Source organism: Danio rerio, chromosome 7 (genome assembly GCF_049306965.1).
Source record: "Danio rerio strain Tuebingen ecotype United States chromosome 7, GRCz12tu, whole genome shotgun sequence".
Taxonomy (NCBI): Eukaryota; Metazoa; Chordata; class Actinopteri; order Cypriniformes; family Danionidae; genus Danio; species Danio rerio.
The window spans coordinates 23,277,471-23,349,559 of record NC_133182.1 but is presented as its reverse complement, the minus strand read 5'-3'; the positions used below and the strand labels follow the sequence as shown (position 1 = coordinate 23,349,559).

At 35.3% G+C, this 72,089-nt stretch overlaps 1 long non-coding RNA gene and 1 other non-coding gene across 2 annotated transcripts; one reads left to right on the top strand and one right to left on the bottom strand.

Annotated features, from left to right (window-relative positions):
- Window positions 1-3,798: 3,798 nt before the first annotated feature.
- mir730 (microRNA 730) lies at window positions 3,799-3,882 on the bottom strand. Its single transcript, NR_030512.1, has one exon. It is a non-coding gene; the product is annotated as a microRNA 730 (primary transcript).
- Window positions 3,883-34,999: 31,117 nt separating this feature from the next.
- On the top strand, window positions 35,000-43,579 carry LOC141375355 (uncharacterized). The gene is made up of 3 exons (XR_012383268.1): window positions 35,000-38,689; window positions 39,934-40,607; window positions 40,907-43,579. It is a non-coding gene; the product is annotated as an uncharacterized lncRNA (long non-coding RNA).
- Window positions 43,580-72,089: the final 28,510 nt, after the last annotated feature.

Here is a 72,089-nt window from a genome sequence, read left to right as displayed (position 1 = left end):
GGATGGATGGTGGACTGATGGATGGAGTTTATTTACAGAACATCGGATGGAAGAATGAATGGATGGGCTTTGTTTGCAGAACTTTAAATGGATAGATGAATGGACAGGGTTTATTTGCAGAGCTTTGGGTGGATGGAGAGAGTTATATACATAACTTTGGACGGAGGATGGATAGATGGATGGATGGATGGATGGATGGATGGATGGATGGATGGATGGATTTTTTTTTTTTGCAAAACTCTGGATGGATGGGCTTTATTTGCAGAACTTTGAATGGATGGATGAATGGATGAGATTTATTTGCAAAACTTTGGTTGGATGGATGGATTGATAAATGTGTGGGCTTTATTTGCAGAGCTATGGATGGATGAATGGATGAAGGGGTTTATTTGCAGAACTCTCAATGGATGGATGAATGGATAGATGGGCTTTATTTGCAGAACTTTGATCAGACGGACGGACGGACGGACGGACGGATGGACAATAGACAGACAGACAGACAGACAGACAGACAGACAGACAGACAGACAGATACTGTAGATAGATAGATAGATAGATAGATAGATAGATAGATAGATAGATAGATAGATAGATAGATAGATAGATAGATAGATAGATAGATAGATAGATAGATAGATAGATAGATAGATAGATAGATAGATAGATTTTTGTAAATCATAAGGTGATATTCTGAAATGTATTACTACATGAAAGTAGCCATTTAAACACAAACTGTCTCGCACACTCAAAGAAAAGAAAATCACAGGAGTGTTTGAAAGGAAATAAAGTGACGCTTCTCACACCTTTGTGACTTTGGTCCATCTGCACTTCCTCTTGAGGGAGAGAAAATAAAGGGATTTACAGGAGGAAGGACATATTTGAAATGCTGCTTCAAACAAACTGCCCCAATTAATCATTCGGGCCAGAACATCTCGCTTCCAATCAAGGCTGAGGCTTGAGCTCTATTACCTCTAAAAGCAATGTGACCCTCAATAAAGAGGATGAGGCCCACTGAAAATAACCAACACAGAGGAGACAGGCCTTTATTTCTTTCATTATATCCAGAAGGCAGGAGGCTGACTCAGTTTTTTTTTTTTTTACAGTAGATACGGTGGGCTGTTAAAACACTGTTTAGAGAAAAAGGGATTAAACAGTCTTGGTTAAGAGGAAATGAACACTGATCTTTGCCACAGTGTGGGCAACTTGCATCTTGGTGTTTTAAAAATATTAGCGAAAGTGAAAGTTCACCCAAGGCTATTTTAGTAAATGAAAAGTTTTAAACTATTGATCAAAAACATTATTTAACTGAAATCACATATAAAATTCACAATGAATGAAAAATTAAACAAAACTATCAATGGTCACTGAAGATTTACTGTAACTGACATGAAATATAAATAAAAAAATAAATAATGTTTAATGTTTTCAGGATTTATAAGCACCCGTTCTATGGTGGAAAGTCTGATCCTAATCTGACCCAAAACACCCCTTGAGGACATTTTTACAGCCAGACACATAAGTCCAGTGCATGATTATGTTCTTTTTTTCATTTGTCATTTTTTTAAACTAAGTATGTAAGAAATACAGTAAACTTACAAAGTCTGCCATGTAAATAGTGAATGCACATTGCACGACGCAACTGACTCTTAAAAGGAATGAGAGATGAGACTGATAGGTTCAATGCATGTTATGCTTAAAACACAACCATAACTCATTAAGAGAATGAGTACCGCCCTGTTAAACCATTTGCTAGTGTGCTGAGCGTAAAATAGCAAAAGTGTGTCTAATTGCATTCTCTATTCTAAATAGAATGGACGGTTAATGCAGTTAACACATTCAATCAGTACACTTGGGCTGCACACATTGGTTAACATCTATAACTCCAGTTACACACAGTACAGTCCATACTGTAACAACCATCTTAACAAAGTGGATTCAGACACACCCTTGAAGCTAAATATATAACTAAATATATACAAACTAAATCAAAATGTGTTCACAAAATAAAAACGATCCTAAAAACAACAAAACCCTTATTGTAATTTAATAATGTAACAGTAATAATACTACAATAACAACAAAAATATAAAATAATTGTATTGTCTTAAGTTGTAAAGAAATATCTTGTAGTTTTATATTTTCAAATTTCTAAGTTATATTCACTATATACAAATATATGCATGCAATGATGCAATATTATTGATTAGAAATACTTGTTTACTTGTTATAATTATTTATCACATGATAATATATTTTATAAAGTAGTTCATTAGGCATTATGCATGAATTATAATGTATTAAGAATAACCAACTAAAACCAAATTAAAGTGAAAAATGTAATCAAATTTAAAAGTAGTACAGAAATGACGTTTATTTTAATAAAAAACTGCAACCCAGGCTCATTCTGAAAACATACCGCTATATACATTTCTGGAGAGCGCAAAATACATCCCAGGACCTATGTTTTTAGGCCGTTTTTGTTTTCACGAATCCACCAGAGGCAGCTGTGTATGCTTTTTGAGATCTCAAATTCTTCTAGCGCGAGCCATTCATGCCTGCTGTTCTATTGTAAATCCACCAGAGGCTGCTGTCAACTGACTGACTGATCCACCCTCTTTCTTTCCTAAACCCAACCAATAGTGTTTTTAAAAGCATAGATTGACCTTTTTGTCTTACACACGGTAGGAAACTGTTATTTGCTGGAATTGAACTCTGTCATCATGGTCAACTCCTCTCTGTGTCTCAAGTTAGCCGACGTACATGGCGAGCTAACAGGACAAACTGGTAACTGCAGGGAAGCCATCCACACAAAGGTAATCGGTCAGCTGGTAAGCCCAAAAAGGAACGGCATCATACCACCCCGTAGGTTAGTTTTAAAGATGAAATGCAGCCATATATACTTCTGGCTATAATTCCAGTCTGCAAAACTGTATATAAGGCTGGGTTTTCAGAATGAGACTATGTTGAAAAAAATGCATTAAAATAACCTTGGTTTGCGCCTTTTTAAAATTTGTACAAATCATTTTTATGCTTAAGCATTATTTACTCAATAGCTAATAGAAACACATAGATTTGAAACAAGTGAAGGGCGATGACAAGCAAAAGATGACTGAACTTTCATTTTTAGGTGAACTAAGTGATAATTACAATTGATAGCAATCAATTTGCATTGATGTGTGTGAATAATAGAGTGGCTGGCGTGACTGCTCTGAAATTTGGAATAAACATCAATGCACAAAGGTTGTTTTGAGTTTTTAAAAACATCTTTTTAATCAAACTTTCAGAAAGCAGTTCAAAAGCATCATGAATGCCTGCATTCTTTCTTTGAGACCGAGCGGAAAACTTTGATTAATCAGCGACGTGACCCGGGTTTAACACTTGAAAAGACTTTATTACGCAAAATATCTCCTATTCATCCATTTTAATAAAAAAGGGGGTTGAAAACATCCCTTAACTGAAAAACAGACAGCACTTTCTTTTGTGTTGATAATTAGCTGAAAACCAATTTCCATCTGAAGCTGCCGAGGTGAACTCTTTTGCTGATTGACACAAAGCAATCTTATAAGAGATGAAAACAGTTGTGAGGTCACGTAAAAAAAAAAGTTAGGCGATGTAGAAAAAAAAACAGTTTGAAACGTAAAGTCCTAAATTAATGAGGGCAGGAGTTCACTTCAATCTAATTACCAGGTGTTTTCCACAAGCTACATTAACAGCAAAATAAAACATAATGGATACCTTTGACTTCAGCAGCGGCTGCTGTTCGACTGGCTCTGTGTGTGTTGTTTATCTGCTGTCTCTGAGTCCCCTAGCCTCCACATTGCAGGCGCTGTGAGGACCAGACTGAAGACACACAGCATGCACAATGAGGAGACCGGAGAACCCCTTATTGGACGCCTGCTCGGTACTGAGATTGCAGTTTAATTGCATTACGTTTGAACTGAAATTTTAACTGGTCATTTTCTCGGAACACTTTATAAATTTAAAAGGGGGTTCATTTTTAATGACTTCCCTGCGGTCACTTGTTTTATCCCTTAAAATTCATCTGTGATAATCAATGAAAAGCATTTCTTTATGTTTAAACTGACTTGAATATATTTCTACACCCTTATCTCATTTACAGCAGTGTTTTCCAACTACGCTCCTAGAGGACCACCCGCTCTGCACATTTTCCAAGTCTCCTTAATCATACAGTACACACCTGATTCAGATCATTAGCTCACTATCAGAGACTGTTAAGCTGCAGTCACACTGCACTATTCTCTCCATAGACTTTCATTCATACATACACTGATGCGTCAAACCGGAAATGCAAGCTCGTGCGACAGGTTTCGCAGTTCGCTGCGTTGGAAAGTTCAAGCTTGGTGAACTCAGACCTGCGAAATAGCATCACATCATTGCGTGAGACCAATAGAAGACCAAAACATGACCTCTCTGGACAGGAATTATAAACATGAACCAATTGCTTGCATATTTTAATGTTAATTACATCTTGTGTAATCCCACCCTTTTTTGCAGCACCGTACAACGGAATTTTACACGTATAAATTCTAGTGTGACCACAGCCTAATGGGTGTAACAGATAAGAAAGACATCCAAAACATGCAATGTTGATGGTTTAAAAGGAACGTGGTTGAGAAACACTGATCATAACAGCATCTTGAACTTTGAATATTCAAATTAGTTCTCACCTCCACTTTTAGTTTAGATTAGTTTATCTGCTTCGTTTTCACTCAGTTAAAGTTAAGGCAAAATGTGATCAATTTGGCCATATTAGACTGAACAAGAAACTGAGCACAAAGAACAAGAGGAGAACATCATGCCAATCAATCAAAACATTTCTATCTTTCAGAAATCTCATTTCCATTTATTATCTCGGACAACTACCTTACAAATCAACATTCTTACACTGAAAAAAATTATTCAAAGATGATTCCTTGGATTTACTCAATTTTTTTTACGTTAAGTGGTTGTAAACCATTTATTTGGACTGAATTTAAACAAACAAATTAGGTTGAACATTTTTTAATTAAATTTGTTTGTTTAAGTTCAACACAAATAAATTGTTTGCAACAGTTCTGCATGCAACACTTTTTTTCAGTGTAGGTTAAGACAAAATGATCAAAAAGTCAGTGAGAAAGGCATACATTCATCTTTAAAAACACCATACAAATCTTTTGTTTATTGCATTTTTAAAAGTGACGAATGTAAGTTTGACACCCAGTGGTTGAACTAGGTATTGCACTTCAGGATCAAAACTCATTTTCACTCAGCTCCTCTGACGAGTCCGCGCAAGCGCAGGTTGCCAGATTGATGTGAGTGTGCTTGACTATCAAGCCTAAAGGCTGATTTGAACTGTTTTATAACTAAAAGAGAAGGATAGAAGAAATATTTACCATTTTAAAAGTTTTTGTCCTAACCAACACCTGAAATTTATATTTTAGAAACGGCTTCTATATGACAATGATCACCTCTGCTACACCTCGTGTGCTTTATTCAGTGTTAAATGCAATGATGTGAGTTTGAACACCATTTTACTACACATTTATTGCCATACTACAGAAAGCAGCAACAGTTCACCTCAGATCTTGAAAATAAAACTGTTTGAAATTGACCTTCTGAACTTCAACTCAGTGCAAACCCTCACATATCAGTCATTCAGCATATACATTTAATAATGTTAAAGAGGTTTAATATATACTAATAAGATTGTAAACCTTACTATTTTGCTAGAGTGCAGTGAGTGCACTATTCTGTGCTTCTGCATGGCTGTATTTAAATTTTTGTTTTTCATCTAATGCAAACAGCCAAATTGCTTATCACTGCAAATCTTGTCAGGTTGCATGTTGTTGGGACACAGTATTTCAATATAACCTGCTCATCTAATGGTTACTTTCGTAATATTTATATTATTTGCTAATTAACCACCTCATGTGGAAGTCTGAATATGCGTAATTTTTCGGAGGCTGTTACTGTCCACCGGTGGTCGCATTTCAGTAGTGAGCACCTGCTTTGAGAGCCTTTCTGACTGAATGAGTCAAATACGCTGTTTTCCATGAAGACAACACGGGGAATATTAAATATAATTGGCTATACTGGCAGTGGGCGACTTACCTCTTAACATTTTCAAAGCAGAATATCTGACTTTAGCATTGCTTTTCAGATAAAAAAGAATGTTCACACACGTTTCTCAAATATCTGCAAACATATTATGGTATTTTTTAGCTTTAGTCAAAAACTTACAAACAGCACCTTTAGGGGGGAACTGTTCATAAGTGGTGCTGATGAATTTGCACATACTTTAATGCTAGGTTATATGCTAGACAAACAATGTAAAAACTTGATTTTCTTTCTTTTTTTTTTTTTACCAGAGGTGATCAATAAGTAATTGTTCAGATAAATAAAATTCTTAATTTCATGGCTCAAATCCTGCAAAGTGATGATGCTGGGAAACTCAATCTTCATTTAATTAATATTGTCTGGAATGGCATTTGAGAATGTAAACCTAATGGAAAGACCTTCAAATAAAAAGGTCAAACGGTGCATTACCTATAGCATGTTCATGGATTCAAACAGTCATTGTGGATGACCTTCAGAAAAAGCTTTGATTGGCTCTTAATGTCTATTAATGTATTTGCGCCAACACATACTACAAAGCCACATAAAGGTCCTTCCGAAGCAATAAACGAGAAATACCATGAACAACGATGACCATTCTTTTCTAGCAATACATCTTCTACTCACATTAGCACTAAGGTTCAGTTCGCAGTTTCAAATGGGCCGTAAATTAATTACGACATGCTCGTTTACCCATGAGTTCCATTAAGCGCATAGTAAATGAATCAACATTCGATTCAGTAATGGATATCTTTGCGCTCAACCTCCAAAGGTCTTGCTATTGAACGTAGCAGTGTGCAATTACTTAGAAACATTATGTCTATTTAAATGTCTTAAATTGTGCTATCGCAGAGACACAAGTCAAAACAGGCTTAATTTCACAGCTTGTTTTCCTTCACGACCTCAGGGTGTTGCTTGATGTGACATGACAATTATTGAAATTTTACTTTTTAATTGGAGGCCAGTGTCACTCTAGTCAGTGTTGACCTGTTATTACACTCCAAAATAAACTCACCCACCTTTTCCTCCCCGAGTGAGCACTTAATACCACAGAAAGGCAGAGGTTATTGATTTATTCAAGCGTGTTTAGTCCACCTACAGTAATGTTAACTGCATCAATGGGTTCAACTTTGCTGAAGTGTTTGCTCAAATTTTTCAGTACAAGCAGCACATGAAACAAAGTCTAGAGGTGTCAAACAAGCCAATTACTTGCTGAATTTTAAGCCTGTCTTAGTTTAAAATAAATTATTTTCTAAGAGTGGTCAACAAACACATAAACAACCTTCAATTTTCCATGTTCTAAAAAAAATTGGCTTCAGATGTCTCTTGTTGTCTGTTATGTCTGTAGGTGTGGATAAAAGTTGACTGAAATAAACTGAAGAAAAATTGACCCATGACAACCCATGGGAGCGTGTAATTGAGATGAAACTCCCATGAGTCACTTTTACCGCCTCAACCTCTTACGCCATTCGTCTACCTTCGCTGACCTTCTGGAACTTTCTGCCACTTCTTCATGCAGAGATCAGGCCAATCAATCTGACACGCTTGCACAGCAGAAATAAGTCAACCGCACATCAGAAAAATCAGAGAAAGATCTGTGCTTCAGTTTTGGTGCACGGTCACCTTCTTGTGTGCCTTTTTCATTCTTTCTGTTTGAGCTGCTGTCAAACATTTCAGAATGGAGACAGCTTCAACGCCTACTCAGTCCATGGGCAGCTTCACACTGACACTCCAACAACTAATGAAAGCCAACAGTGAGCTGTCTTTGCTGATAACTGAGGAGCCCAAGAGGGTTTGAGCACAACAGGTAAAGGGAACATCTACAGCAGACACATTTGCATGTACAGTATATATATGTGTGTGTGTGTGTGTGTGTGTGTGTCCAACAAAACACAATCAGAATTCTCTCTGAGAGATGTCACTGATTGTTGGAGCCTGTGGATTCGAAGGTACTTACAGAATCTGCAACCTTTAAACCAGAGTTTAAACACCTCATGGGGCCACGAAAGGATTCGGAGGGGGTCTGTGAAAAAAAAAAATGATGTCGTTAGGGCTATCAAAGTTGATAGTAAAACGGCAACGAATTATGCAGTTTATATATATTAAAAAAGTTTTTGCGAAGCCTGCTTATAAAGTGCTTTATACACAGTTAATTTAATGCATGCAAAATGCCCTTTAAATTGTTTTATGATATGATAAATATTTATAACAACAGTTTAAAGACTAAACAAGTGTACTTATTAAACTGCATTGATGCATGCATAATTGTTTATACTCTATATTTGTAAATAGTGAATATTATGTAGAAAATTTAAAAAGATGAAACTAGTTATTTATTATAACTTACAATTGTTTATTTTTTTGTAATTAATGCAGTATTATTACTGCTATATTATTATTTTTAATTAAATAATAAGTCACATTCCAATACTGGTTTTGAGGAATTATGTAGGGCTGCATGATTTGGAGAAAAAAATACACACACACACACACACACACACGCACGCACACACGCACGCACGCACACACACACACATATATATATATATATATATATATATATATATATATATATATATATACACAACATAAAAGAGCTCCAGGTTTGATGTGGTGGTTTTAACAGCACCAAAAAACAAAAACAAAAAAAAACACACAATCACAAAGTGCGCTACACTATGCTTTTGTTTATTTAAGACCATTTTTTCAAAGTTTTCAAGTTTGTCATGACTAATTAAGAAAATATCTACGCTACTTTTAATTCAATTTAATAAATGATATATCAAATCTTATATACAGATATATAAAACCATTAAATTAAGATTGTTCCATTTTTCATATTGATTTCATGACATTCACGGTGCACTGACAAAGCTTTACACATTCACAATTTTTCACATGCACAATTTTAGACTTTACTTCACAGCACAAGAATTATTGTATTAAAATGTAAAACAATTAAATACATTTATATTTATATATTTTTTGTAAAAGTTTTGTCCTTTAATAGATCATTTTAAGGGCTGTAAACAATAACAATGGTCCTAACGTATTTCCTGGATTACATTTTTAATTTCCATAGATTCCAAGAATCCAAAAAGGTCCACATATTGCTAAATAATGTTATGACAGCTGTTTTAATGTTAAGATATGATTAAATTGCATCTTGTTATAGTTACGAAATAGTTTTACAACAAGCAGTAAATGTTTACGGGCCAATGACATCGATACATTGAAACGGTCTACACAGCAGTCAGATATATGAAATGTCCCTTTAATTTGACCTTCTTAAAGAAAAACTCTTTTTGAATGCATCAAACAAAACAAGTACACGCACAATAACAACATGAGTGTTCATAGCAAATAAATAAATGTAAATATTGAGCATTGTCGAGAGAGTTCTTAAACACCTGTGATTGGTCATTGTATTGCTGCAATCAACAGAAAGGGCTGTGAGAGAGAAGCAGAGCAGAGATGGTGTCTACAGCTTTTTATTTTCTCCATTGTAATGAATAGGGGCTTGCATTATTAGTTGTGCAGGTCTAGAATAATGCATGAATTCTAACACATTTAGAATGCCCTTATAATGCATCATACTGATGTGATCACCAGTGGTGTTGGCCTCAGTAGAGATCACTCTATGTACTCTGCCGAACTACACCTCCCATGAGACATTGGGCCAATCATCTATTGCAACAGCTGATAGTCATCTGGGCACTGACACACACACAGATGCAGATCATTACACACAATGTTTAAACACCACTCACACAGTCTCCCATGGCAGAGTCATGTTAGTTTGTAGCTTTTATTCATTTATTCCAATGTTATTCCGTGTTTTTGTTTTCTGTTTTGTGATTCTTTGTTGCCTGTCTCGACCTTTTTGCCTGTGAATTGGATTATGCTTTGGATTTGTTTATATTGTTCCTTATTCTGGTTTTCGACCCCTGCCTGTCCGACCATTCTCCGAATAAATACTGCGTTTGGATCCAACGTGTCCTCACGTCTTTCCCCATCGCAATACATACATACAGGTCTAGTTTAAAGTGAAAGATCATAAGAACAACGTTGACTTGTGTTTTGTCAATGACAAAGTCTTGTCTAAAATAACAGAAAAAACTGCCATAAAAACACTGTTTTACTGTGCTTTTTAACCCAAGTAATTTTCAACATGTTTTCCATGTTTAATTTCTAAATGGCATGCAAGCAAACAACCAAGTAAAAGGAATTGATTGAATTCCTGTCACGCGAGGCTTTCAACTTCCAATCCCTAATTTCAAGATTCGAAATGGAGGCAAACCCTCCTAAATAACACAATTTTTATGTTACTAAAAAATATGTTTTGTTTACAAATATATATCAACATTATCATGAGGGTCTTTAGATTCATCCAAACAAAACTAATAAATAAATAAATATATAGTTTTTTTAATACTTTGTCCAACGTTAATGTGGCAACTATTGGTATCGGTGGGCAAATACCTTGTAAGTACATAAATCATGAGAAACCGAGGATTAATGTGTTAATAATTTAAGAAATCAAGGATATTGGTCGTGTTTAATGTTTTTTGCTTTATAATACCCCATCTAAAAATATCTTAACCCTTTAACTGATATCTTTATTTTAAAGAATTTTTATACATAATTTGATGCACAGCAAAATCCTCAGAGTAAAATTAAGTTTTCCCACTGGTCCCAATCCCACAAAGAGAGTTAAAAACTGGAGCAGAGTTTAAGTGCTGATAGAACAAAAAATAACAAACTCCTACTGTTGAAAAGCAAAATCACTAAAGAAAACAGAAAACTAAACCTGTAACCAGCCACAACATTAGACCCTGCTGTACACACAAACACTGTTAAAAAAATTCTGCGAATGGGCTGGAAAAACAAATAACAGTTGTTAAATTACAGAAATTTACCATAAAATAACGGACGTTAGATAACAGAAATGTACTAATTTCAAATTTCTAGTAAACTTCTGTAATTTAACATGTTTTTTAATGTTTTTTTTAATTATGGATTTTTTTACAGTGTATGAATTAACTAAATCACAGCTTTTTCTACAGTTTGACTGTGTAAACACACTAAAACACAAACACTGTAACCCAAATTTCTCAGGGTGAAGATTTCAAAAGTGCCAGGGTCTGTGTTTTTTAGAAAATGGAGAAGTTTTTGTTTTGTTTTTGTTTACAAAAATAACATGTGGACATGGCCTTAGGGGAACTCAACTGAAAACTCATTAAATCTCTCAAAACCTCAGCTCATAAGGATCATTAAACAACTCCACAAACAGCATCAGCAGCTTCACTTACAGTATTACTAACTTGAGTCGACTATTTGACTATTTCTGTCAAAGTGAAATTAACAAAAAATACTAAACATCACCATTGTGTAGAGCAGTATTAACTTTACCTGGGCTCTTTGAGTCATGATTTTTATGTTTTTTTTTTCCTTTGACTGCTGTATATATGCAGTGGAGCTTTACATCGACTGGTTTTCTAATTTTAAACTTAATAAATGTGTTTATGAATATGAATTAATCTGTTGAAAGCAGGTGTTTTAAGTTAGAATGCCAAATGTTCTCCTCCTATGCAAATTTTACATTGAAAGGTTCATACAACATATTTGCCAACCAGCGACGACAGTATAGTTGCAACATATTCAAATACAATTTTCTAGAAAAAAAATTTAAATCTAGAGAAAATTAATGCAAAACATGTTCATATAGGACATTATTAACAAGACTACATGCATGAAACAATTTATTGTCCATCAAGCAACAAATGTTGTATCTCCAGCTTTACTAAAAAAAAAACAGCCCAATTCAGTAAAACAGCAGACAAACGACTGTACAATCTGCTGACTCCTTGCAGAGTTGAAAGTCAGTGATAATACCATTAAAAAAAAGATGTCTGAATCTGTTTTTGAAAACCTTTCCCACATACTGACAAATCACCAGAGAAGCGGACAGACGGAGAGAAAACAGCATGAGTAAGATGAATATTCAGAGGAAATCTTTGCCGTTCCTTCTGTCAGAGGCAAACAATTCTCATTAAATTCAACGTGATCGTGGCACAACTTTAATTAATCTCACAGTATGAAGCACAAATGCTGCCGCTATCAAGCAAATGCATATGTTGCACTGGATCATGACGGAGGAGTCCATATCACATACAAACACTCCCTAAATATTAATGGCATTGTGTACGCATGTATCATGGCGTGACCAACACTGGAGAGCAGATGGCAAACAAACTGCATTCCTGTAAATAACAAGCAAAGTGTCTCATCTGACTGGTGAATTATGAAGAGTCTGAAGCCATCTGATTGGCTTGTGCCTCCTTTGATGATCAGTTTCAGTCAGTTCCCGTGACATGGATATCAATTACACTTCAACCATGCAGCATCTACACAAAATGCCCTGCATCATCGACCACCACTATTTTTCTTTCTATTACAATAAAATTGTATGTCCTGAAGGTCAGCAAAGCAATCGGCCTCTTCATCTGCCATCATCGACCTGCTTCGCAATGTCAATGGGATGAAGGAGAAGCGATACAGCTTCATATCGGCAATCCCACATCGAACGACAATGATTAGCACATCGCTTATCATGAAAACGAATGGGAATGTTGACTCTGTTCAAAGGAAAGATGAAGCATGGGGGACGGAGAGGAAAAGAGCAAACAATTCCTCCTATTCCCCAGACCGCTGAGCAACAACGTGACCGGGAAGGACGCGAGTCATTCATCTCCTTGTGGAAGCACAGAAAATCATTAATAGCGGAGTCTGTCCTGCTCCTTTAAGCGAATCGTTTAATCACTGAGTGGAATTGTGGGCAGGCAGAATAAATGGATGGATGCAAGAGTGATTCATTTGTTTTGTTTGGGAGCCTGCAGGATAAAAAGGGAGTCGAATCGAACCCGTTGCAAAAAGAAATACAACACAGATTATTCTTTTGAAAGAAAGAAAGATAGATAGATATGAAGAAAGAAGAAACACACACTGAAAGCTCTCAAGCCTGCGGCGTCAACTGCTCTTGATCCAAACTGTGTTTTCTGAGGTTTGGGTGTGTGAAACCATCTGACAAATCCCCCCCATTTCATTTATAAATGCTAAACATCACCAAGAGATTTTGGCCAAGACTTTACATGACAGTGTTTTAACTAAAAACAGGAAACTTTGAACATGTTTTGACAATTCATTTACATGCCTGATGTTTAGAGAAGCCAGAAAATGCAAAGTTTTGAGGAAGCGTTTCAAAGTGCACAGCTGTGAAAATGATACATTATAGTCTGGGTAAACATAACAAAATAGAATTTTGTGGAAATAACGATAACAATAGTGAGTTGCTGGATTGTGTTTCGTACATCTTTGTGCTGAAAATATTATAAGTGGGCAGCAGAATTAGAAATGGTTTTGAGACAAAAGCAGTTTTTAGTTTGAACTGTTCCTAACAAGCCAAATGGATGAGATGCTGCAAAACACTAAAGACACAAGAACAGCAGCTGAATACAACTGTCAAGTATTGGTTGACAGGAAAAGGTAGAATAGTGAAATGCAAAAGCCTGTAACTACGATACAGACATAGCCACTGAGAATTTCTTTACATGGAATCTTGCAATTTGTCACACACTGCGTCACAGAGGCAAAGGCCAATTTTTTATTTTATAATTTTTTGTGCTTCACACAATATCCACCAGGTGGCGCAAGGTACAACCGCTGCTCCATTGTTGGGCCAGCGCATGCGATCTTCATAATGGCAATTGAATTGTGCACCCTTTATGGCCCACTTTGAAAAAAAATCATTCCATTTTGAATGCAACCATGGCTCGAGACGAAAGCTATAGGTGATCTATTCTTTAAAAGTAATAATAATATAACAAGTAAAATAATAATCATATATATATATATATATATATATATATATATATATATATATATATATATATATATATATATATATATATATATATATAAAATATATGTATTAGGTCTACACACACATATATGCCCATCGGACGCGCAGTATTAGTGGTGAAAATATTTAGTTTGGAAAGGCTGTCTGGCTTATTTTGGTAAAACGACTTGATTAAAATAATCAAAATGAAACTTCGCTGGCAAAATGGATAATTTTGTTTAAAATAGGCTAAACTACTGATTACTTTTTGGTCATACGGTTAACTAAAAGACATTACTCTTTAATATTTTACTTTTATCTAGGTTAACAGTTGGTGTTTTGCTATTTGTTTTGGCCAATGACGGTCTTTGAACGCAATTAATTTCACAAACAATTAACTCGTCACTACCTTAGTTTAGCTGTGAGTTACATCATTTTTTTTTTGGGAAACGCACCTCAGGACTGGTTGAAAGATGTGATTGCTGTTAGGTTCAGTCTTAGCCTTTAAGCTAGCCTATACTGTGACAATACAGTGTAGAATTACCAAATAATGATCAGTTTTGCATGATTTGATTAATATTATTATCATATTAGCCAAGTAGTTTACACATACTTAAAAACTCCTGATGTTTATTGGTTTTAGAAAAATAATTAAAAACGTTTCTGGGGTGCGTTTTCCAAACAATAACAAAACTCATGGCTGAACTATCAAAGTACAATGCATCATTTGGGAAAAGAATGATGTAGTGATGAAAGCGTATGTTAATTGTAAAATATTTCATATTTACATTATAATCTAAATAAAGTCTCTATTTTCATTGTTTTTACAAAACATTAAATGTTAACAACAGTTTAGTTCTGGTGTTATACTTTCAGACATTTTAAACTAAACTGAATGTTTAATTTTACCATTAACTTTAATTTTAACATTAAAATGTTATGCATCTCTAAATTGGGCTGGGAAATATATCAAAACTTTCTAAATGTGTGTAGTAAAAAGTGTATTTTGCCATAAAATTTTGCGATAAACACTTCACAATGGTTTGCGATAAATGAGCAATTTAACACTGATGTATCTCTGTGCCTGCCACTAGGAAAACCTCTGAAAGACATTTCAGCATATCGGGCAATAAAGATACAACGCAACACACACCTCTGAAACCGAGCAGAGTGGACAATCAGGTTGTCCAAAAAATTTTAAATATTTAAGTTTGGATGTTGAAATATGATCAAGCAATGGTAAGAAAACATTAAGGCAGTAAACTCGACTCTGCCAAGTGTTTTTTGCTTACCTGATTGTTCTTGCTGTTTTCAGGTTGATAAAACTATACCAGGAGCAAAGTATATTTATTTTATTCATTTTGCTTTAAGTAGTGATTTGTTTCATGACTAAAACATGGCTATCCACTTTCTGAAGTAACAGTATAGTGGTCTATAGTGGATGAATATCAAATAACATTACAAGCAGGCAGCATGGTGGCTTAGTGATTTGAACTGCGGTCTCACAGAAAGAAGGTCGCTGGTTAGAGTCCTGACTGTGCCAGTTAGCATTTCTGTGTGGAGTTTGCATTATCTGCCTGTCTTTGCGTGGGTTTCCTCGGGGTGCTCCGGTTTCCCCTACAGTTCAAAGACGTAGTATAGGTGAGCTGGGTAAAACAAAATTGGTCGTAGTGAAAAAATGTGTTTTACGCAAACCAACAAACACCTCCAAATACACATGAAGATCCGGGAAATAGCAGTTGCTGAATAAACCCTTTGTATTCTTTAGCTTGCATGTTGCCTGCAAAAGCACATGAAGAACTTTCCACTCTCATTGAAGCTTTTATGAAACTGCACTCTCAAGCTAATTTGTCCTAAATCCTCCAGTTTCTCTAGTGGCTCCACTCCAGCAGCCGTGGAGAGTCTGCATCTGTATAGTGTGTTTCAGTGTGTCCGCCATCTGCGTTTATCCGCAAATCATTTCAATACAATGGACTCCGTAGATAGGGTCCTGTTTCACAGACAGCGCTTGAGATGACCTTTCCAAGATCGTACGGTTGTTCCGCATGTTCCCGGAGAAAATGAAGATGAAATTTTAAAGAGGTTATTCTTTGAAAGAAAGACACAGAGAGAGTGGAGGAGAGAATATAGGCAGACCAGAACAAACATTTTTATCTCAGACAGGTTCTCCTGACCCAAACACACCCATTCCATTAATAGCAACTTCACAAGGGAATCTGCACTTCAGGTCATGTTCATCATCTCACAAACACACACACACACACACACACACCACTTCTGGTCAAATCTCACGAGTATGCCAGAGCAGATCTCATTAGTATTCATACAAAACCTTTGCATGTACAGTTTGTAGGAACACTGAAACGTCAACATTGGTGTATTGACAGCTTCTAGAATGTACTGTGTATATATTTAAACATGCACAGCTTTTAAAATAATCTTTATTTTTTTATTTTGAAATTATTTTAATCATACACAAACCTACATCATACATTTTTACTAATGCAAACATAACTTTGGGCCTCAATAATGATGACTTTTCAATGATACAAATGGCTAATTCGAATTTACACTATTTTTAAAATGTTTATTTGATTTATAATAAATCGTTTATAAAAAAAAATAATGTACATAAATTACAGAATAAGATGATTATTATAATCAGGTGAATGTGTTAAATAAATATGTCAACAGTTATTTAATTCAGAAAATCAAATTAAAACAATCATTAAAACATTGAGTTGAATATTTTACAAACCTAAAAGGATCTGTAAATATCTATGTGTCTCTAAATGTGTAAAAAATAAAATAAAAAATAAAACATTTATCTCAACAAAACCATACTTGGCCATTTACAAATCAACTTTTGAGCATCACAGAAATTAACATGGATGACTAAATTGATGGATGGATGGATGATAAAATTGATGGATGGATGAATGGATGGATGGATGGATTACTAAATGACTGGATGGATGAATAGATAGATAGATGAATGGCTAGATGAATGAATGGCTGGACAAATGGACGGAATGGATGGATGGTTGACTAAATGGACAAATGGTTGAATGATTGGATCGATGAACGGATGGATGGACGGATGACTAATGGATGGATGAATGAATGGTTGAATGACTAGATGGATGGAAGGATGAATGGATGACTAGATAAATAAATGGATGATGAATGGAAGACTAAATGGATTGATGGATGGATTGACGAATGAATGGATGCATGGATGGATGGATGGATGGATGGATGGATGGATGGACAGATGGATAAATGACAAGATGAATGAAAGTATGGATAAGTAGATAGATGGATGGATGGCTAGATGAATGGATAGATAGACGGACAGACAGATGGATGACTAATTGAATGGATGGTTAAATGACTGGATGACTGGATGGATGGATGGATGGATGGATGGATGGATGGATGGATGGATGAATGGATGAATGGATGACTAATGGATAGATGGTTGAAAGACTAGATGGATGGAGATGGATGAATGGCTAGATGAATGGATGGATGGATGAATAAATATATGGATGGATGGATGGATTGATGGATGGATGGATGGATGGATGGATGATTGAATGGATGGATGACTAAATGGATAAATTTCCACAAAAATTCAACAAAAAAAAAACAAAAAAAAACAGTCAACAAAAAAAGTCACAATGATAAAAGCAAAGTTCCACTACGCAAAGAACACTTTGCTTTTCTTTTGTTGTTCTGTACAGTGGGGAAATTCACCCTTCAAGACATGAAGTACATCTAACAGAGGGAGACTCAAAGCCACTCGTTCTGTCTTTCTCCTTGTCTTTCCTTCACTCTACTGAAGAAGCTTATAACAACCACACAGGCACACACCACAGCACACAAAGAGCAGCTGAAAGGCAGATGAACAGCTCCTCTCTTTCATCCTTTCAAGTGTTTCAGTCTTTCAACAGCATCGCTGGCCATCCTTCCTGCCCAACCGCAGAGGGAGAATACATTTACAACTGAGTAAACAATATCTTCTAAAAGCTTCACTTACACTCCACAACACCTTGGGGAGATTTACAGAGGAAGCAACCCAATCTGACTATTAACAAAATACCTTGAGTATTTCTATTAAATCATTCCTTCGATAAAGCCTAATCAAACTTATGGTCAGCTTACAAATTAATAGCCATTTACTGTAATAGCATCCATCCTGTACATAATGGGCAAGCATCCTACAATGAAACAAAAAATAAATAAATAAAAAATAGATGAAGAAATACATAATGCATAGTGATGAACAAAATAGAAAAATTAAGCACTTGAGTAAAAGTACATACAACCTAATAAAATATTACAGTACAATATCTAATAGAACTATGAAGTCCTTTTTTTCAATAAAACAAAAGGTAAAGTAAAAAAAAAACAAAAGTTGTTGATTTTTACATTAGTTAAATGTGCAGTAGGTGATCTGCCACAATGCAAGCCTGTTAGCATAAATCTCTGAAACACCGTCCCTACCCTGCCATCCAAAGCCATGCCTCCTGAATACACAAGAGCGCACCTTAAAGATGACAGCACCTTCTCTCATGTGTTGAGCTAAAGCTTGGCCGGTGGCGTGCAAGAATTACACTTATTATTACACTCATTTCTAAGCCATACGTACATGCTATTTCTGACCGAATATTCAGAGTAGCGGTAAACAATATAGGTAGCGCGTCACAGGCTGTTATTATTCAAAAATGACCCAATGTAAATATAAAACCCTCTTCAGTTTAGTAAAGCAGGCTAGGCAAAATAGCGCTATTTACTGATGTTTTGTTGTTAAACTAAATAAAATCTACATTATCGATGCTGTAAAGGGCCTTTGAAACTGAAAATAGTCACATCAATCTTTTACTGGGAGATTTCAGTGGCTGAACAACACCTCAGTGCATATAACCCATTCATAACAACCCAATCTATATCAGCTCTGCATGACAAAAATAGTTTCAAAACAGAACAATATCTAAGAGAAATACTTCAGCCATGGCTGAAGCTCACTCTAAACTGACCGTTTAAATCACTAAATCGTTTACTGGAATCTCATTCTGAATGGATCATTTGAATTAGTGAATCATTTGCTGAAGTCTCACTCTGAATAGATAATTTGAACCAGTGAATCATTAGCTAAAGTCTCACTCTGAACAGATCATTTGAATCAGTGAATTCTTTACTGGAGTCTAACTCTGAACAGATCATTTGAATCAGTGAATTCTTTACTGGAGTCTCACTCTGAACAGATCATTTGAGTTAGTGAATCCTTTACTAAAGTCTCATTCAGAATTGGTCATTTGAATCAGTGAAGGATTTGCTAAAGTCTCACTCTAAACGGATTGTTTGAATCAGTAAAACGTTTACTGTAGTCTCACCCTGAATTGATCATTTTAATCAGTAGATCATTTGCTTAGTCTAACTTTGAATTGATCATTTGAATCAGTGAATTGTTTACTGGAGTCTCACTCTGAACATATCATTTAAACTAGTAAAACAATTACAAAAGTCTTATTCTGATTGGATTATTTGACTCAGTGGATCATTTAATGAAGTCCTTCTCGGAATGGATCATTTGAAACTGTGAATCGTTTACTGAAATTTCACTCTGAACTGACCATTTGAATCACTAAATCGTTTACTGGAATCTCACTCTGAACAGATCATTTGAATCGGCAAATTTCTGAAATTTCACTCTGCACAGATTGTTTGAATCAGTGAATCATTTACTGAAAATGCACTCTGGACAGATCATGTGATCATTCGGTGAGCAGTAGAACATTTAAAGATGTGCTGTTATTTTCTAGGAAATACACAAATAGCATAACTTCGCTTCCTGTCTAAATATTGTCTAATAAAGGCAAAAAGGCAAAAAAATAAATAAATAAATAAATAGATAAATAAAAAAAATAAAATTATCAGAATAGTTTTTTTTATATATGAATAAAGAGATACACAGTGTACATAAATATCTGGAAAACATTTTTAAAAATACAATTATAAAATTATAAAAAAATTTTTTTAGAAGTTTTTAAAACATTTGTTGAAATTATCATTGAAAAATGTAAAAAAAAATGTATTGTGTCCTATAAAAAAAAAACTATGCTGTAGATACTTTTTCATTTTAATATGTGTGTCTCTCGCATTAGAATCATCATCTCTGAAGTGTGTAGAGTAGATAGATCTCTTCTACACTGCTCAACTCTCCATGGAACTGATCTATTCTCACTGTGGGCAATGAAAAGCATTTAATTCAGGAAAAGGACAGAACATCCTTGAATTCTCCATCTGTGACAGGCGGAGGATAGTGGGGTGTCACTCGCACTAGTGTACATACTCACACACATATATGACTCCAGACCTTGCTCTCTGAAAAGACTAGTCAAGACTCTACACTTAACACACATACACTTCTATGCCTATACAAGGACTTCTCATAGATGCTATGATTTTTATAAAAACTCTATGTCCTATGCCAACTCCAACTATACCCCTAAACCCAATCCTCACATGCATTTTTACATTTTCAGAATATTTCATTCTGTGGAAGCGCAGTAGGTAGTGCTGTCGCCTCACAGCAAAAAGGTCGCTGGTTCAAGCCTCGGCTGGGTCAGTCGGCATTTCTGTGCGGAGTTTGCATGTTCTGCCTGCATTCGTGTGGGTTTCCTCCAGGCGCTCTGGTTTCCCCCACAGTCCAAAGACATGCGATACAGGTGAATTGGGTAGGCTAAATTGTCTGTATAGTGAATGAGGGTGAATGAGTGTGTGTGGCTGTTTCCCAGAGATGGGTTGCGGCTGAAAGGGCATCTGCTGCATAAAAAAAAACATGCTGGATAAGTTGGCGGTTCATTCCGCTGTGGCAACCCCACATTAATAAAGGGACTAAGCCAAAAAGAAAATGAATGAATGAAAATTCTGTGGAATTTACTGTATGAGCCATTTTCCACATAGGGATCAATAAAATGGGGAAAATTTACTGGTACTGCAATACTTGTGGGGACATTTGTAGGGTATACAAGGTACTGTACACAAACAAACACAGAGATCGAGACTGTTTCTCGGGGTCGGCACAGATCAGTGATTTGTCATTGATGTCATCCATCTCTGCTGTGACAGACAGAGGGATCGGAGAGCTGGAGAATGAAAGTCTCTGTGATCGGCAGTCTGAATCCACACAGTGCTGTGGCTCAGTCGGGGGTTAAGGTTGTTTGAGACGCATCAGACTGACAGACCCAGTTTATCTGACAGGCAGCATGTGCTTGTTTTCTAGCATCCCAGAAAAAGTGAGGCCTCGAATTTGGCTCTATGGAAAACAAGTAACTGCCTAAAAAAAACAAGCCCTGCGGGGGAAAAGTAATGTGTATTAATCCAAAAAAGTATTTGTGCTAACCTGCAAGTTGAGCTGTGATGACTGGGTCTCTGTGGGAGCATTGCTAAAGGGAATAAAGTGTGACATCATAAAAGGGATATGAACAAATCAAATTTGTCAGCATGAGCAGAAACTTCACTGCGACTAAAAGAGTTTCATCTTAAAAAAACACAACCAAACAGGTAATTTGTGCAAGCTGCTTATTATGACTGATAGCTACAGGTATATTTTAAAGTTAGGAGCCCTCTAGCTGGCATAAAAATCATCACAGTGTTGTATGACTGGATTTACCATTCAAAATGCAGGATCAGGGTAGCATAGTGGCTCAGTGGTTAGCACTGTCGCCTCACTAGCAAGAAGGTCGCTAGTTTGAGCTCCAGCTCGGCCAGTTGGCATTTCTGTGTAGCATTCTCTTCCCGTGTTCGGTTTCCTCCGGGTGCTCTGGTTTCCTCCACAGTCCAAAGACATGCGCTTTAGGTGATTTGTATTAAACAAATTGGCTGTAGTGTATTGTGTGTGTGAATGTGAGTGTGTATTGGTGTTTACCAGTATTGGGTTGCGGGTGGAAGGGCATCCACTTCGTAAAACATATCATGGACGAGTTCGCAATTCATTCAGCTGTGGCGGCCCCTGATAAATGGGACTGAGGCGAAGGAAAATGAATGAATGATGAATGAATCAATGAATGAATACATGACTTAAGCCTATCTGATACATCTGCATTGAGTGTATGCAGTAGGCATTGTATATGCATAGTTGTGTACCATCCCTACTCCATTACCTGATGCACACCTCCTCACACTGTAATCAAATGCTGGGTTCCACACAATCCCTTAATGTTGTCCCAACACAAATTAATAAAATTATCTTAATAATTTTTTTACAGTGTTAAGAGGATTGAACAAAAAACAATTCTGTTGTTTTAACCTCAAGAAATGTGTTAGTTCAGCTTTTGAGCGCAAAAATGTTCTCCCCCGTCATTCTCTCATTTCTGCATTTTTGTTTTATTATTGTTATTAAAAGTAACATTAATAAGCTTCAACTTCAATATGATCATGCTCAGTTTCCCTCACCTTTGTTTTTAGTAGCCTAGATTTACAACTTTTGGTCTAACTGAAAAATCAAGTATAAATGTTATCTTATAAGTGTGAGTCAACTATGATGCAGGCATTCATTCAGTGCAGAAGCAAAAAGTGGATTTCACTATACAGACATTTTACCTACCAAATGTTTTAAAATCATTTTAGGTCAATATTATTAGCCCCTTTAACACCATGTGCTAGCAACACACGGCATGGCACTGCAACATTGTTTGAAACATCTTTTTCATGTTAAAGATAGTTTTTGTTCTAATCATCTGCAACGTGCAAAATTACTATTTTAGAAATGCTTTTTACTTTCGTGACATCATGGCAGAACAACCAAAGTTGGCAAAGTCATTTCACTTGGCGGCCATCTTTGAAACGCCTCTCGGGCAGTATGCTCGGGCATTCTGGCTGAATGGGGAAACATCAAATTCTTCAAAACTGTTTGCCAAGCTTACGATTACAATACAGATTTAGTATCACCAATAAAATTAAACAACAACCATCTCATAAGTTTAGTTTCTAAACGTTCGATTCAAACAAAATCCAACGGAATCAAAAGATCACGACACCAACCTCAATAATGGCCGTCTTACACATTTTCATCCTCTGAATAATAATCGTCTGATCATCTGAAGTAATTAATTCACACTTTTCACACAATTCTTGATAGAAAAACCCCTCCAGAAATGAGTTTTGTGAAGTTTGTGGTTGTTTTGGGTAGTTGCTGTCAAGTAATGTGCATTTGACAGGATGGGTTGTACCTCGCGTTAATTTCATACAGATTACTAAACCAAAAAACTTTTGTTTTCAAGTGTAGTTGCATCATTTAAAAGTACTGATGTCAAGTTTTATGTGGATACATTTTTATGTATGGTGAGCAAGTATTTGCTAAGATTCCAGTGTGTTTGTTGACCACCAAACTATCGTAAAAGCACACGTCTGATCCGAGTTTCTCCCCAGATAATCATCAGTCTATTGCAATCAATGAATGGCTCCTGTACTAGTAGGCGGGGCTTCATTCGCCACACTGACCGTTACACTTTTCCCCATTCAAAACTATACAAGTGACATGTCTTGTGTATTCTACAGTCTTTGGAACAATAGCATATACTACTATGACAAAGATCTCCTAACTGAATATGTGGTTTATTAAATGTTAAATGCTTTCAATGTCAGTTTAAATACCATTTTACATGACATTTATTCCATACTACTGAAAGTAGCAACAGAAAGATGACCTCAGATCTTATATATTAATTAGCAGACAGTCTGAAAACGATAGTCAGAATTTTGATTCAGTGCAAACCAACAACATCAGTCACTCAGTAGCCTATTAATAGTGTTAAAAAGGTTCAATGTCTATTAATTAGATTAAAAGCCTTTACCATTTTATTGGGAGTGCAGAAACTGGTATTTAAATGTTTCTGTCATGTTGCAGATAACCAGATTGCTTGTTGCTCTAATCTTGTCAGGTTGCACGTTGTTAAGACGCAGTGTAAGCATTTTTTTACTTCAAATATTGACTTCAAAACAAACCACTATTGTCCAGTGACTTGTCTAATTATCTAAATTTGCCTATTTAACCTGGTTATATCCTTAAATTGCACTTTAGGCATACTTTAAGAACAATAGTGTCTTGTAAAATAACTATAAAAAATATTATGTACTGCCATCATACAAAAAAAATAGAAATAAGATATTAAAACTATTACATTTTAAAAAGTTTTGTTAAATCAACACAAGTTCACGGTGAAAACGTACGCACGTATACATTTCTGGAGACTGTGAATTATGTAGCCTGAGCTATATATGGCTGTATTTTGTCTTTAACACGACCGCTACGCGGTGGTATGACACGTCAGTCGGTCAGTCAGTCAGTCGAAAGCAGCGTATAGTGGATTTACTAAAGAGCAGCAAGACCAAATGGCACTCACAAGAGATATTTGAGATCTGAAAAAGAGTACACAGCGACCTGTAGCAGATATGCGAAAACAATAACTGCAAATAAGAAAAAAAAAGTTCCTCTTTGGACTTATTTCGCAATCTCCCGAAATGTATATAAGGGTACATAACAATAATGAGCCTGGGTTGGAATTTTTTTTTTCTTTCTGTTGAATAGCACTTGGCAAATATTTGGAGGTAAAACTAATAATAATTCACAGGAGAGCTAATAATAAAGCCACATAACGAGGCAAAAGAGATGCTCCTTTTCACCAATTTGTGTTTTATTGTATTATTATTGTCATCCTTCCAAGTGATCTGCTAATTCAATTTGCCTCTGTGCCTCTGGCTTCGTCTTTCTAACATGGATTAGAGGCGAGTTCTTCTCAGCTCTTTGGTGTCACCCAAAATGAAGCAGTTCACGTCAAAGAGATGCATTTTGAAGAGACAGAAAGAGCAGAACAAGGCAAACTGCATGAACATTTGGTGCACACACATAAAAAAAGGGAGAAAGAATTTACTCTGTGACTTCCCAAAAGCTAAATATTTTGTTTGGAGTAACCATTTGCACCTCTTTAAATATTTATATCCCATTTATAGTCTCTTTAGTGAATCAATCCTAGCGAGGAGGGAAGAAAATAGACAGAGTTGCTGTACGCTTCAGTGACCTCTCCAACCACACTGCCGCCTTCACGCAAGCTGCTGTCTTTATTACTCTTCCTGTTCGTCCTATTTTAAATATGTTTCGTAACAGCGAAGTTGGTTTTCCCCCACATGGTGCACCACTAGAACATTTTCTGATTCAGTATTTCAGTATATCTCCTGTCCAGTTAAAATTTCTCAATTACTTTAACAATATAAAATTATGTTTATCATATTAAAATGTGCAATAATTATCTATTATATATTATTCATTCATTTTCTTTTCGGCTTAGTCCCTTTATTAATCAGGGGTTGCCACAGCGGAATGAACCACCAACTTTTTCAGCATATGTTTACCACAGTGGATGCCCTTCTAGCTGCAACCCATCAGTGGGAAACACCCATACACTCTTATTCACACTCATACACTACGGACAATTTAGCTTAACCAATTCACCTGTAATGCATGTCTTTTAAACTTGTGGGGCAAACCGGAGCACCCGGAGGAAACCCACACAAACATGGGAAGTACATGCAAACTTCACACAGAAACACCAACTAACCCAGCCGAGGCTCCAACCAGTGACCTTATTGCTGTGAGGCGATTGTGCTACTCACAGCGCCACTGGGATGACTAAAATATTTTATTTTGAAATTATCTTTAAGATAATAGACCTATTTTTTTATTCTAACCAATATAGGATTTTTGTTTCCAAACTAAATTAATTAAAAGGAACATGTTAGATTTAGATTAAAACACAGTAAAAATATCCATTAATTAACGGGTTCCACATTTTTTTGTTTATTTACTGTTGTGAATTGCATTATATGATCATGGTCTCTGCTCTGTTGACTTTTAATGGTAAAAATTCAACTCTGCAGCTTAACAAAGTGAGTAATATTGTCATTTTAGTGGTTTGAGACTATAAATTATATAAGAACTCATATATAGCGAGAATTAAGTCTGTAAAATAACAAAAAAAAAGTACTGTCATTAGCAGAATTTTGTTTCTTTCCAGGATTTTGTACCATAAAATTAAACACCAATAGATGCAATACATTACCTGACAAAAGTCTTGTCGCCTATCCAAGTTTTAGGAACAACGAATAATAACTTGACTTCCAGTTGATCATTTGGTATCAGAAGTGGCCTATATGAAAGGCAAAGGCTTCTAGATTACGCTTATTTTAGCTAATAAAATGTGATCATGCCTTGATTATAATTATCTAATAAGGACAGTAAGGTCTGACTTTGCTTAAAGGAAATATTGTTCAGTATAAAATATGAAGTCATGGTGCAGTGGAAAAAGAATTAATATTGTGTCTGACTCATATGAGCTTGGAGGACTGCATCTATACATTTCTGCAATGATTAAAATAACTCATTAATAAAGCTATCTGGAATGCCAAAGAAAGCATCTTTCAGGGCTGCCAGAGTTCATCAAGATTCTTTAGATTCACCTTTAATGCCTCCTCCATCTTACTCCATACATGCTCAATGATGTTCATGTCTGGTGAATGGACAATGAACTTGTGTGATGTGGTGGCTGAAGTATGAGTGCTATTTGCACTTTCCTGTGGTTTGTAGTGTAATAGGCAGCACAAATGTCTTGATACTGTACCTCAGGCTGCTGATGTTGCCATCCACTCTGCAGATCTCTTGCACACCCCCATACTGAATGTAACCCCAAACCATAACTTTCCCTTCACCAAACTTGACAGTTTTCTCTGAGAATCTTGGGTCCATGCGGGTTCCAATAGGTCTGCTCCAGTATTTGTGATGATTGAGATGAAGTGAAACAGATGATTCATCTCAAAAATCCACCTTATGCCACTTTTCCAAATGATCAACTAGAAGTCAAGTTATTATTTGCTGCTCTTACTACTCGGATTGACGACAAAACTTTAGTCAGGTAGTGTATGTGACTTTAAATACTACAAATGTCAATAAAAATCACGTTTTCCTAAAATCTTTCCTGAACTTTTTGTAATTAAAGATTTAAAATTACAACTAGTATATTAGGGCTGCACTGCATCGTTTAGCATGTTATTAAATGTTAAAATTCAAGACGTGCACTATCCTATATTACCATTATCCTACAAAATGGCTTTAGGAAAGTGCAAGTCTTGAGCTTGCTCTTTGCTCTCTCTCATTGTATTTGATTGTTTAAACTGTTATTTTTTATCATGGAATGTGGGGTCATAGGCTGCAGATTAACTACAGATTTGTAGCGAGTGTGAAACCTTTAATGCTGATGGGCAAATCGTTTATTTGAAGTTAAGTAATCTCGAAGTAGCTTTGAAGCTCATCTTTGAAGAAATTTGATCCCACGGTACGCAGTCGAAAAAAGAAAATACATGAATTTCAAGAGCAAATGATAAAGGACAGGTGTTTTACACCAGCACAAGATCTTTTTAATGCCAGAGAACTACAGTAGATGAGATTCAAAAGAACATCAATCACAAAACCCACGAGTATAGAAATGTACCTTTTGGATCAATATGATTTTCTGCCTTTTATCCCCGCTTTGTGCATTTTGATGGGTCAATCCTAGCAGTGATCCACAATTAATATTATCTTTGTATACAAAGTCATCAGTCTTAACACAAGTGTCTACAAAGCAAGCCATCCATCAATGTATACTAATTGTCTTGTCAAACTTTGTATATTAAGCACTGTTTGGCCCAGGTGAGGCAGAACACAAAGGATTTTAGATTTAAATTTCCATTTTGTTACAGCTCATTCTTGTCTTATAAGAAAGCCATACAACAGTTTCCAAAACATCATGTAAAAAACTGCTAAGGTTATCCTCTTCTACAAGTGTTGTCTCCTTTTGCTGTTAGTTTGAAATTAAGCATTTCGAAATGCATTGGAAACAATCCAAATGGTCCTTTTTTTGTCCATTTTAATGTTATTCACCAGGAGTTTCATAAAAAATACCACTTGTTAGTCCACAAATGGTCAACACTTCAATACCACTGAACATGTAATCTTCCAGGGTCTCATTAACTCCCTAAATTCTCTATAAAGCCTCTGCGAGGATGGTGATCTAGCCATTCTTCCACAAAACAGCACAAAGGAACCAGTAATTGGCCAATGTGGAGTCATTTTAAAAGTGAACGCAAGCACACATACACAGACACACAAATGCACACACACTTGTACAGCTGGATTTATGGGGACTTAATGATTAATGATTTTTATACTGTACAAACTGTTATATCCCCCTACCCAATCCTATTCCTTAATCCAAACCTCACAGAAAACTATCTGTATTTTTACATTTACAAAATATTAGATTTTTTGTGGTTTATGAGCTCTTTTCCTGGTGAGAACAAAAAATTCAAAATGTACTGGTATTGCTATACTTGTGGGGACACACAATGTAAGGAATCCAGGGTACTAGTAATGTTACTTATCATGTTTTATCTGTGATCCATACAGATCACAACTCATGGCTAGAAATTCACGGGACCCATGGATTATTTACTTGTAGATTATTTCTGCATTTGTAACGATTGCAGAAAGATCCCCTCCCACATCCTTCAAATCACAATGAAAATATTTTAGTTTCCCTGTAAAATATAATGATGATAAAAAAGTTGTGGCACATCCTAAATGCTTTCTTAGGGAAATAAAGGTGTTTTCTGTCACCACATATTTAGCCTGCATTAATGCATTAAGTGTATAGCTGCACAATTAATCATTAAAACATCATGATCTCAATTCAAACACCCACGCAAACTAAATTATAAATGATAATGATGTTTATGATACAAATTAAAGTCACCGCCATATGCCTTTAACCTGACACTCAAAAACTAAATTTGTAGCAATTACATTACAACCATCCATCAAAAATATGCCACTGAATTATTCTTCAAAAATGATACATTGAGTAATGAAACAAAGTTTTTTATGAGTGAGTAGCTAAATAATTCATTGAAAATTAGAAAAATAAATTTGTTGTACAAATTATTATTTTTTTTTACAGTATTAAAAGTTTTACGATTTATTTTTATTTAGATGGTTTTATTTCTTGATTTTATTTTTATTAAAATTACAGGATCTAAGTTATTTTTGCTAAAACCAAAAGTTTCAAAAAAATGTTCTGATAAGTTCCTTAAAAACCGTAATGTGATTCTAACCGTGATATTTGTGATCCATTACACCAGTGGTTCCCAAAGTATGGGTCGGGAGCCCCTGGAGGGTCGTGGGACAATGACAAAAGTTAAATAAATTGTATTAAACTATTAGAATTACCATATTGTATCCATAACACACAGAAGATAAAATAGTAGTTAATAGGTACATAAAAAAGCAACAACGTGCAAATAAAAACCATTAGCCTTTCCTTTTTTTTCATTGGATTGGTGTGTTTACTGTACGTTAGATTAACAACACAGCAATAGCGTCAGCTGCAGCAGATTGATTTTACAGCACCAGGTTTAACTTTCTGACACCTTCATGGCAATCAAATACATTAAATATAAATACAGGCCACAACTAAACATTGCGGATGATCTCTGAGTGGCGGTCTGCGATAAGAAAATTAAAAAAAACAAGAATAGACTTGTGCCCACCAATCTCATTAATCATTCATTCATTCATTCATTTTCTTTTCGGCTTAGTTCCTTTATTTACCTGGGGTCACCACAGCGAAAGAAACGGCCAACTAATCCAGCACATGTTCCATGCAGCGTATGCTTTTCCAGATGCAACCCATCACTGGGAAACATCCACGCACACACATTCACACACACACACAAGGATCAACTTAGCCAACCCAATTCACCTTTACAGCATGTATTTGGACTTGTGGGGGAAACCGGAGCACCTGGAGAAAACCCACACTAACACGGGGAAAACATGCAAACTCCACACAGAAATGCAAACTGACCCAGCCGAGGCTCGAATTAGTGACCTTCTTGCTGTGAGGCGACAGCACAACCTACTGCGCCATCGTGAAGCCCCCAGTCTCATTAGGTGAGGTTAATATTAGACAAATTTATAAACGGCTATATAAATTATAACCTATGGTTGTTAGGACTGTTGCACTTTTTTGTGTTGTCAATATGCTTGTTTTTACATTCAAGATTTATGAGAACAATAAACACTTAATACACAAATACACTTTACAGAAGAAGTATTACTATAACATGTAAACAAGGGAGGACTAGCTTGACGGTCATTCTGGCCTGCCACCGTGACTCTGGCCTGCAGGGCACCCTCCCCAATATTTTACTTGAATTTAATTGTATTATCTTTCAATTTCTAAAGATGTTCTGTGACTAAAATATTATTTAATAAATATATTTGTTTATTAAATCTGTTTCATTTAAATGCACCAAAATACATTGCCTATATTCACTGAGAAATTGATAAAAATGTTAATTTTTAAAATGCGGTGTACTCAATTATGCTGAGCACTGTAAGCTTGAATTGAAAAATATACCTGAACTACTCTTTTCTTAACATGCTTCCAAGAAAAACACCCGGTGAGAGACGAGATCAAGTCCAAATTATGTCCAAGATGCATTTCATTACACATCCGAGCAGAGGGTCATTCATCAGGCTGACAGGTTTAATCCCTTTTGGTCACATTACAGAAATATTTGTGGCTTGATGGCCACTGAGAAGGGACCACCAGAAATAGAATTCCAAAAAACAAGATTTACTGTTGCCACATGATGAGAAGTCGCACGCTGGAGTCTGCAACGTGTGTAAGATGTGGGAGGAATGTATGCTTTTCCATTGTCAAGGTCTTCGTTCTCAAATCATCGCTTGAATGGAAGTCTGCAATTTCTGGCACATTCTGTCCACATTTACTGAAACAATGTCTGTGCTCGGTTCACACAAACACACTCATCTCCGATCAATAACTCTGCCCACCATGTCAAACCTTGAGGCGAAATAACGAGAGAATGAGATGAAAATACTGTAGGATTTTGTAGGGAATTTTCAACACCAACACAAAAATTGATGGCTGTGGACTTCGCTTTACAGTAGAAGACAAAACTTAAATGAACTTTCGCATGAAGGACCAATTTACAAGCATAGTAGACACTTCCAATAGAATAAAAGATCTTCAGAACTTACCTTAATGTGCATACACTAAAAAATATCTGTAAATTAGAAGTTTTCTGTATTTGTGAAGTTTTTCAGGTTATTATTTTTCCTCATTTATTTATGCTTTTGAATTGCATTACCTTTCCTTCAACAAAGTATAACCTTAAAAAGTTTTAAAGTGGCTTTTATAAACATTTTTAATAGTTTAAAGTGATCTATTGTCTGGGTTGATGCTTTAAATTATAGTACAAAAACCTTGTTATAACCTTACAGTACATTTTCTGTTATTTTACTGACCTATTTCTTTATATATTATTTCTTATATATATTATTATATATTATTATATATAATATTATATTATTTCAAACTACTAAAATATCAATAAAAGTCACTTTGTTAAACAGTAGAGTGGTTTTCCAACATTCAGTGTCGACAGAACTGACATTAAAGAAAAATAATGCAATTCACAACTGTAAATGAATATGGACATTGTTAATTAACAGATTTTATTTTAAAGTGAATGAAATCTATTTCATCTTTGCTCCTGGATTTTAGTACCATGTTCAACTCTCAGATGCTATCTGTATGTAGCAAATGTAAATAGTTAAAATAATATTACAGGTTCAGCAGAACATATTACTCATTTCAAAATGTTTTATATTTATTCACGCTAATGTTGGTCCCAAGCTGTATGCAGAATACCAAAAAAAGATGAAAATTAATGAACTGCTTTGTGAAAACTCACAATAAATCTTGTTGTGAAGGCAAAAGAAGGAAATTCAGTCGTAGCTTTGGAAACCATGAGAGTAAATGACAACAGAAATAGTATTTTTTTTTTTTTTTTTTAAGTAATTTGTCCTTTCAAGAACTGTTTCTCTCAACTAGTGGGTCACAGAAGCGTTCTGAATGCATCACAAATTGTTATATGATGCCGATTTTGAAAGATGTGAAATCTGTTGATGCTTCTGTCTGACATGATTCATGTGTGCGAGAAAGACATGTTCTCTTAAAGGGATGTGGCAGTCACAGGGGTCTATTTAATTTACAGTAGAAGAAATGTGGACAGCGGTAAAATGCAAGTGGTTTCACTACAGGCTGAGAGGAGGTGTTCAAGAGTGGTTATGCTCCCAAAGTCCTGCTGCTCTCACGATCATCACTTCAGATAAAAAAAAATAAATAAATAAATTTAAAAAAACTTTCTGTAAGCTGCAGCCACACTGGCTTCAACCATTTACTGAATAGATAACCACTCAAAGAACATCACTTATACCCAAGCACTGAAAATATGATAAGGTTTTGCATGTGACATCAAAAATATAATATTGATGGTGTTGACTTGCCAGCTACAGTAAGTAAAATACTATGTCAGACAGGAAAATCATTAAGCATTAAAAGTCATTTTTAAATAACAAATAAAGTAACATCAGCATGTAGCTATGAAATAAAATGTCACTCACTTAAGAAAAATAAAGGTTCCTGAGCTGTCAGCTGTTACTGTACTCCTCAATAGCACACGCATACTGCATGGGGCAGCATGCAGCCATGCAATGCACATCAGCTCATCATGAGTAAAGAGTAAACGAAAGAGTAAACAACGATGGCTGCAAATACCAATTACTTAATTTTATTGTATCAATAAAACATGTCTGGTACAATAGGTTGTGGCTTAAAGACCATGGGATAACAGAATACTCTAAGTAAGGTCAGGGGCAACAGAGGTGAGGATCCAGATGCAGTTTATTTAAGAGATTAGTCAAGCAGTCAAAAGTCAAAACATGGGCCAACAGGAGCAAACAATAAACAAAACAGGGATCAAAAATACAGAAAAGCTATACAAGGAATAATGCTTAGTAATGCTCACAGGGAAACAAGACCCAGCAATGTGTGTGTGAATGTGAGGTGTATATATATATAGTCTATGTAATCAATCTTCATGAGCTATAGCTGTGTGCAAGTAATCAGGGGTGATCCAGAGTTGGTGTGTGTAAGGTGCCTGGTGGGATATGTAGTTCCTTAAAGTGGCATATGTGTGGTTCTCCAGCGATCTGCGTGACAACACTCATGTATATCAATAAAACAACATATGGACATTACCAAAATGCAGTCTTGGGGGTAACGCATTACAAGTAATATATCTTATGTAATAATATATTACTTTTCTAAGTAAAAAATAAAGTAATGCATTAAATACATTTTTAGTATTAATATTTGTGTTACTTTTTTCAAATTTTAGATTAAATAATAATTAAAAAAAAAAAAAGTTTGTTGAATTAAAATGAGTGCAATCACGTTGAATCACACTTAATGAGAAAATGAACTCCCCGTGTGAACAGACAAAAATTAAGATGGCAGAAGCTTACATTTTTTTATGAAAATATTCTTATTATTTTCAACACATGGAAGAAAAGGGGATTATAGTCTCAATGGAGAGTAATTGTACTAAACTAATAAGACAAAAATACAAAAGTACCAATCACATTGCTTTCAAAGTAACATTATACGATTTTTTTAAATGAGTTTTTTTAAGATAAATGAAGGTGTAGGTTATACAGTGTGTCATTAAATGCAGAGCTCCTCTATTTAAAAAAAAAGAGATTAAGTGGTGTGAAAAAGCAACTAAAAAGTAATGTAACAAATTACTTTCCATAAAAAGTAACTACATTAATGTAACTAGTTACTTTTTTTGGGAGTAACTCAATATTATAATGCAATACTCTTTAAAGTAACTTTCTCCAACACTGCCAAAACACATGCCTAGACAAGTCAATGCCATATATCTTAATTCACTTACCTTACCATTTACTTCCACCAAATATCATTCGAGTTGAATTTCATTTAACTCACATAATTAAAATCCATTTATTTTAATTTACTTGATTTGAATTTTGAATTAATTTTTGAATTAATTAATTTGTTATTTTACTTCACATTTTATTGATTTGTAATCAACATTATGTCACAAACGCTACCAATCAGGGTTTTATGGTTTCCATAGTGGAGAAAATGCACCGAAAATTTAGTCATAATAACAAATTCGACTGTCAAAAATCTAAATCAAAAAACAAAAATTCATTTATTAATTTCCAAAAATTCAGTTTAGCACAAAAAAAAAATAAAATAGTATTAGTAAAAAAAAAACTATTATGTATTTCGAAAAGTAATAATGACAATAAAAATAATAATAATAATGAAAAAAAAAACATGATCACCCACAAGACCCTTTAAGCTCTTCCAATGCACACTGGTCTGCAAAAGCTGGCTGTAGGCGACCTGTCAAACAGTGTTGAAACTGAAGCCATTAAAATGACCTTTTAACACCATCTTCACTTAAACACAGCTCCAGGTTGATAGGACCCATAATTTCACAGTGCCTCGAGTGGGAGGCAATCACTGCCTCTACAGTAAAAGACAACACGACCCAGAGGATTGACTTTCTGAGACAATTAAAGAAATTCAATCTTCTACACACCACACTGCAACCACAGAGGCCATCCTTACCTCATCTATAACTGTCTAAAATGGACATCGCGTCAGTTCAGAAAGCATCACCGGCAGCAAATTCACTCTTTATGGATTGATCAGATGACACGAATACAATATGACTGCTCAATCTGTAACACTTTTGTTTACATTGAGCTGGCAATACTTTCTGTGCAATTTCAGTAAACAGAATCAAGATCACATCAACTCCTACCAAATGTGGGTGAATACCAATCGGGGTGGGCAATGAATATCAATTCACTAGCCAGTTTGGCTGGTTATGAATTCGCAATTGCTTTGCATGCTATCAGAGCTTCTAAGTGAGCCATAAGGTGCACACTATAAAAATGGCTTATTTCTGATAAGTTTGTTTGGGTTGGAAGTTGTTCTGAATGCAAACATTTTGTGGTCAATGTATATGCACCCAGACTTTTTAGTTTTCAGCCGGGCTTCCGGTGAACTGTTTAAGATCTGATTTTTTTTTTTTAATCAGCGATCTTCACTGCATGTTAGATATACGATATGAAGTGAGTCTCAGATCGGACAAGAAGCACTGCATTAAATTCGATTCCCCCCCACCATGTCTTTAAAATATGACAGTTTATTTTACCACAGTATTTTCAATGGAATTTCTGCGCTAGCCTGTTGCTACTGATGATGCAAGTGGGTACAACTGTCTTCCATCTTGTTTTACACTTGAACAACTGAATGAATGCTTAAGTCTATTTAACTAAATGTATTGTAATTACTACAGCAATGAAGCTGTAAAAACAACCTTGTGAAATAGAAAATAGTCCCATTAAGCTTTCACCGGAAGTTTATTGTTGGCTTTAAAACTCTAGCTGTGCATAGAGCCCATTGATAAAGTTGTCTCATTGACTGACACAAACCTGATCGGTTCCAAATCAACACTAACATTTTTAACTTGAAGAGATGTTTATGAAACCTTTATATTCATGACATGACATTTGAGATTGTATGCATGCTTATGACAACAGTTATTAAGTGTCATTTGCTCAGTTAATAATAATAATACCTCTTATCAAGGACAATATATTGCAAGCACATCATAAAAACACAAGCAGTAAGAAGCAATAGACATGATATTAATCCGGTAATCCATTAAAAGCTATCCTGAACAACAAAGTTTTTATCTGAGATTTAAAATTGGAAATAGTGTCCACCTGGCGAATCTGCAAAGGCAGGAAGTTCCATAACCTTGGTGCAGTACAACTAAAAGCCCTGCCACCAAATGACTACAAGTTCGCAACAGATAACAATTCTGCAGAAGATGATCTCAGTGAGCGCAAAGGAGTGTACAAATGGAGAAGATCAGAAAGATAGTGAGGTGCCGAGTTATGAAGAGCTTTGTATGTTAAGAGGAGGATTTTGCATTGTGTAAATATGATAGTAAACTGGGAATCAGTGCAGGTGAAAGAGAATTGGAGTTACTTGATCAGAAGCATGTGAGCAGGTAACTATCCTAGCTGCTAAATTCTGAAGTTGTCAATTTATTTGATGTCACGATCACCAGCAATCCAGCCTGTGCAGATTGCTGGTAAACACACAGTATTGCATAGAACTACAAATCCCATGATTGCAGACAGGCACAGCTGAAGCTACTCATGAACTGATTACTAGGACTATTTATACAGCACACACACACACTTCAGTGCTGAGTCTTGTTATACTGATTGTGAACATTACGACACATTTTTCAAGCCTTGTCTACCCCTTTAAGACATAAAAGAAATGACATTAGAATTAGAAAAGTAAATTGTTCAATCACGAAACATCACTTATTCTGACGTTAAAAGCGTTTGCCACCATGACTGCTTGTGCCTACGCAAGCCTGGTCAGTACCTGGATAAGAAACCTCCTGTAGGTTGCTGCTGTAAGTGGTGTTAATGTCCCGCAGTGGGTAATTACTTAGCGAACTGGGTGGTTCCCAATGTCCAGACATAGTGATGGAGACCCTATACTGTAAAAGCACCATCCTTTAAATGAGATGTTAACCAAGGCTTTGCCTCTCTGTGGTCATTAAAAATCCCATGGCACTTTTCATAAAGAGTAGAGGTGTAACCCTGGTGTCCTAGCCAAATTCCTTCCATGGGCGCCAATCAGTCATGGTCTCCTAATGATTTACAACCATTGATTTAGCTCTCTCCTCTCTACATATAGTTGATGTATAGAGAGCACACCAGCAGTGTTACTTTGTGGTGGGTGAAGAGAGACCCCCTGACACAACTACAAAGCACTATATAAAGGCTCATTAAAGGATGAGTTCACCCAAAACTGAAAATTCAGTCATCATTTGGATTATGGGGATTTAATTTACAGATCAGCTTCAAAAAGTCTCCTTGACAAACTGGATGTTATTTACTATGCAGCAATTAATTTTGTTACTGGTGTGCCATTTAATACTCATCACTGTCAACTGTATTCTTTACTGAATTGGCCTTCTCTTCAATCATGTTGACAAATTCATTGGTTTCTGTTCATTTACAAAACTCTTATTGGTAAAACTCCACTATATTTACTTCTTAACATTCAGAAAACATGTCACAATTTGCGCCCTAACAGTTTTATTAACCTTTGCATACACAAAGTTCACACTTCATTTGGTCGCTACTCTTTTCAGTTTTCTGCCTTCGATGCTTATATTCCTCTGTCATCCCTTAAAAATTCAATCCAGTTAACAGCACAAGATCAATGTGCTTGATTTTAGTTTTTGCTTGACTTTATGTTATTATCTGCATGTGTGAAACTGTGCTGTAATGTGTCCCTGCTGCTTCACATCTGCTTTTTAAGTTGCTTCTTGGCCAGTTACTGTCATTGTAAATGAGAACTGGTTCTCAATTGACTTAACTGGTTACATAAATGTTATTATTTCACTTATCCATTACTTCTTTAATATCTTTCTTCTGATAAACACAGAAGAAAATATTTTAGAAAATATAGTTAGAAACCTGTAACCATTGACTTCCACAATAGTTATCGTTTCCTACTATGAAAGTTGGCAGCCAATTTGAATGTCATCACTCGATTGAATTTACATTATCAGGGGTTATCAGCTGATAGATTTGGGCCAATAGGGAGCATCTGTGCCTACCAGTAAGGACAGAGGGCTGTTATCATGCATCCACATGGTTAATCAGCTACACTGTAGATTACATACGGCTGTGTCCTGAAGTTAACAGGAATTATTTATTAAATTTCCCAATAATTGTATTTTATAACGTCTAACCCACCTCACAGGGGAACCTCGAAGGGGCCACCCCAATATGATTTTGTTGTTGATATTGCTAATTGAAAGAGAGGGGTCTGAATGCAGACCTGGTGCAGTGCAATCTGAACTGCATCCAATGCTTTTTAATGCACTCACCTAACCCCACCCCTAACTCTACCCGTCACAGTGACGTCACTCACTCCATGGAGTGCATTGTGTCTGACATTGAATTGACATTAAGTGACGCAATCTCAGCTTGCATCATAAAGGCTGCATCCAGAGACTATTGAATTTAAATGTACTTATGCAAATTTACAATATTTCAATAAAAAATAATAAAATGCAGCCACTAAATTGTGGATTGATTGTAATAACCACGTGCACACCTTCAACAGACAGCAATGGGTATGCATGTCATACTATTCTATGTTTTCTGTCAACCTTTCTACTTAAATACTAAATGTGTTAATGCTACTTAATGGCTCGGAATTAGGTCATTTTGGTTTGCATTGTTTAATGTTTTTACTTTTTCACTACATATCTTTAAAAAAAATAAGGGTAAGTTGTTTAGTATTGTTCAAGGACGAGAGACGAAACACAACTGGGTTTACAAGATTGTAGAAACTAATTGTAAGAAATTAATGACTTTGAAATTAAAAATAGTGTTTTATTAGATTGAAATCCAAAAAAATAAATAAATAAATAAATGCATTTTGAAATCACCTTTTTAGAATTTAGCCTATTTAACACCTCCATTTTTTGCTTGTTGATTTACAAGAGCCAGAAATCTTAATGATTTTGTGCATGCATTTTGCAAAAAGAAGTCTTTAATCAGTGGCGTAGCGCAAAATGCGGAGGCCCCCCTGCAGGGATCACCGATGGGGCCCCCAGTTTTCAAGGGGGTCGGGGGGGTTTGGGGGCGGCAGAGCCAGAGATATACACATATACACATATATCTATGATCTGGAGTTTTCCTGGATGTTAGTATTTTTATTTTTATTTCAATTATGAAAATTATAATTTTACATCACTTTTCTACATTGATGGATCAGTGACCGCATGGGCATTCCTGACAAAAAGCTTGTGTTTGTGTGTACAGAAATGTACTATCCACCCTCCCTGTTAAATTTGATCTAATCATGTCCTGAAACACAGCTCCTCTCCTGCTTTCACTTCTCATACTGATGGAGGGAGCGATTTGTTTGTGAATGAATCTCCATTATCAACGACTCCTTCACTAGCCGACAATAATACAAGTTTCTGGCACCGCAGCATCTCGTTGTCATATTTCTTTTTCATTGTTTGCTGATTTTATTCAACAAAACTAGCATAAGCCGAGTATTTAGTGCGAATTGGAGCTACTTTGACTTATAGTGAATGCAGTAAGTGGCTGTATTAGTATCAATAACGCTACCTGTTTAGCACAAATTTCAGAACATACAAAAACGTAAAAAACTTAATCCTACCTATGGAATGTTCTGCCTTTGTGCTTTGTTTTCTTTGTTTGCTCGTTACTACACTCGTAGACAGCGCTACAGTCCCGCATCTTCACGTAATTGTCTAGTGGGGTTGAATGACATTTGTCCTGGGAGCACTGTCCCAATGTGGCGGCGCTATTGACGCATGCTCAGGGTCCCTATATAATATCTAGTGTATATATCTATGTCACAAATTGAGGTGCGGGGAAAGGAGGCGGAGTGGAGCGACAACGCGGGGAATCCTTCACAAACTGAGGAGCGATCACAAACCGAAAGCGGCGAGAGCGTCAAAGTAGCCAGAAGTCATTCATTTTTTAACGAGAACCGGCGGCGAGAAACAGCGGCGCGTCTTCATTGGCTATGACGCGGTTCGGCGGCAAGCAATCAGAATGAAGTAGTCCACCGCTTGAGAGGTGTTCGGAGAACACAGACCTGTGAACTTTGGTTCCGTCCACAGTTGTTCCCAAGAGTTTGATTATTGCGGTTCCTGGATTTTCAATTTTTGAATATCGCGACGACGTGGGGCCCCCTAATCACGCGGGGCCCCCCCCCGCGGTGCGTGCCCTGCGGGCCCGTCCGCTACGCCACTGTCTTTAATAGAAAAAGCTGCATTAACAATATTGTTGCTTAAAAAGGAAAATGGATAAATAATATTATTAGAGTCTAGTGAGTGTGTGTATATCTAGAAATGCTTTTTGTTCAGTTTGTTCATTTGTCTGTTTTTTAATTCATTCAGTAATCTTCTTTAATGTTAGACATGTCATGTGCTGTCCAATAAAGGTATGTGAAAAATAACTGACTTGAAAAGTATTTTAAATCAACCCAGGCTCATTCTGAAAACGAACCTCTATAAACATTTCTGTAGGCCGTGAAATACGTCCCAGGAAGTACGTATTTTTGCAGTTTTTGTTTTCGTGAATCCCGGTGAGGCTACTGCGTACGCTTTTTCATATCTCAAATTTCTCTTGCGAGTGCTATCCGTGCTTGCTGTTCTCGCATAAGCCCACTAGAGGCTGCTGTTGACTGACTGAATGACTCACTGATTGACTGGTTCCAGCGGGAAAGCAGTCCACATAGAAGTAAGCAGTCAGCTAGTAAGTGCAAAAAGGAATGGCGTCATTCCGCCCCATAGCGTTCATTAAAAATATTAAATGCAGCCATAAGTACCCCTGGCTACATAACTTGCGGTCTCCAGAAACGTATATGGGATTACGTTTTAAAAATGAACCTGTGTTGTTTTAAACTAAATAAGGATTTTTATTTGGTTTGCACATGTACTTGCTGAATTATTTCAAGGAATAAATTGCAATATTTTAAGAGTTATTAATTAAATTAATTAAAATCACATTATTGCATTTACCAAAAACAAAAATATAACATTACACTGAAATTTATAATTGTTTTGTGTGCCACCTTAAGATTTGGTGTGGCCTTATTTGGCCAACCCTAAGAAATTTTCTGGGGGTGACACCCCAACACTAAATCAAACCGTCACAGTAATGTAAAAACAGATCTGGATCTGGAGTCTTCTCTATAAGTACAGCTGATTAACCATGTGAATGGATGAAAACAGCCTTCTGAGCCTACCTGTAGGCGCAGAAGACCCCTACTGACCCATATCTATCAGCTGATAACCATTGATAACACCCATTTAATAACATTCAAAGCAGGTGAGGTTGGTGGTTATAGGTTTTCAGCTTTCTTCGAAATATCTTCTCATTAAGGTTTATAACCACTTAAGGCTAAGCAAATGTTGAGTTCAATTAATTTTTGTGTGAAATATCCTTTTAGCTTATTCCACTGAAAATAACCGTATAATCTATGACATGTCCCACAAACGGACCAGCATACCACTGTAAAACAACTTTTGACTTACAGTACAAAAACTCTACTGCAGAGGGAAGAAGCCACCCGAAAGCATCTCGTTAATCCACAGTTTTCTCTTACTTTCTCCATCTCCCAGTCTCTTATCTCTGGTGTTATGGTTACACTGTATGCGCTCAGTGATGCTTATCTGTAAGCCGACAAGCAAATGACACACCGTCAGAGAACTTTACATCCCATAACCCTCGTTGGGGCTGCTGAGCGAGGTGAAACTGTTGAGTGACATTAGGAGGAGAAGGGACATCACAGAGTTAGCGAGGTGTGTGCGTGTTCATGTGTTACAACCTTCACAAATACAGGAATAATACAGACAAGTCAGCGAGGTGGTGCATGTTCTCCCCAGGGCATGATGCCAGAGTATGTCTGTGTGTGTTTGTGTGTGTGTACTGGTTTTGGTGGTTTAAAAGGACAGATATTTATATATTGATATAGGTATGAACTAGTTCTACTCTATTAAGGTGGTTTATGAGGACATGCATTGTGTCCTCATAATTCAAAATGCATAAAAATCATACTTAACAGGATATTTTGACATTTAAAATTTGCCACAGGCTAATTGGGTTTCGGAGTAGGGCCATATAACAAGCAGTTTTACAGTATGAAATACAATATCCCTATTAAGAGTCCTCGTAAACCACCAATACTAATATCTTATGTTTGTGTGTGTATGTGTGTGTGTGTGTCTGAGAGAAAGATTTCTCTGTAGGCACATTGTTTGTTGCACAATATGCTGTAAAACAGTTTCTTCCAAGCTGTTATACAGCAATCCCAAAGATTCAGAGTCTCTCTGAGACTGTGGCAGAGAGGTCTTCTTTCCTCACTCTGCTCTGCCATCCGTAAGACGCCAGATAAAAAGATCACAAAGCAAAGAGGATTAAGAGTTGAGAGGGCAGCCTCATGGTTTGGATCAATTGTAAATATGTGTGTGTATGTGTGTTTCTTCCCAGATTTTTGCGGCTTTCTTCACACATTTTCATAACCTCCTACAGCATAAAAAATACGTATTGCTAAACACTATGGGGTAAACTGTCTCCTCTTACAATATAGAGTAGGTCTCTTTACTGCTTCACTTGATTCCAGATCTGATCGAGATTTGATATTAGAAACCTTGGGTGGTATCTTTAAATGTAAATATGCTTTAAGCTAATTTACCACAAAAATGGTTGATTTAACTGGTAAAAATGCTACATCAAAAAAAAAAAAATCTGCAACCTGGTTAAGAGTATGTGTCCTTAATATTTATATGGTGAATAACAGCAAAGTACCTTTAAAGCAAGTCATTTCACTCAATGGCCATCTTTGAAATGCCTCTCAGCCATTGTAACTGAATAGGGAAATATCAAATTCTCAAAAATTGTCTGCCAAGCTTATAACTACATGTTTGAAATCATAATCATAATTACATGCGCGATCGAAAGGACTGAGATAATGACACTAACCTCTTTTCTGGCCATTCTACACATTATCCTCCGCTGAATAACGATCGTCAGATCACGCTGCTCTTATGAAGTAATTCACAACTTGGTCTTGATGGTGAATCTCCTGCCAAAATGACAGCGACTATTTGTTTACAGGTTTGTGGCTGTTTGAGTAGTTGCTGTCATGTGATGTGCGTTTGACAGGGCTGATTGTACCTCGCTATTACAAAACCAAGAAACTTTTGTTTTCACGTGTAGTTGGTTAATTTCAAAGTACAGATTTAAAGCTTTATGTGGATATATTTTATGTCTTTGAAGAAAGTATTCGGTGAGATTCAGGTGTGTTTACCCTGGAGAAATGTCAGTCTATAACGATCGATGATTGGCTGCTGTACTAGTAGGTGGGGCTTCATTCACCATATTGACCATTACACTTTTACCTATTCAAATCTGAGTGACATGTCTTGTGTTTTCTTTGATAATAGTAAATAATCCCCCCCCCCCCCCCCCGATAAAAAACAAGTTAATTCATTGCATGACAGTTCACTATTTATGCTTTTTTTTGACATTACTATGGTTCTTTTTACTTTGAATTTTTTTTCCTTTTTTTTTTGCAGTAATGTACATTAGAATTCTGTTACATAATGTTTATTGCATTTCTTTAGTTTTACGTTTGTGACCATGATGATGATGATGATGATGATGATGAAGATAATTATTTGTCACACACACTTTTACATGTAGGGAAATTGGACCCCTCTAACCCTACACAAACATCACATTTCAGGGGAAGACAGGTCAGATGAGAGGTAGCTTTTAGAAAAAGGAAATAAGAAACATTAGGGAAAAAGATGGTGCTTAGTAGTGTAAATGACACTGAGCGCATTTTATATACAGGTGCATCTCAATTAATGAGTTAAATTAGGGGTCAGCAATTCTGCTCCTTGGAGAGCTACCTTCCTAGAGAATTCAGCTTCAACCCTGATCAAACACACCTGAACCAATTAATTAGGACCTGAAGCCGCACTTTATAATTCCAGATGTGTGTTTGGTCAGGGTTGCAACTGAAATCTGCAGGAAGCTAGCTCTCCAGGAACAGGGTTGCTAACCCCTGAATAAGAATGTCATCAAAAGGTTGATTAATTTCATTAATTCAATTCAAAAACTGAAACTTTATATTATATATTTACTATATATAATATATACTATATATTTTATAGATTCCATGTGCTTGATTGGCCAGCAAACTTGCCAGACCAAAAACTGACAATGCAGAAGAGCAACCAGAGCTTCATAACACCTCAGCAGTGCCACAGACTGATTGCTTCCATTCCATGTCGCATTGCTGAAGTATTTTGTGCAATAAAACATTGGTGTATTAGCACTAAAATCAAATACAGTAGTATACCACAAAACTCTAATAACTTAAAACAGTAAAAAGCTGCTGTTCTTTCAATGAAATCTACTGTTGTTATATTTACAATGCAAATATGGCAACATTTCAACATTTGCTTCATAATAATCTTATTTTTCTTGGCCAATATGCACTTCTATGGGTAAACTAATAAATGCTATACTGGTGCAGGCACTAACTGAGTGAATTCAATTTATACGGCACTCTGCAATGCTCCAGTCATTTGAGTAAATGAGTGCAGGGGATTTGCTCATTAACGCAAATACAAATTTGCTTTTCATTTAAGCTCATGAGCAGTTTACAGGCTTGGAATTGCCCACCAAAAAACAGCTAAAATGTACTGTTGCCAGATAATGATTACAGAAATCCATCCAGATGCAAACATCAAAATTGAAGGTAATTAACTAAATTAAATTAAAAACAAATGAGTAATGCAAGTTTTGAAGAATTATTCTTGACAAATTGCTAAAAAATAATTGTGCAAATCATGCCAAAACTAAACAGAGTTAGAAACACATAGGGAAAAAAAATCTACTGTAAATCAATGATAAACAATGAAAAAACGCTTATATGTATGTGTATATATATATATATATATATATATATATATATATATATATATATATATATATATATATATATATATATATATATATATATATATATATATATATATATATATATACATATATGTGTGTGTGTGTGTGTGTGTGTGTGTGTGTGTGTGTGTATATACACACACACACACAATTCTTTACTCTGTTAAACACAAAAAGAACATATTTTAAGCTGGAAATCAGCTTTCTCCTTTCTTATCTACTTTTGATATTGCATATTTGTCCACTGAACTTTGATGTGACCAAACATGAAAGATTGCTGTTAATTTTATGTTTGCTAGAAGCTAAACATGTAATTGCATGTTCTTGGAAAAAAGAAGACAGTCCTGGTGTATATCAGTGGATAAAGGGGATAACCTCGTGCCTTGCCTTAGTAAAGAAAACTTATTTTTTGAAAATGTATATATTTTGGTTAATTTTGGAAAATATTTTAGGACTTTTTGGAAAATCTAGATGGTGACTCTTTTTCTTGAACTGACAGACAAATAGATTAGACAAATCTGTTATTGCTGTATTATTTATTATTAATATTGTTATTTATTTTTATTTTTTCATTCAAAGCGTGTAGTTATTTTGAATCTACTGTATATTATTATTGCTATATTTTTGTTTTTGTATTATTTCTTTAAATTTATTTATTGTTATTGTTATTTTATTTTTGCTAAACTGAAAAAATAAACCTGACAATTTGTATGACAATGTTTAAAATAAAAACAGTTCTTCAAAAAAACCTACTTTTATGTTCAATATAAAAAAGTCTAATATCCCTGATTTTATTGGGTAGTATAACTGATTTTCTATCACAACAAATGAAAACCTTTCTTATTTCGACAACAATAGCAATGTAAAAAAACTACTACTAATAATAAATATAATAATAATAATGTATATCAATATCCATCTGCTGAAGCTCCTCTATAGAGCAGGTACTATTCAGAGGACAGTAAGGTTCATCTGATTACATGCATCGGTATAGACACAGTAAACACGTCTTGATAAATGGCCTTTCAACAAGGGACAGAGACTGATCTGGAAACAGACCGACCCTCTTTATTCAATATCTTCTTTGATGACTGGCTGCCTTTCTGTCCCCTATTCTGCCCTCTTTCTCTCTCTCTCTCTCTCTCTCTCTCTCTCTCTCTCTCTCGCTCTCTCTCTCTCTCTCTCTCTGTCAGTTTCACTATTTCACAGCATAAATTCGTCCTCAGACATGCACTCATGTCCTGTTCTGAGGCCCTGAACTTAAGACAAGCACAGACTCCTGCCCTTGACAGTGTTAATTCATGTTCTCCACACTGTTTAAATCTCAAAGTCACACCAGCCGATGTGAAAGCATACACCGCCTGGCAAATAACGGCAAGCAGTGAGTTGTGATGTCACAGAGGGCACACAGCGGGACAGTAACTGAACATGCCGGATCCATTGATGCCACCCCGGAGAGAGAGTGTCAGCTTCCCACCAAGAAACACACAGGAGATGTGCTCATGGAAAGCCTGCTTATTTATTCTACAAAGCGCTTCTGATATATCTGATATATAGCAGGGTGTGTGCAGTTACTAACAGTCAAACCTATGACTTTTGAAAGACCTGTGTAAAATGATGTATCGTACTGTATGTCAATACAGGACAAACCCATATAAACAGATCGCATACTGTACCTTAAATTATTACACAGCTGTCTGGACTACTTGATTTTAATTGGTCAGTCATGACATTTTAAGGCGCCAATCCATTAAAAACACAAAGCTGACAGAAGCAAAACTGGCTGAATAAAGCATTGACAACCTACATATTATTCATTCACAAGACGGCACCAAACAGTCAAAAATTGCAGTGACAGACAAGCAGTTAAATGTGGATGTAAGAATGTATTCACTGCTGAAGTAATCCAAGGTTCAAAGATGAGCCTGTGTTATTTAGTTGTTGTTAGGAATAACATGCACTGACCAATCAAAAACGAGCTGTAATGTAAAGTAAACCGCTTGTAAAGTAAACCGCTGACCACGGAGGTGCAGATCCAAATGCAGCTTTATCAAACAGAATACCCAGGCAAACAAGGGTCAACACAACAGAAGACAGACAACAAGCAATGTAAACAAACAAAACAAAGCGAGGGTCAAAAAAAAGACCCCGCACTGATGTGTGTGTGCGTGTGTGTGTGTGTGTGTGTGTGTGTGTGTTGTTTTTAAAGTCCATGTACTCAGTCTTTGATAATCCTCCAGCTGTGTATGTGCGTGCAATCAGTGGAATCCAGAACAGGTGCATGTGAGCGGTGCATGACTGGATTTGTAGTCCATAGGACATTTGTAGTTCTATGGCAGTCTTTGTCTCTACCAACGATCTACAAGGACTAGATTGCTTATGATTGTGAAACGAGAATTCCAGACAGAACGCTGTGACTCGCAAGTCGCAAGCCCTTGATAATGTCTCAAGGGGCCCTCTAAATGTGTGGGCCTTTAGAATCGTAATAACCCCCCTTTTACATTGAATTATACTAAATAAGCTTGCTAAAGTGAGCAAAGTAAAACACAAACAAAAATTTTTCATGTTTTACGACTTTTAATTATAAGACAGAAATAAACAGGACACTTATTTTGAAGTTTATTTGATTTACTACTTACAGCTGACCAATAAAAAAGATTATAGGGATAAATTAGCACTCTTACAACAAGTTACATCATTACACATGAACACCATCAAATAAACACAATCACGATTCAAAAAACAACCTAATTGCATAAGTCCACATCACATGTAACATTATTAAAACAGCATCTTCTGATATACTATTTAAGACGTTCTGTGACCTTTAATTAGATAAAGCTAATTTAAGCTAAATTAAAAATCTATCATTATGCATTACAGTCAGGCATATAATAGCATAGTCCTGCAGTGATAAAGGGATAGTTCACACAAAATTGAAAATTCTGTCATCATTTACTTATTTGGACTCTATTTTTTATAGGAGACATTTTAAAAAATGCTGGTTACTTGAACCCATTAACTTCGATCCCACTTTATATTAGGTGTCCTTAACTACTATGTACTTGCATCAAAAAAAGAAATACATCGTACTTACTCTGTTCATAATGTATTTGAGAACATGTGGTGCTCGTGAGTTGGGATGGGGGTTGGGTTATGGACAGGTTAGGTGGTATGGGTAGGTTTAAGGGTGTGTTAAGGTGTCAGGGATGGTCAACAGTGTATTTACAAATGTAATTACAGAAGTTATTTACAGATGCAATTACATACAGGTATTTAATCAAGCATAAGTATATAGTAAATACATGTATTTACACAATTAATACAATGTAACAAATTAGTAATTGCTGTGTAAGTACATATTAGTTAAGGACACTTAATATAAATTGGGACCTTAACTTCCATAGTCATTTTTTCCTACTATGGAAATCAATGGATGGGTTCCAGCATCCAGCATTCTACAAAAAATCTTCTATCTTGTGTTCAACAAAAAATCATATTTTTTTTTCTCTGAACTATCTCTTTAAAAGGAGAAAAATTAACATGTAAAACAATATTTTTAAATATATACTTGTCCCTTCAAAATCAAAACACATTTGCTATCATACAAAGCTAAATGAATGACAGTGCCCACGAATTACACATAACTTTGAAATCTTCAGAATGTAACTTTTGATGCAGAACTCTCTGTTTATAGACATGATTGGCCCAGTGGGCCAAAGTTGGCCAATGGTATGCTTTGATTTGGACCATGCCATCTGAGAATGGTCATTTCAAATTTAATGTAACCTTATACCTGTTTGCTTTATTGTTAAGCTACAAAAAAAAAAATATCTGTAATTAAATGTTTCAATGTTAATGGTGTAAATTAGTCATATTTAGTTTAAAATGTACATATGACGGCTAGAGGACAATGCAGAGACTTTAGTGAGCGAATCAAAGCAAAGGCAGATTCTGCTTGACCACTGTATTCAGCATTGAACTCCACTGTGTTAAAAATGTGTTTATGTCTTTATTGCAAAGAGCTAATTGAAAAAGTTCACTGCATTAGTTAATACTATTCAAATGTATGTTTTTAGTCATGTCCTAAAAGTAATGAATTAGGAAATTACCCATGCCAATTTTAATGTAAAATGGTTTAGTACATTTATCTTTGGCCCATGGCTATCAGTGATATTTGGTTTTTGGCCCTTCATACCAAAAAGGTTGGGCACCCCTGGTGTAGAGGAATCCACTCAACAGATCTAATGTTAGCCAATTTGAAAAGCAAATAATCTATAAAATAAGCTACAATGTTTTACATAATGCACAGATCTATCAAATCCAGGGTATTCAGAAAAATTGCACAATGCTAATGACAAAATAAACTTCAAGCCTTGAAACAGAATTAATATAAATAACCTGCTTAAGCTGTAAGTTACTGTATTTCAAATAAAGTAGCAAAACAACAACAAGAAAGAAAGAAAGAAAAATAAATGAAATAATGAATGAAAAAGAAAGAAAGGAAGAAAGAAAGAAAGAAAGAAAGAATGAATGAATGAATGAATGTATTAATGAATAGAGAAATATAGAGCCAGTGAGGTAGTGAGTGAGTGAAGGAGTGATTGAATGAATGAAAAAAGAAAGAGTGTCAATGAGCGAAGGAACAAATGAACAAACGAACGAACGAATAAACAAACAAGCGAGCAACGAACGAACGGGCGAGTGAGCAAGTGAACAAACGAGCGAGCGAACAAACAAACGAATGAGCAAACAAACAAACGATCATTTGAAAAAGAAAGAACGAAAGGACAAAAGAAAGAAAGAACTAAAGAAAGAAAAAAGCGAGCGAACAAACAAATGAATGCAAAAGAAAAAGAAATATAGAAAGCACAAAGATCGAAAAAGAATAAAAATGAAAAAAAAAGATTGAGTGAGTGAGTGAAGAAAAAGAAAGAAAGAAAGAAAGAAAGAAAGAAAGAAAGAAAGAAAGAAAGAAAGAAAGAAAGAAAGAAAGAAAAGGAAAGAAGTGATTTCTCCATCACCACATTGAATATTTCCTTAACAGCCATCAAACCCAAAATGATTAATCGGAGTCAGCAACTGAGAATAATTACAAAGCAGATGATGGTGAAATTTAATTTACATGAGGAGGGGATCACATTTACACCCAAATCATAATTAATCTACACAGAGGGCAACCATAGCTATAAACTGCAAATCATCTAAGTCTAATCATTAGGTCTACTTAAATCTACTCAATTAAATTACTGAATGGAGAGTGTGTGCCTGTCACTGTGTGTGGAAAAACTGATGTGCAGCTCTCTTTAGAATTTTATCATGCTTCATAAAAGCCTTCTATACCACACTGTCTCTGTTTTTCCAGTGTATTTTATGCTGAGTTCAGCAATATTCTGGGACATTTTAGGGGTGCAGCAAAGGATCATTTGCCCAAAACTGAAAGCTCTGTCATCATTTACTCACAATCCCCTTGTTGCAAACCTTTATGAGTTTCATTCTTGAGTTGAACACAAAACAAAATATTTTAGGGATAGATGGAAACCTGTAACCATTAACTTTCATAGTATTTCAATAATACTACACTAAAAAAAATATTCATTGGATTTACTAAATGTTTTAAGGTAATTGGTGCAAACAATTTATATAGGCAGAATGTAAACAAAAAAATTAAGTTGAACATTATTAAATTTAATTTGTTTGTTTAAATTCATCCCGCTTAAATTGTTTGCAACCAATTGCCCTAAAAACATTAAGTAAATTAAATGAATATTTTTTTTTCAGTGTATGTCTAAAATAATACTTAACTTTTTAGACAGACGAAAGAAACTCATTAAGCTTTAGAACCACTTCAGGATAAGTAAATAGTACATTTCCATTTTTGGCTGAACCATTCATCCCTTTAAGATGGGAGGGGAAATAAACCATAATTTGAGTCAACAGGTAATTTAAATTAGTACCACTATGTTTTATGTATCATAAATAATTGCAATATGATTTCTTTGTCATTTGAACCTATGAAAAAGAGCTATAAAAAAAATTAAGAGATCACTTTAAAATGACAAATAAAATCTAAAATGACTTTAGATTCATGGTCTGTAGTAATGTTTTTAAAGGGGTGGTCTAGAGTGTATTTTTAAGGCTTGGTTGTGTTTATTACATGCAAAGCTGTGTGCTCATGCTTCATTTGTAATAAAAAAAATCATTATTAATTCTTTCATATTTTCATCTTATTTTAATTATATACATCTATTCAGCTAACATGGAAACAACTATCATATCAAATATCAACTATCAAGTTCCTCAAAAAAATTGTCCTCAAGAGGTTCTGATTGGTCAGCTAATATAAAGTGCTGCGATTCACTCCACATAACCAGGAATCGCCACGCCTATGCATCAATTTAAATAAATGAAAATACTTTTTATAATCCTCTGGAACAAAATTAAAATTAAATTGTAAGCACTTCTCTCTTTGTACCGTGTCCTTTGGATGCCCAAATGCAGAAACAGAATGAGCTCTGTGGAAATAGCAAAGTTTGGACAGCATTTTAGCTTTCTCTGCTATAGCATTACAGCATCCTCTGGCCACACCCCTTCGCTGCACAGGGTGAATGCGCATTACCTGAAGGGTTTATGATCACATTAACCTGGGTGTATTTTTTTGTAGTCCCCAAACTTTGTTCGCAGTAAGCTTTTGCTAACTCTGTAAAAGCCAATATCTCCCTTTGCATTGAACTTTGAGCATATTATATTCAGAGACGTTCACACAGCTACATTACACACCAACTAAAGTTTTAAATATGATGTCATAGTGGACCACCACTTTAATTCAAAATCTTGTCATTCACAGCATTATTGTATTTCATAAAACAACAAAAAATGCCATGTTTTAAGGCATGCTTACATTTAATTTTATATAATACTACTGTAAAAAAGCATTAAGAAATAATATATCGGTGAAATAATCTAGCTTTTCCAATAATAATAATGAATGAAAACATTTGTTATTCCGACTTGTTGTTATTTTTTTTAAATTAATTAATAAATAAAAAAAACGCTAAATGTTTTTATACGCAATTTTAATTAGACCTTTATGGAATAAAACAAATGTTTACATAAAAAATAGTAAATCCATAAAAAGACAGTATGGGGATAAGAGTGAAATGAGAAAGAGGATGGCCATGGGGGGGAAAGGATTGAACAGAATTGAACTGAAAGCCCTTGTGTGGGAGGAGGATGGATGTTTGAATAGCTCACACCTCCAGTAATAGTCTGAGAGGTATTTTAAAGCCTCCTTCTGACACTTCTGATCTACGGGGCTTCTCAATGTCACAGGAAGAGACTCGGTGTGAACAGAGAGGCACTGGCACTCAATGTGTTTACGGTTTGACACAATGTGCACATACATAAGCATTGGACACGCAAAAACATACAAACACTGCAAAAGTCAACGACCTCCATACTGACACCCGACCCCAAATTTCCAAAATATATCCAGTGTAGTCAATATTATTTCAGTTGTGGTTAGTGAGGCAATCGTCCCTGTTGTTATTGTTCAGTCCTCAACTACTTATTTGAGTTGGCACATAATGTACTTTAAAAACAAATGGTCAATGCGTATTACCTTTACATTTAAGCATTTGGATAAAACACTTTTATAGAAGCTAGATATTTTATCAGCTTATGCCTTTTTTGTGAATCAAACCCTCATTTAAAGTGCCCAATATGCTAAAAATAAAGACTGAACACGTCATGTGTTTTTTTTTTTTTTTTTTTTTTCCTGGGAATAATATGTCTAAAGAAGCTATTCACATGGAGTTGAACCATATTTTGGTAAACAAAATCCAAACAATACAAACATAAGAATAAAATAAAACTCAGAAATCTAGAAAAAAGTTATGTTTAATAACAATGGAATGACACACGGAAAAAGTACTGAACTACTGAAACATATTTAATACTTTATGTAAAAGACTTTTTGATGAATGCAGCTTAAAGAAGCCCCTCATGTGGAGTCACATGCGTTGCTCAGGTCTGAGTTTTTCACAGACTTCAACAAAGTGTAAAAACCTTGATGGTTCTGTAGGTCTTGTCTATCAAATCTGATCTTTATTTTATATTTTCTATTGGAATCAAGTCAGGTGAGTGGCTGGGCCATTCTACAGCTTGATTTTCTTTTTCTCTGAAAGCATTTGAGAGTTTCCAAGCCTGTGTCTTGCTGAAATGTCCAGTCTAGTTTCATCCTCATTATCCTGGTAATTTAGATGTTGGACCAAAGCAGCTAATATAAATTTACAATGATAAAGGACAGAGGTTTGCTAAATAGCTGCTGAGAGATTTCAGCTGCTGTCTGGGCCTTCACTGCCTTTCTACACTCCCCTTTATTTATGTGTTCAATTCTTTTTCTCTGCATCATTTCATTTTATTACGCATAACTTCATTTGTAAATTAATTACATTTGTTTTCTTTGCATAAATGGATTTCTTTGGTTGTTACTGAAAAACTGAAGCATAAGGTGTGGTGAAAAGTAATCGTTGATCCATTTAAGTGGAAGTGACAAACTTCAAGCTTTCAATATTTACACTAGGTTTATCTCTTCTAAACACAATACTGACACTAACATCAAAAAAACTTTCTATTCTACTCAGACCTGCCAAGTGGGCCAGTCTGTTCTGACTGAACTATATCGCTTAGGTTTTACTGTATCGTATCTTTCAGAAACAATTCTCACATTATCCATTCTGAATTTCACACAGAAATATGAATAATAACAATGGCATCTCCTGTATGGTGTCAGTTTGAGCCAATTATAGAGTCTTCATCATTTGGAAAAGCATACAAAGTGGACTTTCACAGTACAGAAAAGTGGATATTCTTGACATGCCATTAACACAAAACAAATTCTTTCAAGCATGACAAAAACTACAGCATTTAGAAAAAAGCCAATGACAGCCATTGGGTCACATTATGAAAAACTTTTACAATTCTAAGTATGTGCAGGAAAGAACATTTTATTGTATATTTGATGTGTTGAACTTATTACTTTTAAACTTGCACATTCCTTAAACCTTTTTCATTTCTAATGTCATCTGACATTGTTATGTGTTGGTTCAGGCCTAGTACTGTTTTAAAAGCATTAATTTGGCACTGGTACTGTAAATAACCCAAATGATACCCAACCCGTATTACAAAAATAACTCTATTTGTTTTGCTCTTTTTTGATTATTTACATTAACAATTTACTATTATAGATTCTCTAAAAGGTAATATGAAAAAAAAGAAATAAAAAAAGCATAATGATGAAAATTAAACCAGAAGTCAGAATGAACACCGCAAGTTGAATAACTTTACATGGTTTGAATTGGGCCTGCTAGAAAACACACAGCAGCCACCTAGCAACCACTTGGCAAAGCACTCAAAATAACAACTGACTAACACCCTAGCATTGTTTCAAGCATTTTTGCAAGGGCAAACACTCCTTCAATTGACTTCAAAAGGTTTCGAATGCACTTTCTTGTGAGATCTGGAGCTTGTCTGAGCAACCCTGTCAATTCGAAGTCCTTTTGTGGAGAAGCTTGTTTTCGGAAACTTTTACAAAGTCTCTGGACACCACAGCTGTCTGTAGCCATGCACAATAAAAATAATGACTCTGCCTGGCCCTACTACACGCTTCACAACTTTATGGGTATTAAGCATTTTCTGCTTCGTAAATTAAATATACTTGCATTTTTATGACTGCCGGGACACTCCGCAGGTGTAGCTGTAACGCAGAACCATCAAAGTGTGCGTTATATCACGTTGGTCTGTCGTGACAATGCATTTTGTGAGGAGATAAGAAAATGATGTAACCCAGACATCAAAGAGGGTTTGTCATGCTGGAAAGACCATATTAAACCAGTCTGAACTGGTTGTCCATCTATGCTCATGGTGGCTGTTCGCTGATTTTAGAGGGGTTGTGATCACTGTATAGCTAATAATATTAAGAGACCACCTTAAACCATTTTTAAAAATTGTGATGGAAAGCGGCTGAAGTGTTTTACAAATAAATACAAATACAGTGGAGATCAAAATTAGAGAACAGCCAACAATTTCATTTTTTTTTTCTGAAGCACAGTGAAAAAAAACTTTAAAACAGTATGAAAAGAGAAATTGGTGTCATGATGTTGGTGTTAATGAGCCTATTTCTTCTTTACATTGTCACTAACTCTAGTCCCCTAATAAGACTAGTCATCAATGAAAAACAAATGCATAAAGGAAGGATAATGTAGAGAATCTCATTAGACAATATCTTCAACATTGCAGCTGGAATTGCTCACTAATTCAGTACTGAATAAGGTAAGGGTCTATATGCCAATAAATAACCCCAAATCAGAAAAAAGTTGGGAAAGTATGAAAAAAAAAATGTGGTGATTTCTAAAATAATTTGACTGGCCTACCTGCAGACCTGACCTGTCTGAAATAGAGAATATTTGGCACATTTTAAAGTGCAACTATTTTAAATGTGTTGCGAAAAAAACAATATTGGAAGACAACTTTATTTTAAGAAATCAAAAAATCATCATGAAGAACACATTAGATAATGTCTGTTGTATAGTCTGCAATGAAATACAAGTCAAAGTAAATTTAAAAAACACTCCATATTTTTTAATTTGAGCTTTCCACACAGTCACACCTTTTTCTGATTTGGGGTTGTACAGTCTTAACAGAGAGAACACCTTTATGCCAACACAACATAAAAAAACATAAGAAATGCTAACTGCAAAGATGTCAATGAACTACCTTGGTGTCAAAACGACATCAAAATATCATCTAACTTTGTCCGGTAATTATTTTTATACATGTTTTGTAGGGAGACAAAATACAGTGTAATTCTTTTGGATATTATAATATCCAATAATAAAATGTCTTTTGGATGAGACAATAAACAGAGGTCCTGACTCTCTGTGGTCATTAAAAATCCCATGGCACTTTTCGTAAAGAGTAGGGGTGTAAGCCCGGTGTCCTGGCCAAATTCCCTCCATTGGCCCCTAGGCTGCCTTTCCACTGCACACGACATTTGGACACGACTGTCGAAAAACGCCCCCTAGTGGTAGTCGCACAGAATTTTCAGTGTTGTCGTGCACCATGGAAGAGGAGCTGTTCTCGCAGTGTCCGAAATAAAGGAGTGCAAAAGCAAGAGCCATTATTCTCTGTGCGTTCACCATGGTTGAATAAATGAATGAATACAAGAAATTCATAGACCGCTAAAAAATATTGTAGGGAATGTGAAGAGAACATAAACAATTATATTTTTATTACGTACATTTATGAGTAGAAATGTTTTTTTTTAACATAGACTTTTTCTGATTCAAAAAATAACAAAAAAAATCTACAATTTCTCATCTCGTGTGCTCGGACCTGCTTGGACAACACTGGAATACATCACATCGGCCGGTCGCATTCGGTCTAGTCGCAGGAGTTCAAATATTTAAACGGATCTGCAGCTCAAATCGGATCCGAATTTCCCGCATACGGACATGATCAGAACTCCACGCAGCTCCTGTACTACTCTCCATTGGAAATGAATGACATTCGGTCTGTCACTTGTCGTTTGTTGTGTGCAGTGGAAAGGAGGTTTTACCCATTATGGCCTCCCAATCATCACTATCCACTGAATTGGCTGTATCACTTTCTCTCCACTCCACCTATAGTTGGTGTGTGGTGAGCACACTGGTGCCGTTGTGCTGTGGCTGCCATCCCATCACCCAAGTGGATGCTGCACACTGGTGGTGGGGTGGAGAGACCGCCCCTCATGATGGTGAATCGTTTTGGGTGTATGGCCATACATGATAAATGCGCTATATAAGTACACATTACATTACATGTTGTAATTTGAAATAGAAACTTCCAGATGAATAACACTTTCTTATATCAAAATAGTTTTGTGTCGTTATTTTAGTGGCCAAAAGGGCATCAATGTATGGATGTCAAACGGACATCAAAGTTTTTAATCAAATCAATATGCATTTTTGGATGTATTTCATGAAATTATGCTTGATGTCAATTTGATGTTGATTTGATATCATGGTATCTGCTGCAAAATTTTTAAAGAACTTGAAATTTCTGCAGTAACCAAACCATCAGTCAACAGAATTAAAAATGCTAGCAAGACTAACCTTTGCTGAGGAGCATGTTGTGTGGACAGAAAACTGTTGCTCCTTCAGCAACATGTGGTTCCTTCCCTGTGTTCCTCACCCAATCAGGAGGACAACAAACCCTGTTGCAAAGCAAAATGAGTAAAGCAGTTTCTTGAAGCTGATAATGTTTAAATAATGAAATGGCTAACACAGAGTCCTGATATAAACCTGATTGACAATCTTTGGAAAAATACTTTGAGACAAGCTTATAGCAATGAAATTAAATTATGTTGTGGCTAAGAAACTGTCAACAAACTGTAAGAATCTGAAAGAAGAGACTATTACATCTACTACTTATTTGTTACAGCTGTAACCTTCAGAAATTTTAGTTATTCATGTTTCATTGATCGCTGTTCTTTAATTTGGATCTCCATTGGATATTCATTCATTTACATGCTTTAACTCCTCCAGCTTATATTGTATGTTCTGCTAACAGTGGAACGGTGAACACTGCAGTGGGCTGCATTGTGGTCCATCTCATATGTGTTCCAGGTGACAAATCATTGATTTATACAACCCTCACAGCCTTTGGAATTTAAGCCTCACACATTTCATTCATGCTGGGTCCAAAGCCACGTGCAGAGCTCTGTGTGTTTTTCCACAGCCGGAGTTTGAGCCCTCACAGTCAGAGACAGACAGAATGCATATGAGGAATGGCTGTTGACACCATCTGTATTATTTCCAGTAAGCACTATAGAAACATAATGTCCCCATTTAAAATTAGAACGATGTGAAAATAGACCGTCTAAAAAGAGAGGAAAAATGTACACGGATATTGTTTATTTGAGCTTATTCTGTGTTAAACAACGGAGAAGTCAAGCTAAAAAGAGCATCTGTAGCACTTTTAAATCAACTACTGAGCTACAAAACTGCTTATTCTCCACTACAAATGCTAAACAGCCAAACAAGTTTATACATGTTGATTATGAAAAGCCTGTCAACAACAAGAATGAAAGTCTACAGACAGTATCAATGCCTTTTATTTCTTTGATTTCTTCTAAAGCTCAATGGTGTCACTATCAATGCCAAGCTAATCAGTGTATATCTTATCCCTTATGTTCTGTCTGGGTTCAAGTTGTCACAAGTACTGGTTACTTGTACTTGGCTATTGGATTTGATATTTTGTGTCATTTCAGGCTCATGAACATGTATACAATCTTGCACACACATATTTGTTTTTGAGAATTGTGGGGACATTACATAGGTTTTCATTGTTTTATACTGTACAAACTGTATTTTGTAATGCCCTAACCCCACCCTAGCCCTAAACCCAACCTTCCCAGGAAAATGTGTATAGTTTCACTTTCTGAAAAAAAAACCTCATTCTATGTGTTTTATAAGCTTGATGAGAAATGAGGACATCAGCAATGTCCTCATACTTCTCCACCTTCTTGTAATACCTGTGTCATGCCTATGCCATTATACAGATTTGTGTCCTGATGTTACAAAAACACACACATGCACACACGCACAAATAAATATACATATATTTGGGTCGGGTCGATAGACAATGCCATCGTCCATCGCCAGTGGCTAAAAGACATCACGATGCTGAAATGGTAAGCTACAAATAATTAATTCATAATGAATGAATGAATTATACATAAATAATTAATTCACCACCGCCTACGACGTTGATTTCATCGCCCATCGCAATGTTTTACATTACACACCATATGATGCCAAATTGGTCGACATCACCCAACCCTAATTTATATAAGGTGATCAACTAGCCTTGAATTGTGTTTTCATTCACATTTATGCATTTGGCAGATGGTTCATTACAAAGTATATTTGTTTTAATGCCACACATTTTTTATTTTTTTTTTAAATCAGTTGTATGTTTTTGTGTTTTTTTTTTTTTTTTTTTTTTTTTTTGCAGTTCAACACTAAATAAATGTAAACTTTGGAGAAAAAAAAACCTACTGTATTAGGGCTTGGCTGATATAAAATTTTATATGAATAATAATGATAAGCTCTGGAGTTTTTTTTCTTTTTTTTTTTACTGTATATTAATCTTAAAGCTAACCACACAGCAGAAATGTGCAACAATGGGAATCTACAAGTGTGTTGATATTAGAGATTTACTGAATTTTCATAATATATGTTATGCCACTTAATGGACCCTCTTATGTTTGTGGCTTCATTGTTAGGGTACTCTTTTAAATCTGGTAGCATTAACAACTTACATTGAAATATATATGTCAGTATTGTTCAATATAAAAAACAATTATCGAGATTGCATTTTTGCCATATCACCCAGCCCAATACTGTATAGTGTATATATAAAGTATTAAGGGATAATATAAAGTATTATGTATATATAATGTAATATAAAGTATTAGTGATTAAATGCTATAGAAATTATTTACTCTAATTTTATTTTGTTTGTTTGTTTGTTTACTGTGTTAATGATTAAATTATACATGTGAAAGGTTTACGGTGTTAATTTCTGTCATTTTCGGAATGTAATTTGTTTGGTGATTTACACTGAATCTGAAGTCAACGAGACCTGTCATTTGAAACTTCATATCTACATTTTGAACACAATTCAAAGGTATTTTTTCAGATTTGTTGGATACTTAAGCAAAAAGTTACTTAATTTTGTACAGTGAAACGTATATTGATTTTATACATGTAATCATGTCATCCCAACACTGTATGGCTATTTTTTTTTTTTTTTTTTTTTGTGAAACATAACAGAAGTGTTTTTACATTAAAGTTCTAATAGAAGGTTAAGGTAAGTAAAATATGACAGGAAAATGGACTATTTTTTAAAAATAGCTTGAGGTAAAATAATAATTGACAGACCCTCCAGTGGCACCAAAAACATCCCTGGAGTCAAGGACCCCCTGGTAAGGATCCCTGTAATAACTTGCAAACACAGCTACTTAGCATAATGCATGATGTCCATAAAATACATCAAATGTAAATGCACATTAGTTCAAGTATAATAAACGAATAAACCCTTGCTTCGCCTGGAGTTGGTTCCTGAGAACAGCTACATTAAAAAACAATCTGCAAATGAATTCAGGAGTAATAAATGTGTTTTCACATGCAACCATGCATGTACATCTACGTATAGAGGAATGTGTGAAATATTAAGTTGAGGACTGGAGCAAGCATGCAAATACACAAAGAGCAAATGAGCTGATATGTTTCTGAGTACATTCTAAGTAATTTCGAAGTAGCTGGAAAAACAGGTTCTATAAAAACAGGACTGCACCAGTTTTAATAAGTGACAACTTCTCACAACTATTTCTGGAAGATGGTGGCAGACATGAAAAATACAGCCAATGTTTTGTCTTTAAGGGATAGAGACACCACGTCTGCATGGATTGTGTGTTCTTCCTATTGCATCTTTAAAGGGTGTGCTGGTTGTTTGTGTGCTTGGTTTGTTTGGTCTAGGCCAGAAAAAAAAAAAACATATATAAACATACAGTCCTGGGGCCTCATGTATCAACGCTGCGTACGCACAAAAACTTTGCGTACGCCAGGTTTCACCCTCAGAATCGCTCACGTTTGGATTTACTAACAATGAACTGAACGTGGGAATGTGCGCACCTTCACGGCAGCTTTCTGGCAGGCGTACGCACATTTTTTGTGCGTGTCTGTTTTATTTCCATTGGCGGCTCCTAGAGGAAGTTGTGTTAAATTCTTCTCTACAAAGTGTCTGATCCTTGCAATGGCAGCTGTATGAGACGGGTTCATATAGTAGGTATGTAAGATTTCCATACCATACAGTTGACCAGCTAAACATTAAAGCACAATTTGCAGTGGTCGCCTGTTTTCCCAATGTAATCTGAGCTATCCACCGCACGCACATTGCTATAAAGACACTATCTGAAGATGAATTTGCATGCGTGAATCAGAAACATTTCCATTCAATAAATGTGCAAATAAAATATGATGCACAAACTTATTGATGATTCCTACTTGTCTTTCTCTTGATAAATAGTGGGCAAAATCTGATATGTAGCGGGGAAAAAAAGAAAGAATTCATTAGACGCTGGATTCGAGCCGAGTTTATGCTCGAACATGTCAGTACATGATCACATGCTTCTTATGAGGTGCGCCACTGAGACTGCTAAGGGTACTGCAACATTTTTCAGTTATAAACCACACTATTTCTTTTTTTAAATGCACTCAGTGCGATGTTCAGACGCAACTGTGTTAACCGTATCAGCTAAACTCTGCCACTCTATTTTTTTCTTTTGTTGTTAATTCCGGAGAACAAACTTGCAAATAACACCGCTTTTCTCCGGTCTACCTCCGAAAGCAGCACCTCCAATTCACATTCTGTTCAAAGTTTCTCTTTTTGCTTGATTTTGCCGTTGCTTTTTGGTTGGGTTTTGCCATTAGCATAGTCATTAGCATATTCATACGGGGGAGGAGGCAGGGAGGGGTTTTGTGCTCGTGCATGTTGCGCTCAGTTTCACGTTCATTCAGATGTACAAAAGAATATGCGTGAGATTCGGCGTACGCAGTGTTTCATACATCTGAATTTTTTTCTGCGTATGCACATTTACAGCTTTGTGCGTACGAAATGTTTTAGTAAGATTTCCACGCAAGTCTTCGTACATGAGGCCCCTGATCTGCTTAGTGTTCAAAGTCATTTTTTAGACCGAATCTACCGCCACAAATAAAAAAATAATAATAAAAAAATTATAAAACACAAATCATACAATAAATGATCCTGAATCATGCTGTTTTATATTCATCAGTTAAAAAATTACAAACTTATAAAATGCTTACGAACACGAATAATTCCTCTGTCACATACAAATGAAGGTCTGCTATAATGAGGCATATTGCTGATGCCCATATTGATTTGTAGTTGGGAAACACTGACTTTGATGTGTAAACCCAGACATGCTTGAATTCCCTGTCATTTTATACAGAAATTGCATGAGATAGTGTCCTGTGGTTGGTTTGTTTTGATGTCTTTGGTTTGTGTTGTGTTCATATATTTTTTTTTTATGAACTTCTGTAACAATAACACCATAGTTAATGTTAATCGAACCAGTGAACACACCCTAAATTACAATGTTACGTTCAACATAAGATTCTGATATTAAAGGAACACTCGCCTAGAGTTAAACACTTGAGTTTTGTTTTTTTTAATCCATTCAGCTGATCTCCAGATCTAGTGGGAGCACTTGTAGCTTTGCTTGGCACAGATCATTTAATCAGATTAGACCATTAGCATCTTAATTTTTTTAAAGAACTTTGTTGTCATATCATGACTGCAGCAGACAAAGTTATATTACAAAGTGCGACCGACTCACTGCAAGCAGTTGGTCACCTTAAGTTACCTTGCTGGGGAATGTTTTCAAGTCCTGAGTAATGTCGTTGTGCCTGTTGAAGCAGTGAAATTTCTTGATCATTATGCTTAAACGACTATAGTTCCTAGCCATATCGGCCTAGAAAATAGCAACTTTTCATTTTCTGTTGGTCTTAGTACACAGTGTAACTATAAGATATATATGTATAAGATATTAGCCAAGCTTTAAAAAGGAAAACTATTGTCTTCTGTTAACTGCTCCCACAGTAGCAAAAAAAAATTGCTGGTCAACCGTTGGAATTCTCCTCATACCATGGTCAGACGAACCTGGACTGTGTATTTGTTGGACATTCTCTTGATGGAACTCTCAACCTCCCATATAAATGGTGCTAATGCGAAAACTGTCAGTATATGGCATTCAGCTTTTGATGTTGTGTCATCCTTTTTACAGTTTTTGTAGAATTTCTTTGTAAAATTATTTTATTTATTTATTTATTATTATTATTATTATTATTATTATTATTATTATTATTATTATTATTATTATTATTATTATTATTTACTCATCCTTTGTAGTCTAGCAGGGGTGGGATGGGTGGGATTGGGTTTTAAATTTGCACTTATTTTTTATTTTATATTGTTTCCAGAAAAACTCAATAAAAAGTTTTTAACAAAAAAAGGAAAATTATCAAAACTATTTGAGAGATATGCTAATGGTCTGATCAGATTAAATTATTTATGCTAATCTAAGCTAAAAGGGCTCCTGCCAGACATGGAGTTCATCTGAATGGATTTTAAAATTGTAAAATTCAACTGTTTAACTCTAGGGGAGTTGTGAAATTAGCATATCGAACAAGTGTTCCTTCAATTAATCTCTTAATGTTCTAAAGTCTGTACCATATCCAATCTCTGCTAAACACGGTTGTCGGTACTCTCATCTTGTTCTCTACACACATTCTGGTGATTTACTGCCTGAGTGAGTGACCACTGCATTCTCCAAATGAACTACTACTAAAAATATTTCTGACCATGTCAGCCTAAATCTCTGTGGCATGCACAGAACTGAGCAGCCAGCTGATAATGCAGTGATGGTGCTCTTGTGGTGGGCTGAGAAGCCTGTCTCGGTTCTTCAGGTGCACAGCAAGCAAATTGCAGGACCAGAGGTACTGTACATCTCTGCTCATTTGCATATTCTCATAATAGTCTGTCTTTCTCCAAAGCACTTGCCTCCAAAGACAAAAGCTTTAGAAGAGACATGAATGCCCAAATAATGGCGGTTAAAACAGATCATGTTTAATTAGAATCAAGGTAAGCAGCTGCAAGGAAAACCAGATGTGCAACATTGTATTGGATTATTAATGGTAAACAAACAAAAGAGAAGAGGGAATAACTCACTTATCTGATTTCATATATATATATATATATATATATATATATATATATATATATATATATATATATATATATATATATATATATATATATATATATATATATATATATATATTTATATTTGACACGAACAGTACTCGCTTATCTGGCCGATCACATGAACCGTTCGTAAGTATTACAGGTTTACAAGCAGTGGAAGTTGCATTATAAATTCTTATGCATCAAAAATGCACTCCAAACTTTTTCTTCATTGAGGTACGTCAAATTACTCTTCCATCACTTGCAATGTTTCCAAATTGCATTGTCAGTCGTTTTGCTTACCAAATTTGTTATCCGTTTAATCTATTATTTTCAGTAAAGCTGTTTCTGACCAAGAATTGTCCAAACTAAATGGTTGTAAGAGAAAAAATAAATAAATAAAAATCCAGGCTCCAAAAATCCTGATCAGAGCATCATCATTTATGTTACTTGAATTATTTTTTAAGTAGTTACGTTTCTTTTAAATACATGTTTTTGTTTACATTACAGTATGTTCACTTGAAATATGATATTTATTAATATGCCAATTATTATTAATAATTGCATATTTTTTACATTTAATTTATTCAGCAGGTTATGTATTGATAATACATTTGTTAGTCTTTGAAGAGCTGATTTAAATAATTATTGGGATCTAAATATTATGACCTCTCTTCCCTTCTGATAATATAAAGTGTTTATTTATTTATTTATTTATTTATTTATTTATTTATTTATTTATTTAGTTAGTTAGTTAGTTAGTTAGTTAGTTAGTTAGTTAGTTAGTTAGTTAGTTAGTATATTGACACATTACTCTGTGTTGGAATGATAAATCAATAAACTCTTTGATTACCAAAATCCATAACAATATTTTCTTTTGCGTTATGTAGAATAAAGTAAATAGTAGAACAAAGATAAAACAAAAGAGTGATGTCATACAGTTTATAGTACCTATTTTATATGCTGTATAGTGCAAATACCAAAGCAAATAATTAAAATATGATCACAAATATTTAGTTTTAAGCTGACAGCGTATATTTTATTTTGTCCAGTACTGGAGTATTGTCTCTATTTCATGGTTTGTGTCTATTGTGAATCATTTTAAGACAATTACAAATGTCGTAATACTTCTAATAACCTCCTTCTTTAGTTTAAAAGTTAGTAGGTAAAAGGTAGTATTCAAAATAATAAATAAACCTAATAAATTTTTTAAAGCAAAATAAAAACCTAATTTTACATTTGATATATATGTCAAATTATTGTATTCAAATATACAATCAATACTCTTTTTTTTTTTTTTTTTTTAATCGGTCAACATCATACTCCAGACTGAAAACCATTTGAAAACCCTTAGAACAGCAAAAATGTCCATCCTTATCACCAAGCTGCATACAGTATACAAAAAAATTAACATTGGAAATTCACTCCCGCAAGTAAACGTGCTGCAAAACACCTTTCCAGTTCCATTTGTCCTTCTAATAAACCCACTGCTGTATAAGCTGTATTATATCGGGCTAATATAGCATTCTGCAAGCCTTGCTAAAGTTCTGATCTGAACTGCTGACACTACGTTCGCAGTTAAAGGCAGTAACAACTGGAAATCGGGCTGCTGGAATGAACATAGGTCTCAACAGACACGTCAGATCAAACCAACAGCTCACCTGCCAAGTCAAGTGAAAGCAAAGAGAGAAGTGCAGTGACAGTGCCAAAGACATTACTGCATTTCTGAATACTGAGCAACTCAAGAGAAACAGCCAGTAGATTTTTTCTTATTCCGGTCAGTCAGTCCCCTTCATGAGAAAAGCCAGAAGTCTTTGATTAAAACTCTGAAACTATTCGCCTGAGAACTGAACTCGACTCCTGAGAGCACAGCTGGCAACTTTGTCAGTTTCGCTTGATGTATTAAAGCCTGGTTAATATTGGCAGTACTTCTGCCACACGACTTGATCCTTCAGAACTACACCTGCGTTTTAAAGGTTTGGGGTTGGTAACATTTTTAAAGGGATAGTTCACCCAAAAATGTAGATTCTGTCATCATTTACTCCACTTGTTCCACCCTGATTGAGTTTGTTTCTTCAGCTGAATACTAAAGAAGAGAATTTAAAGAATGCTGAAAACAAGCAGCCATTGACTTCCATAGTATACTATGAATGGTGATGGTTAGCAGTTTCCAGCACTTCCTTCCTTCGGATTAGTCCCTTCATTCATCAAACTGTAAAGAACTGGCAACGTTTACACAGCTGCAACCCAGTACTGGGAAACACCCACACACTCACATGCACTCTCATACACTACGTGAAATTTAGTTTATTCAATTCACCTACTGACCTTATTCTCCGCAGACGAGCGGGCACTGCCATTTGAATCTTTTTGGCACGAGACTTCCGGTCTCATTCACTTCCATTCATTTTTAGACATTATAAACTGCTCGCTTCGCTGTTTGATGTTGCAAACTGATATTTCCTTGGTATATTATTCTACTTGGTCTGTATAGTCATGCAAACATTTGTTTGTAGAGCAAGTAGTTTGACCGTTTTTTGCCGTTTATTATTCCTTGTCATTTCTCCTATAGGCGACTGAAACGGAAGTTCTACGACAATCGCGAAAACAGGCGCACTGCCGCATTTTAAAATAAGGTCAATACTGCATGTCTTTGGACTATGGGGAAGCTAAAGCACCCAAAGGAAACTTTCACCAACAAGGAAAACCATGCAAACTCCACATCTCGCAATGTTTGGACACAACAAACCAAAAATATGTAGCCAGCTATCATAACTTCAGTCAGTTAAAACATCACAATGATTGGAAAGTTTCTTGCAATTACTTTTTGTAAACAAACTGAAACATGATTCACTTATAAATATTCCCATTTATTTATACATTTTAGTTTTTGTTTTTTTTTGTTTTTTTTAGTTAAATATAATAACCTTGTCCAGCGAGGACTTGAACCAGCAACTTTCTTGCTATGAGGTGACAGTGATAACCACTGAGCCACCACAAATATTTGTGTTTTGCTTGTGTTGAACTAAACAAACATACTCCAATTTTTGGGACAGCTTGAAAATGAGTAGGTGGCTCAGTGATTAGCATTTTCTTCAGGTGCTCTGGTTTCCCCCACAGTCCAAAGACATGAGCTATAGGTGAATTGGATAAACTAAATTGGCTGTAGTGTATGAGTGTGTGTGAATGCAAGAGTGTATGGGTGTTTCCCAGTATTGAGTTGCAGCTGGAAGGTGAATCCGCTGCGTAAAACATTTGCCGGATAAGCTGGCGGTTCATTCCACTGTGGCAACCCCTGATAAATAAAGGGCCAAAGCTGAAGGAAAACGAATAAATGAATGAAAATAAGTATGTTTTTTTTTGGGGGGGAGAATTATCCCTATAATGATTTAGAAAGAATAATTTCATGCTTGCCAATGTTGTATCTATTTGATCCAAAATACAATAAAACACTGTCAAATATTATTATCAGCTACTGTTTGCAAATCTAATGATCACAAAGCTGAAATGTCAGCAGCCACTGCTCAGTAAGGAGTGTGCAATATTTACAGTCAATAATAGAGTAATTGCTGTTTTAACAAGGTGCAAGTTTACTTCATCAGGCATGTCACTCATTTAGCAAACAAATAAATAAATCCAAAATCAAACATCTAAAAGCTTTTTTTGTAATGAAGCCTGTTAGAAAGAATACACTTCAAGCTGATACTGTAGGTCTCTGTACAGGCGTTTGTTTTGAAAGGCTGACAAATCATTATTGAGATTTGTTATTATTGCAAACAATGTCTTTCACACCAAAAGGGCCAATACTAATTTAAAAAAGATACAGAAGTGCTTATAAAGATCAGATCTGTTAGCTGACGTATGTATTTAGCGGGTCTGCAGTGTTTAACACCTTGTGATGGCTTTGACCTGCCGATTGGTCAGTTTGAATGTTTCAGATTTGAGTTTTGGTCATATGGTCAAGCAAGGGATAAAAGGGAAATCAAACTGTGACTCTCTCTCTCTCTCTTTCTCTCTCTCTCTCTCTCTCTTCTCTGGCACCCTTATCTCTTTTTGGCTACATGCACTCTCTCTATTTCTTTCTCTACCAGGTGCAGGTTTACATTTATGCTGGGTACAATTAATACTATGTTTTATCATTTTATTCATTGATTTTGTAACTAATTCAATTGTAACTATAACAATACACTGAGCCATTTTCATCTTCAAGTATTCTGTGAATTAATAATTTATTTTTATTTAAAATGAACACTTAACTGCTTCATCTTGCAACACAAAATCATTGCATAACTTAACAGCAACGTTCTTGATGTTGTAAACGCTCTTATTTTCATTGTTGGTATAAGATTGCAGCAGGTACAGTAGTTTTGACTAGAAATGAATAGATTTTACACTATCATGCTAAAAATGTTTCTAATTGCGTTTCTTTATAAAAACTACACAATATGAATCATCTATTAAGCATTAGCAAATAGTTAATTCATTATTTGTTAAGCATTAGCTCTACATTAATAGACATTAGTAAGCAGTTTTTAACTGAAGCTACAAATGCTGTATTCCTGACTTGTAGTGTATAATGTGCTTAATAACTGTACTTTACGCTGGCCGAGAAAGCTTAACATGCCGCAATGTAAGAAAGTACATGCAATTACAAAAAACACCAGCAAATAAAGAGAGGATCTTCGTCAACTTGACAGCACACGGGTTGCAAATTGGTCACAACACAAACAACTAAAGAAACGCGCAGCAATTTATTCACAACACAAACAACTGAAGAAACACGTTTCTTCATTCATTTAAAGATAAATCTTTTGTAACCTTACCTAAATTAAAATCCTGTACAGTTCAAACATTACTAAATATCATTGAAATGTTGTATCGTAATATACTGTAAAATTATTGTATTGGTGTTGTTTTATACAATTTTATGTTGTATTTTGACACTTCTGTCATTCAGAAATGTTCGAACTTTACAGTAATTTTATTTTTTAGATAAGATTTACAAAGAATAAATAGTCCTCACTTTAGATTAGGTCTCAAAACTGCTAAAGCACTTAAGCATTTAACACACATAGTAACCATTACTATATTCCTGAATAATAAAATTTTAAAATGTTGATTTGAATAGTTTATTATTCATTTACTTATGCATTAAGCTGAATGATCTTAAAATAGCACCAACTATTCTTAATTAACTGATTGTGAATAATGTAATACATTTTTTGGTAATGAAAAATATTCATTAAAAAAGTATGAAAACAATCATTAACCACATTATAAATGCGCGTAAGTCAACACAGCATTTGCATCTGTATTTTTAAAACGCTAATTAACGTTTATTAATGAAGAGTTAATACTTAATAAATATTGAATTCACTATTTGCTAATGCTTAATGAATGCTTTATAGTGTGTAGTTATTATAAAGTGTTACCAGTGATATCTATCTGTATGTGACTTTCAACCAGCATAACAAAAATAGTTTCTCAAGACAAGCATCTGTTGCACCTACAATATTGTTGAAGAATGTGTCATAGGTTTAAACAAACCAAATTTATTTGAATTACCTTTTCATTGTGAAGTCTTTACTGTCACATTTGATCAATTAAATGTCCTCTCTGCATTAAAGAGCTATGAAACCTCCCTCTTTCGGTTCAAGTCTACCTCAGAGGAGACGCATGATTTTATAGTTTACAAAGATAAAGTGCAAAGAAAAAAACAGTAAGTAATTTGATGTCCTGCTACATTTGTTATTCGTAATTTCATATACACAAAACCACAATTTGTTATATTATTATAAGGATAATAATAATGTTTATATAAACATTTTAAATGAGGAGGACTTCTCTCCTCCTCAATCCCTGGGTCTGAATGGAGACACATTGGATAGCAGTGCAGCATGTCTCTTGCCCTGTCTTTTTCAAACATTTGCCCTGCTGATAATCTGGAGGATTTTAAAAGTAGGCAAACACAGCAGCACGGATACAGGTGATGTGTCTGAATGGTAACGAACTCAACTGATAAAAGACAAAGTCCGCCATTCTCAAACAGCTCTCTCGACAAAATGCTTGCTGCAAACCCACAGCTGTGCTGTATCGGTTTGGACAGCATCGTGAGAAAAAACTGGCCATGTATGAGTGTGCACGTGAATGTGAAAGAGTGTATGGGTGTTTCCCAGTACTAGGTTGCATCTGGAATGGCTTCCGCTGCGTAAAACATATGCTGGAATAGTTGGCGGTTCATTCCGCTGTGGCAACCCCTGATAAATAAGGAACTAAGCTGAAGAAAAAGGAATGAATGTAAGGTTTAGTAAAAGTGACAGGTGTGACCCTTCAGAATGTCAAATGGCCATTTTGTGGGATTCGTCTGTCCAGAGAATAAAGGTACCATACAGGCTATCTTGACAACAAAGAAAAGACAGACTCAGGGGAGATGGTCAGAGAAACTCCCTCACACTTTGCCACCGGACCTGGGATGTCTTCAGTCCCCAGGGGGGAAAACTGTGACAGGTGGGATGTTTCTGAAGCTGGTCTCCGGGGCTGTAATCCAGGGACACGGGTACAAGAGAACACCAAGACAAGATCAGATGAGATGTGGGGGATGCGAAAGACCGACAGAGAGGAAAAAGGCAGACAGGCAGAAAGGGAATTTTTCCCCTGTGAATGAACACAACAGCTTCCCTGCAACACACACACACACACACACACACACACACACACACACACACACACACACACACACACACACACACACATGCACATGTTGCCTGCTTGGGCAGTTCTTGCTTAGCATAAAGCAATTAAAGAACACAAAATGATTAAAAGAAGGATCTTCTAATACACGTGTTTGTCATATCAGCTACGAATTTAAACAGGAGCAGGTCAGGTCAACGGCTTAAGATTATTGACGTTCTTTATCCTGCCATCTATGCGTGCTCGTTGTTAGTAAAAACACACATTCCAAAAGATGTGCCAACAAACATACTAAATGAACCAAAACAAATGGTTATTTCGACTAAAGTAGCAAAAAAAGCAACTCACAATCCTGAGAAAACTACTACAAACCACTGTGTTTCATTCATGGTGGTGAGCCAGTCCCACAGGGTACAATCAGACTTGACAGAACACTGACGAAAGGCAGTCTAGAGCCACACCAACAAAGCCCTAATGCCTGAACCAGGCAGCCAATTCATATTTATGAGACAAACCCCACAGAGAATCAGAACATTAAACATGAAACCGAAGCCCAGAACAGCAAAACACACTCCAGCACAGCCTCACATCATCAATTTCTCTCCAGGGTGTTGACTCTAGATCAGTTGTCCACTTCAATGCATAGCTTAATGATATCAGAAGGAGAATGATGAAAGATGATTCCAGAACAGCTAAGATGTACTATAAATGACAGGGAAGAAGTGCTTCCCTGCTACGTGAAAAACAAAAACATAAATCACATCCAGAGAAATATATTATTCACAAACACCCCCTGTGGATCATTTCCAATCAACTCTTTTCACACTAGAGTTGCTTTCAAAAGCAAAAGTCATCACAGATTGATAAGTGCTGAATGTGCGACTTCCAAGAATTAGATTTTGGCATTGTCAGTTGTTTCAATTATATAATAATAATAATAATAATAATAATAATAATGATAATAATAATAATAATATTAATAAATGTTATTAATATTAAATATGAATAATAACACAAACAATAATAAATATACTAATAATTATTGTTATTATTATTATTATTAACATTATTTTCATTATTATTATTATTATGATAATTATAATATTAACAATGTGGGCAATGCGGTGGCGCAGTAGGTAGTGCTATCACCTCACAGCAAGAAGGTCCCTGGTTTGAGCCTTGGCTCGGTCAGTTGGCATTTCTGTGTGGAGTTTGCATGTTCTCCCCACGTTCAGGTGGGTTTCCTCTTGATGCTCCAGTTTCCCTCACAAGCCCAAAGACATGCGGTACAGGTGAATTGGGTTAGCTAAATTGTCTGTAGAGTCTGTGTGTGAATGAGTGTGTATGGGTGTTTCCCTGAAATGGGTTGCAGCTGGAAGGGCATTCGCTACGTAAAACATATGCTGGATAAGTTGGCAGTTCATTCCGCTGTGGCGACCCCAGATTAATAAAGGGACTGAGCTGAATTTTTTAATAATAATAATAATTATTATTATTATTATTATTATTAATTCTTAATAATAACATGAATAATATGAATAATAATAATAATAATAATAATACTGATAATAATCATTTTATTAATTAATAATAAATCTTCTTCGCAGTATTATTATTGTTGTTGTTGCTGCTGCTATTGTTATTATTTTTATTATTAGATATATTTTTATTATTTTTATTACCAAATACAGCATTTCTAAAACAGCAGACTAAAAAATTAGTAAATTAATAAAATTACATTTTTAAATAATTTAAATTAAATTAATAAATAATAAGTTAACAATAAAAAAATTAAATAAAAAACATCCAAAACAAAATCAAAGTCAGTCTTTTGAAATTATACTGATATCTTATGAAACATCTAACATGTTAATTTAGTTTATC